Source organism: Myodes glareolus, chromosome 20 (assembly GCF_982192425.1).
Source record: "Myodes glareolus chromosome 20, mMyoGla1.1, whole genome shotgun sequence".
Classification (NCBI taxonomy): Eukaryota; Metazoa; Chordata; class Mammalia; order Rodentia; family Cricetidae; genus Myodes; species Myodes glareolus.
The window spans coordinates 47727004-47799092 of record NC_142045.1 but is presented as its reverse complement, the minus strand read 5'-3'; the positions used below and the strand labels follow the sequence as shown (position 1 = coordinate 47799092).

General features: G+C 43.4%; 1 pseudogene; it reads left to right on the top strand.

The window, feature by feature from the left end:
* Positions 1–37823: 37823 nt before the first annotated feature.
* Positions 37824–56863, top strand: LOC125397521 (RNA-binding motif protein, X chromosome-like; annotated as a pseudogene).
* The last annotated feature ends 15226 nt before the right edge of the window (positions 56864–72089 follow it).

Below are 72089 nucleotides of genomic sequence, written 5' to 3'. Positions count from 1 at the left end.
CATTTTAACAATCAGTTCTAAAATGCCTTGGGTTAATATTTGGTCAAATTTACAGCTATGGATAATTGAATACCTTAAAATATTCTTCATGGCAGTTATATAAACTCAATGTTTTCAACTCTATGCAACACAGTGGTTAGCCAAACTTTCCAATTTGAGAAATTAAACTTTTAATTTAAAAATAATCATCTTAGACCAGTTGCTTGATTGCACATTTAAAATCTGAATCATAATTCTGACACTTACTTAAAAGGTCAAATTCCCTTAATTAAACTACAAATGCTTAGAACACTAATGATTTTGCATCTGTGTATTAACACTGAGGGCTTGAATTTTATAAACACTACGTTTCCTTTTCTATTGGAAAGCCAATAAAAGTTATATCCCTGCCAAGTGTAAGTATGTAATCATAAACTACTCTGAGGGCCACATCGCACCCCAATGTCTGCTGGCAGCTTTCAGCAGGCTACCCACCAGTTCTTCCAAGTCCTGTTTCTCTTTTTCCCTCTTCCGAGTTTGAGAGCTTCCTAGTGTCACCAAGAGTCCCCAGAATTCCTATCAACTTCTTAGTTCAGACACCCTGTGGCAGAAAACTAGGTAAATGGTCGCTGAGGAGTGACACATGCTAATGGTCTCTACATGTGCATAGCCACACACACACACACACACACACACTTGGGATTGCTTGGGTATAGGCAGATATTCAAGGATAATTTCATCCTGCTATCAGCTTTAATTCTGGCCGTAACCTTCGTTCCCCTTGCTGCATGCCTTCACACATCTGTAGGTTCTAAGGATTAGGATAAAGGCATCTTTGGGGAAGAGACAGGGAACATTAGTCTGCCCACCAGATTATTATAGTAGAAAATTGTTTATAAATTTTCCTTTAGATGTATTTGTATATTTACTTTAGACCCAAGCTCTCATTTCATTTTGTCCAACTTCAGTCTCTTTGTCGTTCTTACATTGACAAATGACCTCTAATGACATCTGCCCAGTGAGTCCATTTGCAATTTGTAGGTGAACAGAAGGGGATAGGAAAAGAACAAATCCCAGGAGGGAAAGGGTAAGGCTGGCGGGGGGGGGGGGGGGAGCAGGTGTTGATTTTGTCTTCACTAAGAAACCATGTCTAGCCAGGAGTCCTGTTGATGAAACCTGTCTCCGGAGGAGTCAGAATTTGTTTGGTGGCAGGAAGTTCTTCCATACTCTCAACCGGCAGAGCAGAGACCCTGCAATCCCAGCTCATCAAAGTCCTGTATGAGCACAAATGTCTGCCATTAGCACTGTTCAAACGTGTCATGGAATTGACTCGCACATTGTATTTTCAGTATTTTTTTTGAAATGTCTCATTGTTGATCTTGGTAACCTAGACAATGCTGAAGAGTAGGGGGAAATCAATAAAATCCTTTAGAAAACCAAGGGTGTGGGTTGTAGCTCAGTGGTGGAACACTTGCCTTGCATGCAGGAGGCCCTCAGTTCAATCCTCAGTCCCACCAAATGAGAAGGAAGAAAGCAAAAGGAAGGGGCACTAACAGATAGACTGCTCTTAACCAACATCTCTAGCCCCATCTCTTGTTTTCCCATGGACCGTTTCCATCTTGGAAATCCCCACTCTGACCTGTAATGGGAGGCAGCATCTCAGTAGACTGCATGTCATAGTTTATTTGACTTTCAATCTCAAGGCGAATGATGGAGAGCAAACTCTTTAGAGCCAGTAAGGGAGGAGGAGACATCCTTAATATGCGTTTGGCACTACCGAACAGAGGAGTTAGAACATGATTTGCGATTACTTGGGCATGAGTGGGGTTTTTGCTTTCTTGGCAGAAATACAGTTTTTCTGTATTTCTGTATTTCCAAACGACACATTTTCTGGACATGAGGCAGAGTGTCACACTGCCGTGCCTCTTGCTCCACACACTGGAGCCAATCACGGCTTATTACTGGTAACAAACCTAAGGCGTCCCTCAATCCTAGTGCTGACACCACCCTACCTTCATGCTGTACATGACAGCTTTTCCAAACTAGAGACTTAATAAGAAAAATTTTCACAAATCCCCCATCTATTAGTGATCTAACTAGGAGTTTGGTTGATTTATACATTTACTTGTTCAAATAATTAAAATTATTTGTATATTATTAATGCTCGTGAGAGTTTTAAGTTCTGAATAATATCAACAGATTCCAGCTAATCAAAACTTTAAAAAAACAACAAACAAGCAAAAAAAAAAACAAAATAAAACAACACCTGATGCTCTTCAGGAGCAATAACAATAAATTAAGTTTAATAAAAATCTATAGTTTGAATTTAATAAAAAAATCACCAGGTCCACATGCTCATCAGTCCTTCACACTTAATCTCCATGTCCCCAAACCAACACCACAGAAAGCGTTATTAATTATATAATATATTGCATCAGTATATATTATATGTAAAATATATAATATAATTAGATGAAAAGTATCAAACTTACAACTTGCCTAGGAATATGTAGCAAATAAGTGGTAGGTTTGGTACGCAGTCCAGTTGGATACCTTGGAATTCTTGAACTTCTGGCTTAAATAAGGGCTTCTGCAATTTTTCCTTCAGTGACCATTTTCATCCAGAAAATTTTATAAATACCCACCTATACACAGGTATATAAAATAGGCGCACAGATCAATGGTTAACAATAAATCTGTCTAGTTAGCCTTGTCAACTTGACACAACTTAGAGGCGTGTGAGGGCCAAGTTTCAGCTGAGGAATTATTTAGACCAGATTGGCCGGTGGGCACATCTGTAGGGAATTGTCCCAATTGTGAATTGATGTAGGAGTACCCAGCGCACTGTGGTTAGCACCACCCTTAGGCAGGAGGTCCTGAGATGAGCCTAGAAGCAAACTCGAGGGTGAGACAGTGGGTTCACTTCTCCCTGTTTTCTGTCTTAAGTTCCTACTTTGACTTTTCTCCGTGATAAACTGTGATCTGGAAGTGTAAGTCAATAAACCCTGTACTCCCCACATTGTTTTTGATCTAACTGAATATTTTATCCTAGCAACAGAAATCAAACTAGAACAGAAATATATATATATATATATATATATATATATATATATATATATAAAACAATTATTTGGTTTACATACAATTTTATCATTTTTCAGGCAAAAAGAACATTCCACTACTAATGAGGTGGGCATGCTTGTTTATTTTTACATAAACAATTAAATCTTGGATGAATATTTAATGCTGCATGATATAGAACAACTTCAATATTTTTAAGATTTGGTTGGTATTTTGACCTTCTAATGTCAGCACCGAGAATGCCACTTCATATAAATATGAACAAATGGAAGAAGAATATGTAGGGATTTTTCAGAAACTACTGGAAATTTTGTCCTAATCCCAAGTCAAAATTAATTTTAAATTTTTAGTACATTTATTTATTTATTGTGTATGCACATGTATGGATGTGTGTGCAGTGAAGTATGTGCACATGTACATACTAGAGTGTACATGTGGAAGTCAGAAAACAACCTGTGGGCCTCATTTCTCCCTTTCTACCACATGTGTCCAACTCAGGCTATCAGGCTGAGCCATCTCACCCACCCTTTGCTTAACTTATTTTTTTTTAAATGAAATGCAAGAAACCAACTTAAACAGCACTTTTTTTTTCTCAAATCAAGCCTTCTAACACAACCCAAGGATGTCCTAACTTGATATGTACGTGCTGAGACGAGATGTTAGGAAAATATAAAAGTTTTAATCCCAGCACTCAGGAGGCAGAGGCAGGCGGTTCTCTGTGACTTTGAGACCAGCCTGGTCTACATAGGAGCTCCAGACCAGCCGGGGCTGAGCAGACAGTTCCTGTCTCACAAAGCAGCATGTCTTCTGTGACTGAACGCTTACGCTGGCATAAGAGCAGAAAACTTTCTGGGCCGTCAGTCACTGCCATTCACTGCACTCCTGAACCTCATCACATCTGCGCCTCCATGGCATCGTTTGCTGGTCTCTCCGGGTGCGGTAGTGTGAGTGCTGGATCGTGCAGGGGCTGAGGGTTTAGACCAAGGCTGCAGCGATGTCCTACGACAAAACAGGGGCAAGCACTGGCAGAAACTTCTCGGGTTTGTTATGTGTTTGATTTTCATTAATTTTTAGTTGCTAAGCTCAGAAACCTCTTACTGTTGCCAAAGTTTTCACACAGAGTCCGGCATTCACTCACAGGCTTTGCTACCTGGTTGCGACCCCCTGATTAAGAAAGTATGCGAGGAAGACAAAAGACAATTGGAGCTACAGCTGCCCCTGAAGCTTTACTCTGATTCTAGCAGCCCACCACTGCAGTCGGTTTTTTTGCTTGGATGACAAACCACAGAAGAACCTTCTAATGCTGTCTCCAAGACTGTGCAACCAGAGGCAGAATGTGTTTCAGCACCCGCACAGTGTTGTAGAAACAACAGGCTGCATCTTCTCGTGGTGAATCACACAGATATTAGACAGGATTATCAGTCGAAAAGAGACCCACGGAAGGCCAATCACATCACTGAAAGCAGCTCCATAGTGATTTACGCTAATCAAGACTGAACATGCCCAGTGCGCAGAGCCAGCAATTGCACAACCAGAGGAGGAAAAAAAAAATCTCTAAGAGATGCTTTGTAGAGACGAACAGAAGGCCACCGTGAGCCTTACAAATTGATTTGCTGTGAATTATAGACCCAATACTGTGATTGCCAGATACCCCTATAATATAGATTATAGGCACAACAATCTATAGCCAAGCCACACTGCACCTGTTCTTCCCCCCTGGAGGGTAAATGGCCTCTCCAAGAAGCCTAAGGAAGTTAATTTGCCTCATTCTGGTAGAGGCCACAGAGACCTCCCAAGGGCTAAACTTAAGCCTGGTTAAGTAGAAGATACTAGGATCAATATTGGTCCACATCTACAAGAAAGGGTAGAGGGACAAGGGCAGATGACCTGGTTTGGCTACCAGCAAGCTTGTTTAGAGAAATCCCCCACCCTCTAGGTGTGTCTGTCTGTTACTGTACGCCTCTGGGACAGAATAACCAAAGTACCTATGGCCCGTGAAGATTAGCTGAAACCATGCCAAAAACCCTGGTACGGCACGGTGCAGGCCATCTTCCTTCCTTATCCATGCCGTGATTCCTTCCCACCCAGCCCTACACCCAGCTCTCCCCATCTCCTGGGCGACAACATCTAAAGTCTCTCACGAAAGAACCTCTCTGTCATCTAAAGCTTGCCCTCCTCGACCTCGCCATTTGGCTCCGGGTCCTTGTGTGCCATTTACCTGAAGGAGGGTTTCTAAACAGGGAAGTCAGAGCTGCTAACTCTCCCTCTCTGTCTTTGTTTTGTGGAGCCCTATGGCCGTTGGGAGCAGGCCTGGGGCGGCTTTTTCTACTAATGGTGAACTAAATGATACATTAAATTGGGCACAGGCCACCTTCAGGTGAAGATGAAAAGAGCCCAGCCTGATCCAGGGGAGAGAGTTTCCCTCAGGGTGTGTTTTCAACTGCACTTTTCTTGCCACTTTAAATAGCACAGGTGAAAAGGACTTTCTGAGCATAACCCCAGGAATCAGCCAGGCTGCGGTATCACTCTCTGCTACAGGAAAAGACGGGAGGGAGGGGTGTGCAAGAGTGTGCTACAGGAAAAGATGAGAGGAAGGGGTGTGCAAGAGTGTACTGCAGGAAGAGACAAGAGGGAGGGTTTGCAAGAGTGTGCTCAGGAAAGGATGGGAGGGAGGGTGTGAAAGAGTGTGTGCAGGAAAAGACAGGGGGTGTGCAAGAGTGTGCCCTAGCTCTCAGTATCCTCTCTGTCTCGCTCCCTCCAACTTTATAAAGTAAGAAAAAGCAAGCACAAGAAAAAGTACTGCCATTTTACCAGAACTTCAAAAGACACAAAGGCCGGGTCTCTAGGTTAGTTTCTAAAATATTCCAGTAATGTTTGATTATAATTTCAATTAGGATCAGTTCTGTGAAAATGAGCTCTGCTGTGGTCATATCATAGAGACAATTACTTATTGTCTTCATCCATGGAGGACCAAGGAGAAACTTTAAGAAGATGTGAGATTCAGTTTTTCCAAAGGGTCAAAGGGAAAATGATGTCACAATAAAGGGCAGAGAGGGTTGGACTTCAAGGCTGTGGGAGAAAACCTGCTATCTGATCAGATGCAAATTACACCAGGGTCTGGCTGTCAATCACAACAGAATAAGGAGACCATTATATGTTACTGTCTGCTGCATGTGTAGACTAAACCAGAGTTTAAAATAGACAGGGTCTGTCTCCCTCCTAGTCAGGAAAGCTCTAGATACAAAGAATATGGTTAGAATACATTTCTTTTTCCTTCTTTTCATTTCCTTTTCTTTTTTCTCTCTCTTCTTCTTCTTCTTCTTCTTCTTCTTCTTCTTCTTCTTCTTCTTCTTCTTCTTCTTCTTCTTCTTCTTCTTCTTCTTCTTCTCCTTCTCCATTTTAATTTGAAATAGGGTCTCACTTTGTGGCCCAGGCTGGCCTTGAACTTTAGATACTCCTACATCAGTCTTCACATGAGTCTTTATAGCCACACGCTACCATGACCTGCTAGGATACTATTTTAAATAGTTGTTTCAAAAATATTTATCTTTAGATATGCAAGTGATAAAGAGCAGGGTTTTGGAACCCTATAATATATAATATGGCAATATGCCATAAAATATGAATATTAGTTATATCTTTCTGAATGCATATAAATGGCAAAACAGATTTTTTAAGTTGTTTTTTTTTAAAAATTTTTGTGTGTTGGGGCACATTTGTGTGGAGGTACAAAGACAACTGCTTCTCAGTTGCCAGCTACCTTTTTTGAAATAGGTCTCTCACTGGCCTGGAATTTGCAACTAGCTAGCCTGGCCGGCCAGTGAGCACCACAGATTTGCCTGTCTCCACCTCTCCAGCAGGGGAACTGCCAGGGTATGCCACTAGACACATCATTTTCTGTGGGGGGGGGGGCGGGGATGTTCGGATTAAACTGGTATCTTCATGCTACAAGAGAGGCGCTTTCCTAGCTGAACCATCTCCCTAGCCCCACAGCAGGGTTTCAGAGTAGATGTCTCCAAACCCCTATCCTGTGCAGCTGTCACAGCAATTAAATGCACCCAACTCCAAATCCAACATATCGCAATGCCTCAGCATCCAGTCAACAGCGTACAGCCGCTGCATGCTTGTGCCTGTCCCTGGTGCCGACCTTACCCCACACTGCACCCTTCACAGGCTTTAAGTCAGCCAGCCAAGTGACAGGAGGCCAGCAGTTGCCTCACCAGCAGCAAACAGAAATAACGCAGGGACAAAGGAAGCTCACTACAGGAAGGAAGGAGTGGTTTTAAGGAATGCTGCTGAGGGTGAGGAGGGGCAGGGACAGCACCTGAGACTTGCTGGATTAACATGGAGAACTGGTATAGCTGGTGGCAGTTTGGAGGTCTTCCCACGTCAGACACTGTTACCCTCTTCCTGCAGAACACACATCACACGTGAAAACATCCTTCTAAACTTCTTGTTCCCCGTTTGTCTTGAAGACTCTGGCATTTTCCTGTTTGCTTGGTTTTTACTTCTTTTTCCTTCAGAAATGATTCGCAAATGCTATATTATTTCACCCTACGCAGATTGCTTTCCATAAATCCATGTGTGTGCGTGTGGCGGGGGGGGGGCTCTTGAAGCTGTATCATAAACATGACACATCTGTTTCTAATAATCAAAGAAGTATAATAAAACCTTTACTTTGGAGGAATAGCCAAAGTTTCATCCTAAAGGCAAATTATATCCATCTGGTCCCAAGAGAGCTGGCTTTTGCATTAAGGAATATTTGTTGTTTGGGTGATTGGAGAGCAGGAGTGGGAAGAGGGGAAGTTGTTAGCTCCAACACTCAGCGTTAAGTGGAGTTCATTTCTAAAATTGAAGCTTCCAGAAACTGGTGAGTAATCCTCCTTCGTGGCGTGATATTATGTCACCAGATCTGCTGAGCCGAAAGCACAATAAAATTAATCCTTCATTCCGCAAATGCTGGTGATGCGGCCCTCCCAGATGTGCCGGAGGAGATCGGAGGAGACCGGCTCCTGCCCTGTGAAGTTCATGAGCCGTGGGCTGAGGAAGCTGGCGAATTTCCGGTGCACACATCACTCAGAGTCCTCACGATCTGCAGAGTCACTGAATGGCCTTCTAACTGTTTCCCTTGCTTTAGGCATTAGTGCATGTTTTTGAACAGTATCTTATTATTTGTAGCCAATATGGCAACTTACTAAGTGAAGACAACAATGGGCAGGGAGGAAGGCAACAGAAGAATTAGGTAGGAAAAGGACTGGTGATTTTAGGCATGTGTCCTGTGAGATTTGTCTTGCAGTAGTTACCTGGTGGTGGGAGGAGTGGGGGGGGGGGTTATGGGAGCTCCCCCCAGAGGCCTGATGAAGGGGCTTCCAATCTCGGTGAGTAAGCAGCTTTTTCCAGTATACCACACTGACCTAAACATCAAACAGTTATGCTGAGATTGTTATTAGTGACCCCTATTGATTTCCAAGAAGGTAACTGGTGAAGGAAACTTAGGGTCGTATAACTGAATAACTTGACTCTGCCAGTGGCAGACTAACACAGGAGTCACCCTTCACACGGATCTAGCCCACTGTGGCTGTCGTGGGACTACAGACACTGTCTTCTTTTCACATCAGGTCACATGCCTGTGGAATCAACAACCAATTCCTCAAAACTCCAGAACAGAGAGGCTGATTGGTCAGCCTTGAGTACACGCTCGCATCCTGGCTAGGGAAGGCATAATGCCAAGGTAAGATAGGATGCCAGGACAAAGTGGGTTGCTGTCACAAAAACAACCCAAAGATATTCTCTGGGATGGTACTTTCAGAAACCTGACACCTTGTTTACTGTGGAAGCGTTAGCATCTGTCCCTCTGGGAAGTGACCCCTCTCAGCAAGACAGCTGCGGGCACAGCCATAGCTGTCATGTGACTGGACCACGCAGACCCACGTGTTCTTGTGCTGTTATGAGAAGCTCAGTGAGCAGAGCTCAAGTTTGATTAAACCTCAAATTATCGTATTGCAGAAACTTACTGTCACATCAGTAGAACCTCAGAACTGAGCAGGAACCCTGGGAGGCCCAGCAGCAGCAGAAGGCCAATGTCAATCAATGTCGTCAGCTGGGTTCCGCTGAAGACCATTAACCCGCCTTTAGTTTTAAATAGCTCAGTCAGCTTTATAAATATACAGTCATTTATGATGACTTCGGTTTGTGTCTGAATGCCATGAAAGCAAATCTCCTTTTCCTTGACACATTTGTGTGTCTGTGCGTGCATGTGTGCCAAGGGTTAAGCCCTGGTTCTTTTGTATGTTGGGCCATTCTCTAGACTCATCCCAGTTTTTATATTGTTACATTGTTAAACATGACTTATTTATTTCTTATTTTGTGTGCATTGGTACTCTGCCTGTATATATGACTGTGTGAGTGTGGGATCTCCTGGAGGTGGAGTTACAGACAGTTGTGAGCTGCCATGTGGGTGCTGGGAATTGAACCCAGGTCCTTCGGATGAACAGCCAATGTTCTTTACCACTGAGCCACCTCTCCAGCACCTCCACCCACCTAGCTAGTTAACACATTTAAAAATGAAAAGCAGGAATCTGAGGTTCTCAGCCTCACTTTTACCTGCTTATAAATGGTCGTTTCTGTGTTTTCTTGCCATTGGGCAATTCTCTAGATCCCTGGGAGGTGAGGGAACAGGTCCTCTCACCTCCTTTTAAGTCCCTACCTTGCAGGGCCTCCCCTCAGTAAATAGCAAATGCATCATTCTTTAAAGTCAGTGCTTTTTCTTTGATTCAAATGCAACTAAATGTAACTAATAGCTAATGTCATACTAGGTAGAGCACCATGGGAACCTACAGTAGTAAAAATTTAATGCTCTTTCTAACACACATACACACACACACACACACACACACACACACAGAGTTTACCCATTTTCTTTTCTTGTCTCCTCAAATATTCACCACCAATAAGATCTACAGAGAGAAAACAGTGGTGAGGAGAGTCAGGTGTCTAGCAGAATCTTTTAACTGGTTTACTTACCCTACTTACCCCTCCCTGACCATTTGGAGAGAAGCCTCTGGCAGCGGAACCCTGGGATAACTTTCAGGGACCCGGGCACTGTTTCCACATCTTTCCTCCCAAACTAACTAAAACTTGTATTTACAACTACACTGGAATAACGAGAAATATAAACTAGGCCAAACTCAATATCATAATCCACTAGTAATGGATTCAGTGGTGTTGCTTTAAGTGGAATTAAAGTTAGAGCATTCCAACATAAAGTTTAAACGCCGTGGGTTTCCCACATAGGGCGTCTCAGGGCCCAACCGGAAAGCGGCCCTGTTTCGATGACTCCCCACCAGGACAAGGCCTCTTCTTTCAGAGCAAAGCTTTCTGGTTGGACTCACTCAGGAGCCCTCTCTAGAGTTTGATAAACTGACACACTGAGAACCAACGGGAAGAAATCCCCACCTACATTCTTGGCACCCGCTCCCAGCTGGGAACCACTGGTACCTTTTCTGCCTCTAAGCTGTAGGACAATTATGCCTCCCCAACACTCCATAGCTCTCCTCTTGTTTATGTAAAGACCCCAATTAGGCCAGAAATAGAATTTAGCGCCGCAAACATTGTTTAAAAAATGTTAAGACATTTAGACCAGTGCCCCCGTTCATTATTCTCCTTTGAAACCTAATATTAGTAACAGCATGTGCCGAAGACCTGGACCATGAATTAATAATGAAACACTTGTACTGGAAAATATGTGAGCACCTAGTTACTCTATTTGGCAGGCCCCTGTCGGGATGGGAGTTCGCTCTGACTTACACAGCACTTTCTATGATCATTTTACAGAATAAAACTGGAGATCAGTTATTTCCTTGGGATTTCTTGCAGGGAGCGAGACTACGGAGCATGCGTCTCCCACTCACTCTCCGCTGCCATAGAACAGACGCAGGCTCCCGGGGAATGTTCCAGCCCCAACCTTTTCTTCCCTGAAGGTTTCACTCTCCAAGAATAGTTTGCTTAGACGTGGTAATATACATAGTGTCAACTACTTATCCATCTGATTTATTCTTTAAAGATCAAGAAGTTATATCCTTGTTCCGTATCTAGCTAATAGTGGGGGACCGTTGAGAACAGGGGTCGCAGATTCAATCAGACCGGAGTGGGATCCGATTGCCGTGACCCTCAAATAATAGGTACATGTTCCTCAGCACATCGTTTGATTTTTTTTTTGAATCTTAGCACGTTCACCTGTAACGAGAGAGGTTAGCGTGGTCCTCTCTGGTCCACAAGAATGAGTGCGGATGTGGTGGAGCCACTCTCGCGGTATTGGGTAAACGGGGACACTACCATCCTACCAACACCCCACCGTCCTCCTCTTTGTACGCCTGTTCTGTGGTATAACCATTAGTGCCTGCGAATGTTTATTGTGTGAGCCAGGGAGTGTATTTGACATGGAGTCTACAAAGAAGGCCGGTTTGTTTTCCACGGCATGGTTTTTCACAAAAGCAGCTCGCACCTGACTTTCCTCTTTCTCTGGAGAATTGCTCTCTGGTGGCATCCCCGAGTACCTGATGGCCATCCTCAAGGAGGCTTCCCAACGGGATCCGCCTCTCTGATGGGATCTACTTTCTCAAGAGAACTCGGAAGACATTCTTAGCACTAGTGTTCCCAGCACCTATCATAACAATCAAGACAAATGTCAGCCTGCACAGAAGCAAGGACAGGTACAGAGGTGTCCTGACTGGGGTCTGTCTGTGGCCCTGCAGCCTTAAGGATGCTTTACTTTATTTCTTGCAACTCAGCTCACTCACTTGTCCCTTAAGACTGAACTTCCTATGGCTTCCTGCTCTTGTTGGTTTTTTTTTTTTTTAAAAAAGTGCCTTTTCTGCATCTGCACAAAACAAGCAGTTTTGTCATCACTATCCTTGTCCTCTGAAACCTTAGCAAGGCTCTAGAGTTACAGATTCCATCCCTCTATGCCGAACACAGTCTCAGCCCCACACTGGGGAGGTGTGTCCAGTGGCCCACAAACCATTTAGACATTAAATATATAGGTACATATATACATGGATATATAATGTGTATTATATATATTTAAACTACAAATCACCCCCCTCCAAGTTATCCGCAACCATCCAAGCAAGATAAAAGGAAAAGCGCAAGTTAGAACCCCCCCCCCCCCCCTCTGCTGATGAAAAGCAGTCCGGGGCAAAGGAGCGCTTTTTGTTTTGGTTTGTTTTCTTAGTTATTGCATAACGGGGTGCAGCATGTAGTACAGGAACTAATTCAGCCCACGCACCTGCACAGAAAACCCACATCAACGTGCTTGCTTCGGCAGTCAGCCCGTGGAGCCAAAAGCTGAGCCTGAAAGCAAAGGTGAAATCAAATACGAAAATTGCACAGCAGCCTTGCCGGAGTCCGCTACCCAGAGGCCCCGCTGAAACCCCATCTGGCAGGTAGGGTTTCAGACACAGTTTGATGTTTTGGTCACCTGACCCAAGCTCTTCAGCCCAATTGGCCCCCAAATTCCCAGGGCAGGTAATGAGGTAACTAGAGTGTGTGGGAACCAGGGGGCGAGGCAGCTACAACTTTCCCCGTCATTCATTAGACTGTCTACTAATTCTGCTTGTTTCTTGGTTCGACGTCGGCTTATCAGGAAATTTGAACTTCTTAAAGAAACAGAATGACCTTATCTACACCTGGGACAGAATTTAGTAACATTTGTGTAAAATTAAACCATTGTAACAAAAAATAGTAATTTGGGAAATTGAATGATTTATATGTTAATTTAACAGTTAATATATTTTAACGCATTTGCATTTTGTTTTTCTGTGCCCCTTATTAAATATTATTTGTAATATCACACTACCATCCTTGGGTCACCTAAAAGTCATCAAAATAAGTGTTCTGACTTATCCCTGATTTTTCCTAATCCTTCTCTTCATCTCTCAGGGATTTTATCCAAACAAAATAAATGTGTATACTCGTGTCCTCTGTCACTATGGGAACTTTGGCCTTTAAATTGCTGACTCTGTAGCAAAGACAACCAAGAGCAGAAATTCGGCTTGTTTAACAAGAATAAACAAAACCAGTTTGGCAAACCTTGGTATAACCGAGTCTAAGGGGAGGAACCAAGAGCATGTCCTGGCTGCTGAGCCAGACTCCTGTCAGGAAAACAAGCAGATTTGGGGTTCCCGGCAAAACCAGGAGCTCCAACGCCACAGAAAAACATGAAGGAATTTTTTTTCTTAATTTCATGTAACTAATTCCTAACATGCACGACATTATCTAATGCGTCAGCACACCTTTGTGGCAACTTTGGCAATTGATAATGCAACTCTCTTTATAGTCCAGAAGTGTGCCTGAGAAGCTTCATCAACAGGTTGACAATTGCCAGGAAATATATTGGTCTACAAACTTAAGAGCAAGCTTTCTGGGTGGTTTTTTGTTTGTTTGTTTGTTTGTTTTAAAGTCAATTGATGCTATGATGTGGTGTTCTCACCATCATAGAAAGTGTTTTCCTCTCTCAAAATACATCATGTAATTATCAAACACATTTTTAGGAGATAAAAAAAAAGCCCCTAAGACTTTTCTCTTTTCCCTTGACAAAGTATATATAGGACCAAACACTTGTCAAAGATTCAGTGCCTGACACCTCCTTAAGCCAGTTGGGGACCGTATCAAACATTAATGGGGATCAGCAGGAAAACCAGTGTAAGCAGTCTGTGGAAATCACACAGACACATTCTCACATGCTATTCGGTATGGAAGAAGTGAGGCACTCTGGGAGATAGTGTTTTGTGATACTTGACTGATGAGAAAGAAATGCACCTTGGATATATTTATTTTATGAGCCCTGTATGCACATGCATGTGTACATGCAAACACACACACACACACACACACACACACACCTGACTCTTAAGCTCTCCTCAGGATACAGGTCCAGTTCAAGATAAGCGACATAAGCAATTTCAGTATGAAAAGCTTCTAAAACACAGATAAAAATGATTTAGGTCTTCCAGGTGTGCCATAACTCTTGGCAGAAAAAAAAAAAAAGTTCATTCCGAGTATGTAATCTCCTAAAGAAATCTGTTGTCAGAGCTGGATAAAGCCGTCACGTTAGAAAAATAGAAGTTTAGCTATGAACAAAGTATAAGGTGCGACTAGGAAAACTCTCTGCTTCGTGCAGAAGTTACGGCATAAAAGTAAAACTCCTTTTACTTATGTAAACACTGCTGGGTTTGGGCATCATTTCAAAAGAGGTAGCGCTGAGCATGTCGGAGCCTATAGAAATATGGCAGACTCCTGGTGGGAGGTTTGGGGTGGGGTTCTAGTCCCAAGCAGACTCTAATGCCTAGACAAAGGAAGAAAGAAGATGCACTTTATAGCTTACAGATTTTTTCTTTCTTTTTTTTTTTTTCTTAAGGCAGCAGACCAACCAAATAACTCAATCAACAACAACAAAACTGAGATGTGCCACACAGTGGAAAATGTTATAACAACTTGAATAACCAAGAGGCCCCCGAAGGAGTGGGAATATGTAGGCGAAGGGGAAGAGTCTCATATTATGGAATATTTAAACACTGTAATTCAATGCACATTTATTAATTGGCTACTTTTTAAGAGACTCTTATTTATGACAGGTTTAGGAACAATATGGCATGACAGAGCTCTCATGACGAGTCTTGCTTTCCATATGTTCAGATGAAATGAACATCACATCTAATAGCAGTCCTCCCTGCTCTTGAAGTGTCTGCCAGTGCCACATCCTTTGGGAGTTGTTACCACCAAATTAATATCCCGGGGGTCACTTAATTTAAAAAGCCACATTATAGAAGCCTTATGTGATTAGATTACTTTTTTATAAGGCAGTTGGGGTGTGTACTTTGCCTCCGTTCCAGAGAGGATGGGCGGGGCTCATGTATATAGACCTCCAACCCAGAGTCTCTGAGAAGCCAATGACAGCACAGACACATATCCCAAACTGTGACCTCCATTCCCCATCTAAACTGCCTTTACAAGATAGACCAAGGCAACTTGCCCAGTAAGAAATAGACCTGAAGGTCTGGTGGGGATTACTGCTCTGAAGGGAGGTGTTTTTCGATCCCTATCAGGCCAGTTCATCACCAAAGCCTCATAGTAAATACAGGGCCTTCAGATGCTCCAGTGGCTCTATAGGCCAATGTGGGGCTCTTATACAGAACCATACTATGTCGACGGTGCGCTATCAAAACCACACTCTATCGGTCAGAAAAGGCTGGGGTTGTGGATCTGCAACCTGTTCTTGAGTTGCCTCCTAAACAGCAGGAAGCATGTCTTGTTGTTGATTGTGGGGGGGGTGGGGGGGGAAGATTTGTTTGGAGTTCTGAAAGCATTTGGAAGCAGAACAGCCAACATTTCTTGCAGGCAATGCAGATGGTGTCAAATGCAATGGCTTCAGGCAGCAGAGGAGCATCCACGCTCATTTATGCTCTGCTATTGAGTGTCTAGGGAGATCCACTTTGGTACCTTTCAGGTGACACCCAAAGAGGCTGAAAGCTGCCCTCTAGAGGGGAAGCAAGGATCGAAAGCATTCAGGACCCACACTGTTTGAGGAGGACTATGGGTATCTCTGGTAACATTCTCAATCAAGTAAAAATGATGCTTCCCTTTTTTAGGAAAAACCTGCAATGGCTACTTTTGTTTTTTTACTGTTTTAGTCCATTGTTGTGAGGTATTATTTTAAGATGTGTTACATTTGTTGATGCTGTGAAATATTTGTTTAATGATGCAAAGATGTGTTGCATTTTTTAATGTTGCCTTTGTTTAACTCTGTGAAGCTGTGCTGCTTTGCCTGTCTAAAGCACCTGATTGGTCTAATAAAGAACAGAATGGCCAATAGTGAGGCAGGAGAAATGATGGGTGGAACTGGCAGGCAGAGAGAATAAATAGGAGGAGAAATGTGGGGAGAAGGATTGAGGAGTGAGAAAAGGAGGAGAGGAGAACTCCAGGGGCCAGCCACCCAGCTACACAGAAAGCCCATGGAGTAAGAAGTAAAGAAAGGCATACAGAAATAGAGAAAGGTAAAAGTTCAGAGGCAAAAGGTTGTTGGGATAGTGTAAGTCAAGGAAAGCTGGCTAGAGAAACTAAGGCAGGTATTCATAGGAAAGAACAAACCTCCCTGCTTTCAAAGCCCTGTTTACAGGATCAAGTGGTCAGGGTCACCAGGCTGTCTGCCCATCCTGGGTTGCTCATTACTTTATTTTGCAGGCTGATACCACCGGAAAGCATGTAAGAAGGAGAGGGACAGGGTGGATTGTGTTCTTCATATCCCATTTTGTCAGTTGCTACATTTCCAAAATGCCAGAAGTATGCAAATAATTGTTAATGGGATTCTAGTATTCCCCAAAAGCTTAGTAGTTAAAGAAACAAATTCCAGTTTCTTGCATTTGTATTGTGAAGCTGATAACAAGTGGGGACAATTTCTGAGTAAGGCTGGCTAGACACCGGAATGCCCCTTAACAGCTACTGGCTTTTCCACTCTCCCTGTTAGCAAGACCATGACGCCATCTCAGCCGTGAGACCGCAAGGCTAATGAGAAGGACTGTGCTTAGGGACCTGAGAATGGGAAGCATGGTGACTGGCAGGGGAGGTACGGGTGACCCTGGAGATGATGACAGCAAGGGTAGGGGAAAGAGGTGAAAATTCCACGTTTCAGAATTCTCACCTGGGATCTGTTATTTGAGAATTCTAATGCTTCCTCACATCATCACTGGGGAGATGATGAGACTTCATGACTGTGAAGTTGACTGTAAAATGAAACGATTTTGAGCATATTTACTGACATTTCTGAAAGATACCAGAGCACTGACCTCCGCCGCGTGCACTTGGGTGTTACCTTCCCGTTTTTCAAAGTGAATTATGTCCCCCGGGTGGTGATCACCGGCACTTCAAGGTGTGATCACCGGCACATGCAGTGTTTGGTCTGTCCTGTCCAGCCAAGCACGTAGTTACTTCCAAAGAGGAAAACAAACATTTTCTTCAATATCAGTGCTCATAACATTTTATTTTTGATTCTCTCGCTTGGCCTTAAGTGGTTGCTAAGAGATAGAAGGACAGACACAAAGAAAATAGGTGTGAATAAACACAGTGAACACTAAAACTAGCCTGTCAACGAGACTGCACTTTACCAAGAATGAAGGTTGAGCATCCCAACATCAGTAGCCACTCTGTGGCACATCAGCTGCCCCCCCACGCGCCCCCAAACTTTACCTTAACAGAAGTATGTGTGGCCCCCTAGCCACGGGTCCCCCAGCACTCTAAAAGCAAAGCCGAAACATATAATTCTCTTTGCAGCTTTCCGTGATTCTATCTAGTGAGCTGACTACAAAGAATGTTGGGAACTATGTCCCGCTGAGGGAGCGGAAATGGCCAACCGAGTTGTAATTGGACAGCCGTTTGAGGGAGAAGCTCTAGGCCAGAAACAGGTGCAGGGAATCTCCTTGGGCCTGCTCCTAGCATGGCATTCTTGTGCACCTTGCTTAAGTTCGCACATACGCCAAACAAGGCAAGAGCAAGGAAAGCAAGACTGTACCGAGCGCAAGGATGGCCGCTTTCAGGACAGTTAGCGGTTTTCAGACAAGCTTGCAGAGCCGATTGGACAGTTACCCTGCAAGGCAGAAACTGTAGACTACATTTTGCCCACTCAACACCATATACTAGGATTCCAAACCCTTCAGAACTTCCGTATACACACACACACACATACACACACACAATGTCCCTTTGCCTGTTAGGTCTCTTACCCTTTAAGGGCTCATCCAGCTCTGTAGCTGGGTCCTAGAGAGTCTGGATTCGGCCAAGGTTTGCTGTTCTCCTTGACTCCCCCTGCTGGTGGGTTTAACCCAAACTCAAAACAGCAACCGTTGGGAAAACATTTTTCAAGTTATCTCTGAAGGGTACGAGAACTCTGAAAGAACTCAGCGCATGCACGAGACTGTCATGTACTGCGATATAAGTGATCCGGGAGCCTAATAGCATTGTGTAAACTAGCCTTGGGATCGGATTCATAGAATACCAAATAGATTAAGTTGCTTTTAAAAGCTCCCCGTATTCTTTTGGTTGCCGCACTCTTCTTTTTTGTGGCTTGCGATATTTTCCTTTGTCCCCAAGCTCTAGACACCTACTTAATAAGCACCAATAAAGATCGTACATTAGCCTTAAACAGTGGTAGCGTTCCTCACCTGCTAATTGCTTCATTTGCAGTTACTATTTCCGTCCTCTCATCAGCAGGAGCTTTGGCAGCAAGGGCAGTGAAGTAGAGCTCGCCTAGGCGAGCCGAAGCCAGCCCACTGAATGCTGCCGTAATTACAAAGTAGCCTGGAGTAGCTCTTCCTCAAATCAAATTATGAGCCTGGATTACCTAAAACTCTCGGGGCATAGTCCTGGCTTTCATTTGCCTGGCTCGAGGTTGCTGTCGGCAAGCAGGTTTTTCTTCTCCTTATTCTTTCCAAGGATTATCAAGGTCGCACTTCCGATGCAGGAGCCCCGAGTGATAGACACGATGCTGGGAAAAGCGCTGTTTTCTCACAAGGCTTGCTTCCCCCAGCTGCTTTATCGCTTATTTTTTTTTAAATTATAAAGAAGCAAAACATAAGAAACTCTTTTCTTCGTGTTTCATATTTTCTATCATTTGCATACCCGAGTTATGTCCAGCTGAGTTTACTCACGATTCTTGGGCAAATATTTGCTCCTTGTCAATATTCCAACCACCCATACACCAGTTAGAACAAGAGTCAATAGGCCTCAACAATATTTGGATCTTGTTTGAACACCTGACTGTCCGCTGGGAAGTGTGCACTGCACTAGAATTAGCAGGAGTTAGAGATTGTCTTAGGTCAGGCCACCTGGAGCAGTGGCTCCCTAAGCTGTGTGGCCCTGTAATGCTCCTTCAAACCCTTGCTTTCTCCACCTGACAGCCCAGGACATCGGGCTTAGTCATCCCAAAGGTGTTCTCCTTGCCAGTTTCATAATACTCCATCAAACACAGTACCTATGCATTTGTTACAGCAGTTTTTGGACTACATCGAAAGGAGTAGGATCCTTTGCAAAAGGAGGTAGCCGTCTGCTTCTCAAATGGTTGAAACTTCTACTAAACCAAGATTTGGTGTGTCTGAGATGGACCTAAGAAACAAGCCAACAGCTTAGACCATTGCTAACTCCTAAAAAGAGAGTCCTGGGGTTCAAGTTCCAATTCTGGCAGGTTTCCGTGGGGTGCTGGGTTATGATCTAGAATGTCTGAAGCTGTTTTTCAAACTTAGAAATGACAATTCAAACAGGAGAAAAGGCAAGCAACCACACTCCAAACGCTGCAGTCCCGCAAGAAAACGAACATTGGTTCAAGTACTGAAAATGTAAAATAACTTTCTGTTATATTACAAAAGTTTAAATGGACATAGGGATAGCAAATGCAAGATTCTAGTTATTAAGGATCTAAAAGGAAATTTCAGATATGGTCACTTATTACTGTAGTATATTACAAGCCAATTTATTAAGTAGCACTTCAACAGATCTAATAATAGTGATAATAAATATAATAATTTAATGTTGTGGTCAAATAGCATAATCTGGGAAGTAATTTTAAACTAAACTTAAAATATTAGTCCTATTTTCATTTTCAAAAACCCTGAGCTCATACTTAATCCTTTTAAAATCACTCATTAGAAATTAGGAAATGAATTGAATATTAGAATTAGTTCTGCTTGAGAACTAAAGGACACCATTAATAATGCAAATTTAATTGTTTTTAACATTGTTTTTCTTTATTTAAATCATGCATAAGAGTTAGTACCTTCTAAGTACTTGTGTATTCATGGAAACTCAGCCTCCACACAGACAAGAAGACGGTGCTCAGGGTGTGACATGGTGATGTCGCCAGTAAGGATGTGGTCCTTTCTGCTGGCCGTGGTCATCCTTCGTGAAGCTAACGGAGATGGATGGGTAATAAAACACCTTTCGGAAAGGCACCAAGTGAGCACTCCTGCTTCCGCTCGCACCTTCTGCACCCAGGTACGGTAACAGGAATTTGCTTTTGGGTCTTTAAGTCAAATATGAAATCCTGGCCCCAGGATTTCCTCATAACATCTGTAGAACTTTACAACCTACTTTACAGACTGGAAAAGTTCCAGAAAACATCACATTTAGCCCACTAGGGTTTTACTCATAACCAATGTGTTTCTCCTTTAATTGTGGTTGAAGCAGGAAGTTTTGCCAGCAGAATTATATATCACTTGTGCTCGTCCAGCTCAAAGGCCCTCCCTTCAGTCTCATTGGATGCGAGTCCAACTGCTGCTGTCATAAATAGATGCACATGGATGTGCACACACTAACTTGTGACTGGTGGGCAGTACGTATTACGTAGATGGGTAACTCTATGGCTATGATTACTGACATCCATGTCCATACACAGAGACGACGTGGAAAGGGAAGCATCGCTGGACTCTCAGCCTTTCCTGCATTTGAAGACCAACCTTTCGATGCCTCCATTTCCAACCAGCAATGTACTCTCAGAAGGTTCTCCTAGTAGTTCAGTGACATTGTCTCGTGTGGAATCGTGATTACACAGACGAGATGTGAAGCACACTCGGGCACTGTTGGGATCTACCTTGCTTACCAAGATGCATGCAGCTGCCAACCTCACTCATACCATGTCCCATTCCTCAAACAGTCACTTCAGTGAATATAAATTGTTAATGAGATTAGCATAATACCTATCACATTTGAAATTGTGGGCAATTAGATACTACCATTTAAATAGATATTTCCCATGAGATTTTCTTTTGCTAAAGATCTTCCTTGGCAATGAAGTCTTCAAAATGTAAAATTATTCTCTCTCTCTCTCTCTCTCTCTCTCTCTCTCTCTCTCTCTCTCTCTCTCTGTCTATCTGTGTGTGTCTGTGTGTGTGTGAACAGATTGTCAGATTCCATCTTTTTGGTATGACATTTGCCACCATTCTAGTCGCGGTGGGTTCATACATCCCAAGGCAGGAGCTTGAGGGTTAGACAACATTAAGCAGGAAGACAGAGATAAGGAAGAATCACAGAGACACGGGATAGTAACGGAAAGGCGACTCAGTGAACAAGGAATAATACTGCAAGTAGCCCTCGTTTCTTGGCATGCATGTGTACTTGCACACATAGTAACACATATATGTTGTAGAGACCCCAAAATGTAAGCCTATTCCACCTTATCTGAAGGTCAGAGAGTTTGAGTTTATTTTACTTTCTCCAACTTGTTGATGACAAGTGTGGCTACACACCCTGACTTGAGGTGTGGCTGCTTGGTTGAATTCTTCGTCTGACTTCTGAGTTTATCCAAATTCATTTTTCAGACACTCTTATACTCCAATAGAAAAGTGGGAAGAAGGCAAAAGACTGCTTTAACATGACCCAAAGGACAACCCAAACAGTCACTTGCACCAAGACTTGAGACATCAAGCCGTTAATTCTTGAGAAAAGTATTTGATGCTTAGGGCAGTGAGCACACCCTAGACCAAGTACCCTGCAGGCAGCCACTCCCTAAGTCAAACCCATTTCAAAGGATGGAGCAGAAGTATGCTTGAATCCTCTGATCTTTGGTCAGAGTGGAGAGGATACACCTCTATAGACTATCTTAATTCCCAAAACACCAAGCAACCACACCTCAAGTCAGGGTGTGTAGCCACACTTGTCATCAACGAGTTGGAGAAAGTAAAATAAACTCAAACTCTCTGACCTTCAGATAAGGTGGAATAGGCTCACATTTTGGGATCTCTACAACATATATGTGTTACTATGTGTGCAAGTACACATGCATGCCAAGAAATGAGGGCTACTTCCAGTATTATTCCTTGGCCATCATTCAATTATCATCATCATCATCATCATCATCATCATTATCATCATTACCATCACCATCACCACCACCACCATCATCATCATCATCATCACCACCACCACCACCACCTTCACCACCACCACCACCATCATCATCATCACCACCATCACCATCACCACTACCACCATCACCACCACCACCACCATCATCATCACCACCACCATCACCATCATCACCATCACCACCATCATCACCATCATCATCATCACCACCACCACCATCATCATCACCACCATCATCATCACCACCATTATCATCACCACCACCATCATCATCATCACCACCATCATCATCACTGCCACCATCATCATCACCACCACCACCACCACCATTATCACCATTATTAATTTGGAGTGTGTCTTTCCTGTATCTGGAATTGTCTAACTAGTCTAGGTGGAGACCTGTCTTCTCAGCACTGGGATCACAAGTGTGCGCCATCATGTGTGACTTTATCTCAAGGGTTCTGGGGCTCAAAGTCAGCTCTTTATGCTTAAAAGACAATCCCTATACCAACTATCCCCCATCCAAAATGTCAAGTCTTATATACCTTCATCATTTTCCACTAAAGTAGACTCTCCTTATTGCTATTATTCCCCACATGAATACATGCCAGCCTCTCTCCAAAGGAACCTTCTTTGATAATGGGAACATTTTTTATCTACACTGTCCAGTAGACTGATCACCAACTACCTGTTGTTTATAAGCATTCAAAATATTGCATCTTGACTAAACAATTGAATAATTATATTTAATTTTACTTAACATAGTTGCTGTGACTTGTAATTGCACCCACACTTGAACTTTGAAAATAAAGCATCTCTCAAATAGTGCAAGGGGAAGAGAATCCTTGGGAAGCTCCCAAGGAGCCATAAAAGTGTCTCCAGCCAGCTGTGGTCATTGGAATTTCATCACGGTCCAGGAAATTTCTTGTTTACTCTTTCTCAAAAGGCAACCCCCATGAGCCAGTGTGCCCATCACCTTGCATTGGTGACTATTAAAGTGTTCTTCTGAGACCCAAGGGGTCTCTTCGTATTGAAAATCCTTCACCGTTGTATTTTTAAAGAGAAGTGGAAGAAACTATCACATGGTGTGGCTATAAAAGTGCCTGTCCTCTAAGGACTTCAGTTATTCCATCTTGAGAGTCAGGAAGACATAAGCTTGGAGCCCCTCTGAGGAGAACATGAGCCCGGGTTCCTGTGAGAAACATTTGAGAAGAGGCTGAAGTAGCAGTGTTTCCAACTAGAACCTGACTTCAGTGGAACCTGGTCCAAGACTATTAGCAGCGTACTCCTTCCCAGGTTCATCTTGGAGGTGAAGATCACTACTAATTATAAAATCTTCACTTTGATGTTTCAAAGATTTTGGTCAAGTGCCTCATTATCAGTTCCTGCCTTTCTTGACAACACTAGCTCTATGAGAGCAATGCATCATGATTGTAATGCAAGACGATGGACGGCCATACGTATACCTGACCACCAGAACTCACATGCACATAAACTGAGGGGAGAGGAACTACATGGGTGACAAAAATCAGCTTTGCCCAACTCGGGGTTAGTAGATCTCCCAAAGGAAAAGAATATCAATAGTAAGTTTCCTAATTTTTTTTCAGACAGCGAGGAACTGCAACAACACAACACACAGTCCTGGTGTCGGGGGACCCACTCTGAACCACTTGGTGATGAAACTTAGGATTGTGTCTATTCACTTGACTTTTTGAACCTTTGTTTCTATAATTCATAAATAATACTAGTTAATTTTGGAATTGTAAGGATTAGTTACAGTGTGTAGACATAATAACCACCACAGAGTTGATAGCCAAGATTTATTTTCTTCACCACTCAGACATTATAAAATATTATAATCGTTCCACTTACTTTACTCAACTCAGACTTTCAAAACCTATTGTTTTACTGAGATTTCAAAAATGTGAGTCTAATTTTCCAAAAATCGTGTACTAAGCCAAGATATCAATGTCAGAATACTTTGATTAAAATGTAGGCTCTAAGTCAGAACTGGTCACATAGGCCTGTAATTTCCACTAATCAGAGAGGCCAAACTAGGGGGTTTAAAAACCCAAGGCGCGTCTAAAAATCAATGAGCCTCAACGGGGTTGGAAATATGGCTCAGTGGTAAAATATGGCTCAGTTACTCGGCATGTACACAGGGTCTGGGTTCAATCGCCAGGGTCACCAAAAGAAAAAAAAATAACAGACCAGTCATGAGGCAGACCAGAGACCATTGCCTGGTCTTACCATTTCTTCACTGAATCCTGGCTTTCTTAGTAGACTTTCTCCTAAATGAGCCCCTTTCCCTCTACTGCCTTCTCCTGAACTACAGATAAGAAACAAGATCCATTTGGGGAGCTTTGGAGAACTCCTCTAGGTCATAAGGACACTCAAAGGTGGAGCTCTGTTTCCTGTGTCTTCTTCCAGCATGTCTCCTGGCTCTTGCACCCTGACTGTCGGAGAATTCTGCAGAAACTAACTTTCACGTCAGCCTCAACACTGCAGAAGGAGATAAACACAGAGTGGGAAGGACTGAAAGGGAACCCTGCTGGCCACTCAGTCTGTAATGCTGGGACTTTGTTGTCATTATGTTTTCAGCCAGTCCCCAGAGGGGTTATGTCTTGGGTCTCATACACTTCCCTCCACAAACCAAATCTAGAATTTAAAAAAAAATTGTTCATTTCTCAATTTAAAACTGTAATTTACCAACATATATGTAAATATATTTACACATATACATATATATGCAAATCACAGTTTTAAATATGTGTATATATACACATTTTTTATTTATATATCATATATATATATATATATGTCTATTTATTTATTTTTTCAGTCTTTTTGCTTAGGAAGTACCCCAGCCCAGGATGAACATAAAACCATCCTGTTACATCAGGAGACTTGGCACACCTGTGAAATGATTGACAGCATCAGCATTTGTCATCTCTTTCATGCCACATACCTGCTCAGTGCTTCACCAGTCTCCTGTTCTACTTCCATTCTATTCTTGCGTTCTCTTAAACTACCATCTGGAAGGTATGGAAGCCCTGCTATTTGGCTCAGTGGACAAGGGGCTGTCAAGAGACGCTTAAACAGGCTTTTCAATGGCTTGATTACTACAACAGTGTGTGAATGGACGGAGAAAAGGGCCAATGCTGCACAACCTTCTCCATTTGCCCCCATGACAAGCTAAGGTTGCCCAAGTGGGTTTGCTCTGCCTCTGCCCCTTGAACGAAACAACAGGGGTAGGTGAGAAGGGAGTCTGGGGACAGCCGCTCCTGCACACACGATGGACAGGACACTTTGCATGGGGTCTGGTTTCTCCTTTGCCTAATTGCTGCAAAGCATTTTCTGAGGCAAGGCTGTTATTTTCTGCTAATTATTGTTCACTTTAAGAAGAAATTTGTACTTCCCAAGCCCCAAAATAAAAGTGAAATTAGCAACAATACACTTTTCTCCTAAACTTCATACCTCTTAATTTGGACTTAATTTGGACTTAATCTCTTAATTTGGACTTAATTTGGACTTAATCTTAATCAGTAAACTTAATCAATTCCTTGGCACCTGAAAGCTTATTTATCCAACTCTTCAGGCAGTGTGTGTTTCTATCTACATGTGGACTTCGTGTCCTGAAACTAAAACAGTGAAAAAGTAAGTCAAATATTTTAAGTCTGTAAATGGACAGATTTCACATAGAATGAATGTTAGTACGTCCAAAGTAAGAATCTCAAGAGTCAAAATATTTTGGAAAAGAAATTCTCTTTTAGACTTATTATTTTGACAAAACAGAGGGAAAGCACATGAAAAGCAAGAGACAGATTATACAGTGAGTCCTCACTGAATATACTAATCCAGGCCTTTGCTTCCATTTTCATATACAAGCCATGGTGCTAGGGACTGTCTGTACTCAGGTGAGATGACACCGGAGCTCTGCCGCCTGCGGGAAGCCTGTCCTATATGACACCTCTTCCTTACTAATAGTGAATTAATTGAACACTGTCTTTCAGTGCCCCCTTTTCATTGACTCCTTGCAACTGTTCTGTGGTTAATGAAGAGGAGACAGAGCAGGGTAAGGGGCTGATGGAGGGGTATAACCCAATCCTCCACAAACCTTAATCCAATGTGTGGGAAGGGCTAGCCAGATGGCACCCACGTCCTTCCTTCAGTGTTAGAATTCTCACCATACGATGGTCTACTATGGGCATTTCTCTCAATCCGTTCCTGAAGACTTATTACTCCAACGGTGGCTGTCCTAATACGCTACTGTAGGGCATTTCACACATTGAACTAGATCATTCATTGCACAATGCATTCTCTGTAACTTTATACATAACCCACAAAGAAAGCTGACTAGCAACATGGCAACATGCTTGTCTGGTGAATTCTGCATGGGACTGAACGTGTTGTACATAGCAAGTGCCCTTGAGCATGTGTGAGGTGCTTTTCAGTGCCTTCCAGGATGGAACTGTATAGACTTCATTAACTATGAGAACTCTCCTACCTCCAAATTATACCAAATATTACAATATTATTGCAATGGAAGGTGAGATATAAAAACCTCCTTTTGTAGTTTATGGGGTAATATTGTTTTGCCTTGCCGACATTTGGAAGTAAAATTGTGACACACTGCTTGTTTACTTGGACCTGTTGGCTAACACGCACACACACACTTGTTTGGTGTCAGAAAAAAACAAGCCCAGGGTCTTGAATTTGCTAGGCAAATACTTTACCAATGAACTATATCATTGGGTTTTCTGTTTGCTTTTGGTGGTCTTACTAGGTAGCCCAGGCAGTCTCAAATGGCAGTCTTTCTCTCCACCTCCTCAGCGAGGCATTACAGGCATACCCACCATGCCCAAAACCACACCACAATAATTTTTGGAAAATCTTGCTTCTGGAGTCAATGTATGTGTTGCATTTTGTCATCTATGAATAGTTTGTAATTTATATGATAGTGCTCTATTCCAGCAAATTATATATTCTTTAAAAAGTAATTGAAAGAAACAGATCATAATAGTATCTAGTGTAAGTTCCTTTAGTAACATATTTAAACGATTTGTAAATCAACCAACATACTATCCTAACCTGAGAGATACAGATATATAACTAGATAGATATGGGAAAAAATGCTAACAAAACAAAACAATGACACTCTGCTTTTTTTTTCATTTTAGTGTATTTCTTTCTTCCACTCTGAACAAGATGCACACACACCTACTCCCCCCACCTCTTGGAGAAAGCACAGGTTATTTTGCAGTATAGAGAAAATGAACAATTGCATAACTCATAGACAGAATCAGTCTGTCACCAATTGGCAACACCGTCGATGGTTAATTATCTGCGAAGACTTGTCACTTTTCAACCTTCTAGTCAGCGTTCAAAAAGGAGTCTACTCTAATTAGTCAAATAATTTTGGGGTCTTTGTAGGAAGCTCTGGGTTTTGTTCTGTTGATTTGTTTCAAGCGTAAAAGAATTCTCCGGCTCCAATACTAAAGCCAACGGCACTTGCAGGTCTAACCAGGAAAAAATTTTCAAGATGGCCTCACTTTTCAGAGCCGGACTCCAGTTGCAGGGAGCTGTGACCATTGGTCACCTGTGTGGAAGAGCAGGGAGGGAGCTTCACTCCGTGCGTTATGCCGGAATAATAAAGCTGCAGTCGGGGAAGATCCTAGGAGCCAATACCTCATCCAGGCACAGATGTGCAAGAAATTGTGGAAAGGAACCACCGCTTCCATTTAGGGAAGCAAAACAATAATCTCCTAACAAATGAGAGTTTGAGTGTATCGCCTCACTTGATTACCTTTGAGCATTTTGGGGGACTAGAAATGCTCATTTTAATTCATGAAAGACCCACTAGACTGAAGGGTGAGGCTTGGGTCCAGGCCTGAGTCCCCTCTTGGGCCTCTCCTGGGAACAGCGAGCAGTTCCCTTGCTGCCAGCTGAGGGGCAGGGTCACGGAAAGGATTTGCAGGGTCCTCATTGAGCCTGCTCCACGCTGAGAGGCGCTGCCTGCTCCTGGACACCTGGTCATTAACATTGCTAATTAGCAGCCATTAATCAGGGTGCTCCTTTTTCTGGGGTTGTTGTTGCTCGGCGCTGGCCCCAAGGAACCAAGTGAATAAGAAGATTGTTTCATTACCTCCACAAGAGGAACGAAAGCAGTTCCCATCAGCTCAAGAAGAAATGGATTAAGGGAAAGGTTAGACAACGGTTAGAGATGAACCAGCGCCGGAGGGAGGGTGGTGGGGCTAAGAGACCTGGGCTGTGGGGCCCTGGAAAAATCAGTCAATTATGACTAAAGAAATCTGCAATGTAACGCTAATCACCCTGTGAGAGAGCAACTCATAATGAAATTTTTGTATTTTAGGAACTTTATTTCCCCCTGGGGTTAGTACAGGGGCTTATCTTTAAGTTATTCTTAGTCTCTTTGGTGTTCAGGGAGCTTTAAGTTGGCTATTTTCTGTTTTTTTCATTCTAAATGCCTTTTTTTTCTTCCAAATGATCATGAAATCAGTTGGGATGTTGAGCATCTACAACTGAAACACTTTAAAAATGCTCTCATCACTTTACCCAAAGGAGTACATGTGACCAGTGGACCAGGGATAATTCAATAAACGGTGCAATCCTACAGTTTTTAGCATAAGGATGATAAATAAAATATGTGGAAATAAAGACTCTTGATTTGCATATAATGACATTGAAAATGGTAACATAATTTTTGAAAGAACTAAAGACAATTTGCCAGTGTAATAAATTGTTAACCAAATGCAACCGAATGAATGTACTCTCTTTGGGGGAGAACGGGGATCCCCTGTGCAGAAGGCACATTGTGTGCCTCTTAATTTCTGGACGACGTTCATCTTGGTAACAGGCTGTGCGTCCCAGAGTTGTAAAGGTCATTTTTTTAATGCAAAAAAAATATATTAAGACTTGTTATTTAATCAGCAGCTGATTATCTGCTCCGAATTAATTTGTTCGTTTATTGAACTGTATTCCTCCGAATACTACAAAGCGGTCTGGAGTTGTGTGGGAAGTTCCCGCTTCAGAGTCAACAGTCTGGGCCACTCCTGGGGAGTCCTCTGTGGTGGGGTACCAAATGTGCTCTGCTGCAGTAGTGAGTGAGGGGCAAGCAGAGACTGCCTCGCTTTTATTAGTGCGGTGGCCTCTTTGGGACATGTGTAATAAATATATATTTGCAGTTACAATGTGTATCCCTGTGCTTTCAAAGCGGCATTGCTCATTTAATGTGCCCTACATTTCAAAACAATAAGAGACAAAACCTGTTTTTTATGTACTAATTTGTTCTGTTTGCAACCAACCCCGAAATAGTTGGGGGAAGGAAGCAAGGATGTAGAACTTCCATGGGGAGCAGTGTGGCTGGGCTGGAGACTGGTGTGTGATTTCTAGGGCTTCATGGGAAAGTTGCATTCTCAGGGGACAGCACACAAAGAACAGCTGAGGAAAAGTTGCATTCTGGCCCAGAAGCATGCAAATGGGGTGCATTCTTCGGTTTTCTCATGACGGATTGCCCCCACCACTGAGCCAAGGCAGCAGTGTTAATGAGGCTAACTCAACAAGGAGCAGCATCATTCCAGGGGCTACCAAAGGGGACCCAGAGTGTGGACCAGGGGAGATGGAGGGGGAGGAAGGGGTGGGAAAAGGGGGATTGAAGAGGGGGAGGGGGCAGTTTGATGTTATTTATTAAGGCTAAGCCAGCAAGAAACCAAAGCTCTTCGAAGGTAGAAGGCCAAGATGAACAGAACAAGGATTGAGATTTAAAATCTGAAAAAGAAATAGTAGAAGAATGACATGAAGAAAAAAATATTATCTTTTAAGTTAGAAACGAAACTCGCGGTGGAAACGCAATAGTTTTCAGACAGAGCGTAGCTGCGGCTTCCACGGCCTTTCTCAGACTACACTGGAAAAGTAAGGGAGCTGGCCTGGCTGGGGTGGGAGAATCATCCATACCAGAAAGAAAAGCACCGTGTTTTAAACCTGAACTTTGTTTAGTGGTTATATATTTTGTATTTAGATATTTCCAAAATCTATATTGACTTGTAACTCATGTACCAGGAAAGAGAAACAGCTTACCTGTCATTCTGGTTACATATTTGAAAATTTTACATCGTCATCTCATTTGTGTAAACATATTTACACAAAGTTAATGTTAGAAAAAATATTTTTTAACATTAAAAATGGCTTCTGAGGAGAATTCTCTTCCTGAGCTACCAAAAACATACATATCACTCAGAAACCATAAATATGTAAGAGAGCTTGCCATTCTTCCTCTACTCTGGGCTTCTATGGACACGTGTGTCTTATAAAATTCAAATCTGTAGCTGCTTTTGGGTGCTTACTGTATTTAGTGCATTTTAGACTATTTTTATAAATAAGCTTAAAATATATGTAACGCTCAAGTCCCAGCCTTTCGAAGGGTGTTGTTTCTGCTTCATCCTAAAACCCATGGCAAATAGTCTGGGACCTATGTGCTTTTCCTCCAAAACTTACTGAGAGCTGGTTCAATTAGAGATGTAGTTAATGAGGCTCCGTTGTTCTCGGTTCTTTCTTTTACGAGCACGCAGACAGCCAGCGCCATCCTCTGCCCGCGCTCCTTGAGAGCTGAGCTTGTTTGACTCAGTAAATAAACTACATGTGGAAACAAAATAAAATTATCAAGCATTTATATTCTTTAACTCATGAAGCACTGAGCTTCAGCACGTAAAGGTGGCCTTTTACTCTGTTCTACCCCATTTCAACCAACAGGAGTGGCAAGATTCAGAATTAAAACTGGAAAGAAAAAAAAAAGAAATCCTAACTCACTCTATTGTGTTTTCCAGTTCATATGGTACAGTTGCCAAGACCACCCAGAGTTTGGACAGCCTACTAGCCTACTAGAAGACTGGGTCGGCTTCTGTACCTAATGACAACTCCACATTTAAGAATGAAGTGTCTGCATTCACCATGCTATGGTGATAAAGCAGGCTGCTAGCATCAATTCAAAGACCGCCTTAGCATTCATTTGAGTGGCTCACTTCTAGTCAAGAACAGAACTTATTGAAGCTGGCTTAAAGTCTGAATGTTGTAGATAAACATTAAAACTGATTATACTAAAGCATCTGTTAACAAATATTTAGACGACTTTAAATTGTATATCAATGGACAACCAAAAGTACGCGTCTTACATCAAACAATAACATTGAACAGAATCATTACAAGTAGTGTTATTAATTAATTTTTTATGACTGTCCATCACAGAGAGCCATGAGTGTCCCAAGAAAGGAGAAAGAGCACGTGTGAGCACAAGACACACGCCAGGCAGTCAGAACATCTGCTTGATCTCCTGTGGCCTTTCCTCACAGAGGTATCTCTTTGGATTCTTCTGTTTCATTTAATAACTCGTTCTTCAATGTGACTATGTTCATCTCAGTGTAAAAGGGATTTCAGTTACTAAGCACTGCAATTAAATTACAGTGTGAAACTAATAGTCCAGGAAGATAGACCTCCATCCGTCCACCTTACCTACAGGCTGTATTCTACTAGTCCTGCTAGATCCACATAGTGCCAAACTTTTTATTTACCGTTTCCCACATAAACACCAACCTCTTATCAGCTTGGCTCAGAAACAGGTGGCAATAATAATTAAAAAAAATAGATGGACTACTCAAAACAATATAGTACTCTGAAACTGATTTGAAGTTATGAATGAATAATTTCTGGATCTTTGCATTTTGTGTTTGCCTACTTCAGTAGACCACAGGCAAGCAGAACCATGGTTTCCAGACACTGGATCGCCTGGGCTAGGCTCCCTTTCATGATGGGGGACTCCATCCTGAAGCCCTGATATAGACTTACACTGTGGCTTCAGACAAGAAAGTTGCTAGTCGGCTTGGGTTCTTGGCTTCCTGATGGGTAAGATGAGAGCAGCGGATGAAGAGTCTGAACCCCTGTAACCATTAGAACAGTAGGGTGGCACGGGAATTCTGCTAACTAAATCTGTTTTCCCAATAGACCAGAAGAGCTACTAAAGATTCACATAGCTAAACCCTGGATTTTTAAAAATAGGTCTGCTGTGCAAGCTGCCTCCAAACGTGAAGTGTAACAATAGGAGCTGCTTAATGATATCAAATATATGCAAAAAACACATTGCCTTGCTTGTATTTCCTTTTGGTTTTGCCTGCTCAGGAAAAGCAAGTTTCACTTAAAGTAATTAGTCATAAATCTTAATTAAGCAAGCATCTTCCTTGAAATACAATTCCAAGAGAAAGTTGAAGAAACAAAGAAAAAAAACCTTTCAAATAAGTTTTTAATTATTTTTTTAAAAAACGCTTTAATAAGTTCTTTTAAAATTATTTTTTATTGATTGTTTGGGAATCCCATCATGCACCCTGATTGTGCTCACTTCCCCGTCTTCTGAGGTCTGCCTCCCTCCCCCTCAAAAACAAGTCAATTTTGAGTCGTCCATATATTCTCCGGAGCATGGTCAGATTCCTAGTGACCAGTCCCCTAAGGGATCATGAGTCTTTTTCCACCTGCATCCACGCCAGACGTCATCAGATGAGGAGAGCCATGCGATGGTGGGAATGGGGCGGTACCTGCTCTCCCATGCCATCGCCAGCACTGCAGTACCGTGGGCCTTTCGAGTGATGGGGCCAGCTCTACTATACCCTGGTACCCTGGGACACTAACATGGCTTCAGGCAGCAGCCTCAGCCGCTGGCATCTGCATGGCCTTTGGTGGTAATACGGGCTGCAGACACCAACAGTATCAGGAGCACTGACCCACTCCCGGCCCTCAGTGGCTGCACGGACATGGTCTCGGGTGGATACACATGCCACCGACATCAGCATGGCTCCCCAACGCAGCAAAGCCTGAAGACATCACTAAGGCACTGACCAGAGGCACAGACTGCATGAGTCCACATGCATCTCAGGCTTCATCACAATCTGGAGCAGTACCATGGACCACAGACACCAACACGGCCTCTGGTAGTGTCGAGGACCACAGTGGTCCTTCGTGGAGGTAAACCCAAAAAGGAAACCTTTCCTCACCTAGGACCTTGGTCTTTGCCCAGAGCCAGGGATTCCACTGCCAGGTGGCAGGTTCAGGGGCTGAGTCTGCACCTGCATAAACTCCAGGCTGTTGTACACCACTCGGCCTACCCTTCTGGACAATGACACCTGTCACGGCCATTAAGTTGCCAGTGTCGGATCTCTCCCTAGCGCATGAACTGCATCTGTTTTTTGATCTTTCTCATCTCTCCAGCACATATATGTTTGTTGTAGTGGCACACCCAATCCCTGGGGCACCTGTCACCTGCCTGAAGAGATTTTAATGAGTTTTATTTGTTGTTGCTTCCATTTAAAATGCCTATTATTTATTGATTTATTTTTACAGTTCATCACTAGTCGTGATATCTTGTTTGTGCTTTAGCAAATAAAACTTGCCTGAAGATAAGAGTATGGAGTTAGCCCCAAGTTAGCCATAGAAGTTAAACAGCGGTGGCACACACCTTTAATCCCAGCACTCGAGAGGCGGAGGCAGACAGATCTCTGTGAGTTCAAGGCAAAACCCTGAGCTACACAAGATAGATTCAGTCTAAGAGAGAAACACAGTCAGGCAAGTGGTGACTCACACCTTTAATCCCAGCACTAGGGAGGTGGAGACAGACAGGGATATGGCTGGACGGAAAGAGGAATCTAAGACAGGGAGAAGGGACACGATGACCCAGGAGCTCACGGCATCCAGTCTGAGGACTTGGAAGACACAGGACACCCCATTCGGTCCGAGGATTCAGTAGAGGTAGAAATAGTGGCTGTCTGCTCTGCTTTTCTGATCTTCAGGCAAGCTTAAAACACACACAAAATATCACCACAATCACTAGACTCGCTCTCAAAACATCTCTTCCTTAATTTTAGAAATCTGGTTTCCTTCGCGATCTTCTGTTTCCACCATCTGGCTATGGCCTTGTTTGTCCTTTGTAGGTCTTAGTCAGTGCTCTTGGCTTAAAAAATACAAACTTCCCAGAGTTTGGAGGACAGTATTAAATGAAGAAATTCAGATCAAGTGCTCTACACTGTGCTTGCCCAGCAAGGCTGATTCATGAATGTCACTTCTCGTTAATACCATCGCCATACCTGATGGTGGAAATGGCTACTCCCTTTAACATAGAAAGCTAATTGTCAAGGTAAGATAAATACACAAAAATAGAACACATTTTAATAGGGACATAACCAAGACCCCTTAGCTTATTGTTGTTCAACTGTATTTCAAAAACTTCTATCTTTAGAGCCAGGAGAGAAAGGTCAGTGGGTAAAAACAGTTGCTAGACAAGGATGAGAATCTGAGTTTGAACCCCAGCAAGAGAGCATGCCTGTAACCCCAGCACTGGGACTGGAGACAGGCAGGTCTCTGAAGCTCACAGCCTAGCCCAAATGGTAAGCTTCCAGTTCAATGACTGACTCTATCTCCTGGGAAGAATTCAGGTAAAGAAAGACATTTGATATCTGCCTGTAGTCCCCATATGTGCCTGCAGGGGTATGCACACCTGTACACTCATACACAACACACACATATACACCACACTATAGTTTTTGATGAAAAACAAAAAGGATTCCTTATTTCTTGACCCTTCCTCAGCATGCTCTCTCTGCCAAGCCTCCTTCATGGTACCCAGGTTAATGAACTATCTTTCTGGGAGAATCCGGGAAGGTGATGGTCACTCACATACTCAGAATTAGGCCCTAGTGGCTATTATGAGCTTGGTACCTTTACTGGCTAGCCACACATCTCCTCACTTCACATACTCTCAGCCTTAGTCTTGCTTCCTCTCATGTCTGGGGCATCTACAACCCCATTTCCAGATGCACTTATTCTACCCAATGTCATTTCTTTTCCCTGGTCATAAAACCCTATGTGTGCTTTTCTGGGCACTCAACAAGTTGAATAAATCCCTTCAAGGTCTTTCTTTACATCTGCAACCCTGCCAATGCCCATCATCATGTTATCTCTATCTACTAAGCTACCTCCACCCACCGTGCTACCCCCACCCACCATGCTACCCCACCCACCATGCTACCCCCATCTACTATGCTACCCCCACCCACCATGCAATCTCCACTAACCATTCTCCAACCACTCTGAACCACTTAAATTCTCAAAACTCACCACACTTACCTTCTGGTGGTCTTTGAGGATTTTTTTCCCCCTGAAACATTCTTTCTCTCTGCTAGAACCCCCATTTCACACTTCACTTAACTAGTTTCTATTTGGCCCCAGGTTGTCAGTTTTCCCAACCACAGAGTCGACTAGAGAATCACACCTATGCTATGCTATTTTGATCCTTATCCTTGTCAGAGCTTTTATCAAACACCACTACAGCTGGCTATGCCCCTTCTCCTAGCCCCTTACACAGAGCCTTTCACATGGGAAGCCCTCAGTGAGGCTTGCTAAACAATATCAGCATATTAGAAAATAAGGTTAGATCAACTTCGATGGCCAGTGAAAAAAAGCATAATGATTGTAATTTATAACAAACTGCATCAACTTTAGAAACTGCCATTAACCATCTAATGCATACACAAACAGAAACCTAGGGAAGCATAGCAACCTTCCCTCAGAGCCCTGCAGTGAAAGTGAAGTTGAATGTGCAAGACTTTGATAACTTAAGTGGTACAGTGTGACTGGAGGATGGTGGTTGGGTTTGGGGCAGGGTGGTGGTGGGGGCAAGATGGTGGTGGTGGTGGCAGGGTGGGGCAGGGTGGTGGGTGGGGACAAGATGGTGGTGGAGGTGGCAGGGTGGGGCAGGGTGGTGGGTGGTGGCAGGGTGGGGCAGGGTGGTGCATGGGGGCAAGATGGTGGTGGTGGTGGCAGGGTGGGGCAGGGTGGTGTCAGGGGCTGGACTGAGGCAGATAAAATCTTGGGTGGAGGGTGGAGGTGAGTTGAGCTGTCTTCTCCATTACGGTCTGACTCATGGGGATGAGCTAAGGAGTCTTCTTCTTGTTCAACTCTAGTCTGATTTCACCCTCTGTTTTCTACTGTCAGAGCCTCGTGCATGCCATGGAAACTCACATGCACTTCAGCACTGATGACACTTTCTTAAAGGCACCCCGTGCCCTATTGTTGACATTAGCACACGTTCTCTGAATGCTTCATCCTCTACCATTTTTTGTTCCCATCATTGCTGTGTAGATCTTGGAACTCATTTTCTTTTTCTTTCTTTCTTTCTTTTTTTTGTTAACATTTGAACTTTGCCTCTACTATTCGACTCTTATTCTCTAGACCAGAATAAGCAGTGGTTCCATTCATTTGCTAGAAGTATTTATTTTCTGTGTCCCGCCAGACAGCTGACATAGCCATTCTAGAACCATGTCCACAATAGACTTTGGACCATCCATACCCTAAGCAGCACCATGCATCAGTGGGATTAATGCAGGTGAGGAGCCAGCAGCACTCAGACTGGAAGTAAGTACCACTGGTTTAAGAAGTGCGATGCTGTCCATCCATCTCTCTGGTCACAGCTGGGAGGAACCTCTGTCCACCTCTAACAGCACTGCAATGCTGAATTCGACAACCATTTCTATTTGCTTACTTTCTCTTTGAGACCAATTACTTTGTCATTCATAGTAGTGATATTTTTGTAGCTTTAGTTTCTCTTGCAAATAAATTATCATTCAAAGCCAAGTCCATATAACAAAAGCGCTATTTAAACACAAAGGAGTAGGCAGTGTGCAGTTAGTACAAAACTCCCGAGAGCCTTCCGGAAGAGCTGTACTTTGGTAAAAAGTAAAAATTAAGACATGCAGACCAAAATCTCAAATTAGACATCGAGGTCAGTTATTTGGATATTTTCTGACCCTCGAAATACAAGGTTTGCTTTAAATCAGCAATATGAGTATTTTCCCCAATTATCTAGGCATTCTCGGTGCCATTTAAAAAACAAGGATCTGCCCATTCTCTTTATCCCTGCCTCATTCTTCCTAAAAACCATGAAGTAATTGTTCAGTAGACTACAGCACTCACGGGGAACCAAAAGGAAAATAAAAACAAAAGGACCCTTCAGTCTGGTGATTGCCAGAGGCGTATGCGAACCTTGAGAAAGCAAGCTGGTGTTCAAGAAAACCATTTTCATCACTAGCTCTAGCCACCCGATTCTTAAGAAGAGGATGAGGCCCACAGGACAATAAAAGACGGCAGAACCACACAAAAGTTCCGCCTGTACAACCTCCTGAGTGGCCTTCAAGGGGGTAAGGACTGGAGGGGGCGGAGGACAGACTGGGAGCAAGGCAAAAAAAAAAAAAAAAAAAAGCCTTATTTCTGGAGATGCAGCTCAACTTACAAAAACATAGTTCACTCTCCGGGTCCCTGCTCTGAAAATCTTGCTATCAGAAGGAAACAACAACTCAATAATTGTAGCAACAATAAGAAGTCGAGCCCTAGCAGTTGGGGTTTCTGCAGTGACCCCATGGATTGCAGGAGGGGATTAAGTGAAGCGCCCTTGGTCTGGAGAGGGAGTCAGGAGCTTCAGCATGTAAGTGGCCGCAGCTGCTCCTGCAGCGCTGGGGCCAGTCCCCCCCTCTTTCCCTTCACAACCCCCCTCCAACTCCCAACCCCCAGTCCAAAACACCACTAAGGAGCCAGGCAGAAATGGAAGAGAGAAAGACCGGCGCGGGAGAGGGGGCGTGGAGACTCTTCATCCACAGCAAGTGAAAGAGGCTACCCACTTAGGAAGAAACTGTGGGGTTGGAGAGGGGAGCAGAGGGGTGGGGGATCCGGAGGGGGCGGGGGCGGGAGGCACTTCATTTTAATGCACCACAGACAGAGTGAGATCTGATACTGGCAAAGTTTCAACGAAGATGGGGGCGAGGGGGCAGGAGGAGAAGAAAGGGCTCTTTGACTGCTTCGTGCTACTGAGGAGGAGCATAAGGTCCACTGGACACTCCGGGAATAGTAATGAGGTACACACAGCATCGAAACACACCAAATAGGGCTGATGATTCAACCTCGTCCTGCATCTGCGCCCACAAAATAGGACTTCAGTTCAACAACCTTGCAGAGCCGACCAGGAGAGAAAACAGGGGGATTTTTTAATGAATCGAGTCCCTTTGGTCAAAATTAGGTGTTTGTCTGAAACTTCTTTCTCAAGTGAGCTGCGAAGCTGTGCTGATGAGAGAGGGCAGGCCAGTTTCTTTGTACCAGTGTTTGAACCAGTGGTCTTCTCTTCCCAAGGCACCTATACAAACTGTTTTAACCAGGCAGAGGCTAAGAGGACTCTGAATGAAAGGCTTTGTTGTTTTTGTTTTGTCTTGTTTTTCTATTTCAACTGGCACAAATGCCTGGCTAGACGCAGACCTCTTCTAGTATGGCACCAAGGTTCTATATGTTTACAAAAACAAAACGCAAGCACATACAATAACAACAAAGACCCTGTGCCTCGGATCGGGTCACGGGCAGCAGGAATTTCACCAACAGAGTTTTTGCTTCTATAACGAATGTGCAGCCTCTCCCCACTGGATACCTTCTGGTCTCTGCGCACTGGGCCGATCAGGTGGATTTGCATCTACACTGAAGAAATACACATGCTTTTGGGGAGGATGGACCCGACCTGTTCAGGAACCCCGACTATCTGCTTTCAGAGTGATCTCATGAGGAGCTTGACATCGCGGTCTCTGCTTTGCAACTAAAAAAATGAAAAGGAACCAATTCACACTGAGAAGTACAGATGTTTACAAAGCTCAGAGAGAAACTCACTACTTTCTCATTCCTTCCCCCTCCCTGCTTCCAATCTCCCTTCTTGCCTCTCCCCTTCTCTTATTTCCTCACATTTATTCTCTTTGGCAATCTCAACTGAAATTTGGAGGCAGGAACAAGAATTTGAATGACCTTGGCTTCTACCTCCCTCTCCCAAACTCAGTTCTAAATAGTATCTGATTAATTAAGAGTTCAATATGTATGTTATGTTAATATATATTATATAGTTAAATATATAATATATTAATGTATAAATATGTATATATTAATACAAGTGTTTTTCTCAACCTGGATCACTGAAATCGGTTTTTAAAAAATCTATATAGCCAAGCAAGAAAGCCCAATTTACAAACTGGTAAGAGAAAAATGAATCAAGCCACCACTGTAGAGAATAAAAACTGACTTGAAGCCCAGAAGGGGAGACAGGAGGTCAGGAGAGGGTGTGTCAAGCCAGCACGCCCCCACTCGTCTGTTTTCAAGGAGGTGTGCTGCACAGGAGAAGTTATACTTTATACAAAGTATGTGCATTTGGATCAAAAATAGAGTCCAAGGGGAATCCAGGCCAGGCACGCTGGAAAGACCTTCTGCACCAGGGAAATACATGCACTGGAAAAGCTTGCAAGTTTCAGGGAAAACATGACCTAAAGATGGACACTTCTGGAACTGGAGTGGAGTTGCTAAGGGAGGGGGGGTCACCTGCACTTGTGTCTTGTGGACAAGAGAGGCCAGGCGCTCTTCACAACTCCCTTCAGGCAGCTTTACCAAGAAACCATAGAATGAAGCTGGATTCCCTATACATTCTTCACTTACGGACATAAGGAAGACCTCGAGTTGGAAGAGTCCCGACTCCCAGTGTCAACTCAGTGAGGCCGGCAGGAAAGCATGTGTTGTCTCCTGGCCTTCCGTTTCATTGTTGAATCAAGGGCGTCAGCTATGAGGCAGTCTCAGAGATATAAGCTCAGGCTTGTGGTCAGACCAAGGCAAGACTGATGAGATACTTCGTGAGCAGTGGCAAGGAGAAAAGGTGTGCGGTGTCTTTCCTTTCCCATGCTGTCATCACAACCCCAGGAGGACACACCCCAGAACCAGAATGGCATTTCCAAAGTGTGCTTGACCACCTCCAACCCACCACGATCACACGGAGGGTCTGCGCTGGCAGCAGAAGTGAGTTTTCTCTGGAAGCTGGAGAATGGAAAATTATGGTCCCTCATGTTTACCCGCTGGGCAGCTTCAGTCTGTCATCCGAGCTCCCACTGCAAGCTTTTCCAAATCTTTCCACATTCGTCCAGCTCCTTTTTAGACTGGTCTTTGTACAGTTCAGCAAAAACCTGGGACTAACCGCTTTTGATTCTTAACACAACTTTGACGGGATTATTTCTCAAAGCATGATTTGTTCAGTGCTCCTGGACACGATTCCAACTGGATTACACCAGGCTGAATAAGTTTCACTTTAAAACATCTAAGAGTAATTAACAAACGATATACATGGTGATGCTAAGTGGTACACATACCATGAGGCCTGAACTTACACTTCAAAACGTAATTCTTTATAGACAATTGTTTAATCTTTCAACTGGGTTTGAGAGGCCAAGATTCGCTTATCCATTTGATCATTAATGCCACAACTGGTTACTGAGCACCTGCTTTGCCCTGGGCAACTCAATACAGCGTGGCGATCTCAGTGGGATCATTCCTGGCAGAGCTCCAATGCAGACGACCTAATAAGAGCTTATCATAATGCGACATGATGGGGATGGGGCAGCACCGTGTAGAGGATAGCATTAATGTCAAAAGAGCCATGCCCACCCAGTCAGAGAAGAATGACCAGAGAGCTGGGAAGCCATGTCTTAAGGGCAACCTCATCAGCGGATGGAGAGCGGAGGAGGCAGTGCTTGCCCCAAAAGCATGGGGACCTGAGTTTGGTTCTCAGAGCCTACTAGGGAAAAGCCAGGTGTGGTGGTCTGCACTTGTAATTCCAACACCAGGGAGCCAGAATTAGGTGGATCCCTCAGCCTGGTCAGCATCAGACAGTCAAAGACCCTGTCTCAAAAAAAACCAAGGTGTTGGGTGGAGTTTGAAAAGAAGTTAAGCTCTGCACCCCTGGCTCCCGGGCCGGGGAAGCGGAAGGTTGCCACCACGTTCCTACTAATCCAGTTGGGGAAGTTTCCTCATATTTCTAGCATTTGCTGTTTTATCTTCCTTTCAGCACATGCGATACATTACATACTTTGAACTTATTTAGACTTGAATTTGTGTTTCTGAGAGGGTTTATTTCTTTGAGAGCTTTCCCATCTATGTATTTTTTTTTTCTTATCTGTGAAATGCTTCCATCGCAACTTCGGTCTAACCTCAGGTCACAGTGAAAGACCAATTAAGTTTGCCCTTGTCATACATTTCTTTATATATTTCTCAGGGAAAAAAATAGTAAACAATATCTATCACATTCTCAAGAAAAGAACAGGGTCATATTTTCTCAAGATGCTGAGATCTAGACATTGAGAGCCTTGTGTGTTGTTCAAGTCACATGAAGGGACTTTTGTTCACGGAGAATGATGAATTTACTCAGCAGAGTACCAGAGACAGGCTTCGGTGTCTGGGACAAGGCTAACCGGACAAGGACAAGGATACGGCAGCTTTTGTTATTGAGCTTCTCGGGACACTGCCGCTGGAGATGAGACCTGGGCTCACCTGGGCTTGTGTCGTTGACCTCCAGAGTACAGGAACCACCAGCCATAGTGCATGCTGCACAATGCTTCACCGCTGTCCGTCTGCTAATAAGCTGGACTGTGTGGGCACAGGGCAACATTTACATCCCTGTCAGGTCTCGTCATGAGGCAGCTACCGGGCCCTTGCCTCTGACTGCTCCTTTAAAATACACATTTCAGATCACTGCTTTCTGCATAGTATGTTGAGCTGGTAGAGTAAATTTTACTCTTCCTTCTGCTAGAACAACTTCTAAGCAAGGATATGAGATTAGTCCTTGCCATTCCTTCTAAGCCCAGGAAGATGATATTTTCTCATAACCCAGCCTCCCTCATTGGGTGGCGTGAGATCTTTAAACCCAGCATGGGACCCACGGTGGTAATGGAGAATAAGACAAGAGTAGGGACAGGGCCTCATTATTTACACCTGTGCAGAGCCTACATCTCTTCTGCAGGGAAGAAGGCTCAACTATGAGGAAGCCATCCTGAGTCCTAATCGGGTCTACCTGTATTAGTGGTGACATCTAGCTCCCCAGCTTCATTTCCCTTGTTTTCAAACTGAATAGCAAAGGCTTCTCAGGGTCATCTCAGGCTGCTAGAAGGTTTGAAGGAGTTCAGTCACTGTGAGAAGTCCCAAGAGCCAAGGACAGTCCACGGTGTCAAGACCCCATCAACTGTGCATTCTATTGGGGTTAGACCTTAGACCTCTATATGCATTCTATGGGGCAAGTCCTCTATGAAATGGAGAGCACCCCCCATAAGGTCTTGTGATATTATAAAGGTAGATTCCCTAGGATGACACAGGCCTGTGATCTCGCCACTTAGGAAGTAGAGGCACTGGGATCAAAAGTTCATGGTTATCCTTGGCCATAGTGAGCACCAGGCCAGTCAGGGATACCTAAGACCCTGTCTGAGGTTTGTACCATGAGCTCCTGTCTTTAGGAAAAAGTTCCTGCCTCGCTACTCTGATCCTCTGTCATGGCAGTGTGGAGGAACAGGACTCAGTGAGCATGTGCAAGAATCTCGCCAAACAGAAAGTCCCCTGACACTTCTGCACCTCTGCCATAGCCACAGTCTCTCTGACACACCACTTGTTTCTGTGTTACCCCACAATTGTTGTCGTTCATTTTACTTATTGGTGTGTTTCGCGAGTGTAAGAGAACATGATGACAGAACTGTCCTGTTTGTGTCAGAACCAACGGTCTCTAAGAGAGTCCCCAACACACAGCAGACACCTAAAAACCACTTTCAGAAGTGTGTACATGAATGATGCTCTGCCCCAAGTCCTCAGACAAGTGACGGGGATGCACACGCAGAGGCAGCCTGACACGGGGCCCAGCAGCATCTTCAGGGGCTCTGCAGACATGCAACTCCTGCTTCTGCTCCTGTGAGACCAACAGAAATGAAAGAAGTCAGTATGGGATGTTTTCTTTCCATGTTCCTCTCTGATTTTGTGTACCTCCCATCACGGAGTCCTGGGCTCCAGCCAAAGAGGGCAAATATAAGCTGTTATAGACCAGGGAGAGTGAGGTCAGGGCATGCTCTCTAAGGTAGGAAGCTTCTGTCATAGCCTCCTTTCCAGCTATAAGAACACGACTCTGAGATCTCAATGCTTTTCCCATCAATGTTTCCCGTTCTTGTAGCTGTCTAGAAAGCTCCCCTGACTGTCAGTCTGTAGGTGTGTGTCTCAGAGGTAAAGGTGGAGGCAGGCTGGGTGGCCTGAAGTCTTTGAGAAGCTGCTACAAAGCACCTCCCCTTTCTTACTCACCTCCTCTCATGATCAGCATCATCCAAAGGAATGATGGTATCTAGATAATATCTAGAAACCAGATAATATCTAGAAAAATTAAGACAGAGTAATTATCAGATAAGTTTTTTAGTCCCACAGAAGATCAATTGGCCCAGAGAAATTGGAAGGTCAGGGATGTTTGAGTTGCAGGGCATCCATTCATGGCGGGACTGAAGCCAGACACAGCCTGGAAGAGGCTTGCCCAGGGAGACATGGTTTCATCTGAGCGCCTGTCCTGTGTCTCTGGAGGGAACACAGGGATGGGAATCGATGCTTGAGTTCAGGGGTAATTGGCACCTTTACTAACAGTAAAGATAGGAAATGTGAACTCACCCTGTGACCAAGCCCCAACACAAATGGAAACCAGGAACCTGTGAGAGGGTCAGAGAAGAAAGAAAGGTGTCTTTCTACTACCAGAGGACTCCTCATTTCCAGTCATTCGTGAGATCTGGGATCAGCAAGAGCTCCTGCCCAGAAAGCCTGTCTGCAGGATGGACTGGTTAGAATTGACAAAACCCTTTTGGAATCGAGGAATTCCACCAACCCCTAAGCTGAGAATGTCACCAGCTAACATCTAAGTCCTGTGGAAAAGTCTCCCCATCTTACTGTGACCACTTCTCCGATGTACCCACCGATGCATTTTAAACTTGCCTTGATTTGTGACTTTCTTTGTTTTGTACAACTCTAAGACTTCCTGAAACTCTTTCCATGTTGGTGCATGGAATACGGGGAAAACCGAATCTCTGTTCCCATAGCCATTCAAATGCAGCTCTAGAGTGAACTCTTTTATTCCCCGTAAGGTGAAAGTTGTGCTGTTTGGTTTTTTTGTTCATATTTTGTTTTGATATTATGTCTTACAATTTGATTCATTTACTAGTTATACACCTAGTAAATGTGATATGAAGTGGTGCATACTAACAGGGTAAGTGATCTGCTTCCCCTAAGGACCACCCAAACTGTAGCCTCCAAAGTGGTATCTTGGGAATCCCATTCCTCTTTTTAAATCCCGCCCCTGCCAGGAGCCTAAACATGTCATTGTTTCCTGAGACAAGCCTTCGCCCCTGCGCCTCTCCCCAGTGTGTGCAGGTCCGCACACTGAAGGTGAGAATGAAATCTTCAAAGACCTGAGGAATTGTATTGGACCAAAAGTAATGTTTAACCAAGCATATAATAAAACATGGAAGGACCAGCAAAATACAGCCACCCAAAGACAGCACAGGGAAAGTGGACCCACAGCAGAAATGCCTAGCTCTTTGTCTGAGAAAACCACTGCTGGCTGTGAGGTTGTAAAACAGTGAGACAGGTTACCAGGGCAAGCTACGGCCTCCTCTTCTCTGGGGGATTTAAAATAGGAAAATTTTCTTAGTCTGAAAGTCTTTATATATGGTCTGCCTTGAGGGAGGATGGGGTCAGAGAGCTGCAGAAGGATTGACTCTGACCCTTGGAACCCTTCCCATGCCTAACAGTCTCCGAACCTGATGTCATCACCGTGGGGATGGGGTCTTTGCCACCCCTCAGCTTCCCTGTCTCCCAGTTCTCATCTGCCTTAGCCATGTGCTAATCCACAATGCCACCGAAATGATTGAAATATTTGGACATAATGGAGGAATTGTAATCAGGTCCAGTGGGAGACCCAGGTGTTTAGATCAGCTTCATTATAATGACCTCCGCCCCCGCCAGGGCCTTTCTATTCAAAACCAGCTCGCTTTTATTCTGACCCATAAAGGCTACCTCAGACAGGAAATTATTCACCTGATTGGCCTTTACAAGTGCTGCTGGGTTTAAACTGAGGGTTGTAGGGGTCATTAGTGGGCAGTGTGTGATTAAGCTTTGCCAGCCTGTTGCTTTTCACACTTCGTTAACAGCTTCCATTACTGGCCCTGTGTCCTGAGGAAGCTGTTTACTGACAGGCATAAAAAAAAAAAAAAAAAAAAAAAAAAAACATGGCTACAAATTCTTAAGCTCCTCGCGCCCAAAACAAAACCAAACCACTTCCTGACATCTTATGGTCAGCTGACCGGGGGAACGGGAAACCTCTCATTTTCCATGAAGGCGGATCAAGGAATAAGGACTAGTCTGTTGAACTCCCATCGCTCCTGTTTCCTTCCATATTTACCAGTTGAGGTGACAGCATCAGAGAGGCGGGGCTTTAACGCTGTGTTTAGGGATGGAACGCTGTTATTTCCCAGGAAATCCTGTCCCAGCTAAGTCTGGGGAGGAAAGGGAGAAAGGTGAATGACTGAAGCCATTTCTCAAAGGAAGCGGAAGACTTGGGGAGCACAAAGTGCTTTACCGTTTTTAGGAAAGATCACTGTGAAATTAAGAAATGATTCTAATAGCCGCACTGCTGTCGACTGCGGTAGTACCCTGGCAGACATTTTCTAGAGGTTGTTGCACAAGAAATACTATGCTGACATTTTCCTCCCCTCAAATATGCCTAAAACCTAAAAGATGTCATTCTTCCATGACCCCTCCCACTGCCCCTGTGACCTTCCTGCAAGAATTGAACGGCCTTTCCATGACCCCTCCCCCAGTATAAAGAGGTTCCCCCCCTCCCCACCCAAGCACTCTCTTTTTACTTTCTAAATGCCAGTAGAGAAGTTAGCTGCCTCTTTGAAACACATCTAACTGGTGCTCCTCCCTAGTTAGAGGCAACACTGAGAGGAAGAGGGAGGAGAGACAGAGAAGATAATCCTGGTCACGCTTGGACGCTTGGGCGCTTGGTCCCTTCCTGTTACAGACACCACAGACCCAGGCAGGAGGGGCAGGGAAACCGGTAGAATTCCACACAAAACTTCGGTGCTCGGAACGTTCAAAGGAAGAGACAGTCCACAAAACCAGAGATCTCTGATGGTTCACCGGCCAACTGGCTGGTTTGTTCTGGTTTGATGTTCTCCCTTATTGCTTTTGAAATTGTGCCACTGTCTGCCAGAATCCTTTTCCTGGGGAAGCTCACCAGACACGTATTGCTTCCCTCAGAGGAGAGTATCAGCATTCTTCTTAATAGGAGGGAAGAGGCAAATGTCTCTTGTGTTACAATGACCACGGTGTGTGCCGTTTGTACCTCCAATGAGTCAGGTCGATATGCACCTTAAACCTGCTGCGACAACTTAAACACTTCAACTTCACGCTGGAAGGTGGAGGGGAAGAGTTGCCAGGAGAAGACTTTGTATTGCATGTCAAATTTTATCTGGAAGCTCATTTTGAAAGTGGAATTATAACCCGCCCACCCCCCAAAAGCAGGGATTTGATTTGAAAATGCCAAAATAACTTTAATTGCAGGTTTGTTGGGGGTGTGACATTCAAATATCAGTCAGTGGAAAACTTCACATTGTTAAAGTGACACTCAGAAAATTTGAAATCCGTGTTATACTATTACTATTTATTTGTACATTCTTGGTCTCTGGTGCACCTGCCTCCTAGATAAGAGCTAATCTCTACAACAAGTTCTCCACTTTCACATTTTTTAAAGTCAAAATTAAATATACATTGTTATATCCTTGAAAACAAAAACCTTGGTTTTACTTGTTGCAGTTTCAAAATTAGTATAGATTATACATAATTTTGAGCGTAAAAAAAATTCTTAATTTGAACTCCAAATTCCCTCTTTTTCCTATAAAATTCAAAAGTCTAATGCGACATTGGGAGACAAATCTATAGTAGCCCTTGACGCCATTCTACTGCTGTTTCTTACCACAGACTCACTGTAGACAATAATTGATTATTTCTGGTCTCGCTCCCAAGTGCATTAAAAAATTAAAAAATAAATAAATAAAGCCAAGGAAACTGGACCACCAAAAAGCAATGCTTTCTACCCTCAGCAGGATTCTTGCTGGTCTCCAGAGACGGTGTTGCCTGTCCCTTGTTGCCTAACCTTACAGAGACTATGGTGTCTCTGCTGAGCATCCTTTGTTCTCAAGGGCCATCTCTTGAGTTCCTTCAACTTAACTTCATCTACATAATATTACTTAGAGCCTTCTTCACTGAAGAAGGTAGCTTGGTAGGGACCAATTGTCCGAGTGTTTGACCTATTGAGCCAGCATACGTGGACTGCAGAGCTGTGCCTTGCACAACCCACCCTCACCATGCAGCCCTCGCTCATCAGATCACCATGCACAGGCACTGCTGCTGGGTACCAGCTGAGCTTCACCAACCTGCCATGTTTAGCAACATCTTCTATCTCCTCTGTGGATTTTCCTGTTTCGGTCTGTACTGCCCTGCTCTAGCAGAAATCTGAGTTTAATAAGATTTAAAAAACAAAAACAAAATCCTCAAAGGTTTATTTCCTGCAGTCCTGAGCAGTGGGGAGCCTAAGATTAGTGAAATCCCAGGATTTCTAGGTTGTACCACCTCATGGTGAAAGAAGGAAAAGGGGAAGAGTAGAGAGAGAAAAAGAGAGAGTCAAATTTATCTTTCAGAATCCCACTTCTGCAATACTAACCACCCTTGTGCTGGTTAACCCACCCTGGTGTGGTAAAAGAGCCAATGCGTGTAAGGCTATGGGAAGACCCCTGACAGTACAAGAGGTATAATGATATTTTCGACCTTTATCCTGTAAATAATGGAAACCTATGAAAGAATTATAAACAACAACATTAAGGCAATGTTCTTTAAAGATAATTATTTAGGAAGAGGTGTTTGTTTTAGCATTTTGAGATAGTATTTTACCATGCAATCCAGGCCAGCCTCAACCTCACAGTAATCCCCTTTCCAGGTGTTAGGATTGCACATCTCCTGTGCCGCTACACCCAGTATGATAATTCTTGCAGTAATATATAAAAATAATTATCAGGAGAAGGATGCTAGAAGTTTAAAAAATTCAATCGGGATTAATCATGAACAGTTATGCTCTGTGTCGTAAGGTGTGCTGTGATCTCAGCCCCGGGAGACCAAGTTAGAAGAACTTAAATTGTTCAAGATTAGCCAGGTGACATATTAGCCATTCTCAACAAAAAACAAGCCAAAAATCACTAGGAGCTAAGCCACATGAGAAAACAGGAAGTTGCACTCAAAGATCATTGAAGAAGCAAAAGCAAGAGAATTTGGTGAAAATTGTCTGCGTGGCAATCAAATGACTTTCCAAACTTCTGACATAGGAGGCCAGACACTTGGCAGGGACGTTAGTTAACATCTCGTTAATATGAAAAATAGGGAGGGGATAAAATCAACTTAAAGGATGAAAGATTTATTTGAAGGATTTGATCTGCATCTGGCTAATTCCATGTCCTTGAGAGCAGTGACAAGGCAAAACCATCCTGAAGGAAGGGTGGCAGAAGACAAGTTTGTGGGAGTCAGGAGGTAGAGAAGGAGGAAAATGAAGGGCCAAATGCAAGATATCTCCTTCAGATTCTTGACTCCAGTGACCCACTTTCTGCAACTAGGCCCGCCTCGTCATAGCCCATTCTGTATGAACTCATCAATGGTTTAGAGCTACACTCTTGTCAATAGCACCACCATCTGGGGGCCAAGTCTTCAACACACGAGCCTTCAGAGGACACTTCATATTCAAATCATACTGTGGAGTATTAAGCATGCCGAAAATACAAGAGGGAGGACGGGTTTTTATCTACTGCGTCATCACGAAAATTCCACAAGGTTGTAAAACTTGAATCCGAAGCTCAACAGAAAGCAACTGAAACTGTATGTGAAGAAGAGAGAGAATGACGAGAGAGAGGAGAAGAGGAACCCAGAGACCACGGGGGAATAGCAACATAAAAAAAAAGCTTGAGAGATAGGGTGATGGCGTGGTCAGAAGGAATTGTCGGAACCAAGATGTTTAAGAATGAGAGGGAGGTTACCACCAAAGAACTTTGACACAGTCTCTGAATTTGCCACGGTGTCATCGCTGAACCAAGAGGAAGCCATTTTGCAAAGTGAAAGCAGAAACTGGGCCACACTAGGTTGAGGACATCAGAAGCCAGTATGAGTGGAAAACAACTCCGAACAACTCCAAGAAGTTCAGGAATGGAGGAGAAAGGCGGGGGGAGATGCTAGTTAGCTTTGGTTGAGGAGGTAGGCAGTTGAGGGAGAGTTTTCCCCACAGACTGTCCAATCTTCCTGATGACTTCTGTCTGGCTCAGGTTTAAAGTTCCCACACTGGAGCTGTGGCAGTGGGGAGATACCCGGGAAAGAGGGGAGAGGAACACAAAAGAAACAGCAGCCAGGTCTCCTCCCTATGCCTTCAACCAATGCCAAATCCTTGGATTAGAAGGATGACCTAGCTACTTCTCTAGGCTGCCTCCACCCAAGCTGCTTGGAATCCAGGGGGTCTATAAGGAAAATTACGCATATTTTGGAAGAAAAATAGTGTTCTATGTAGCCTAAGCCTCACGTGACAAAGTCTTCCCCTCACAAAAAGGTCAATGCCTTCATTCATCTGTACTATAGAGCGAAGGCTCTAGCTGGACTAGAAATTAAGTTTTAAGCTTCAACTACAAAACGTTTGAGGGCCAATGACGATTACCACTTTAGGAGGACAATAAAAAGAACTGAAAAACTAGTATTTATAAAGAACTCCACTTTCCAGTCTCGCTGACACCAGGCATCACCAAAAGCATCACAGACCTTAAGCTCTTCCATCCAGGCTGCATAATTCCTTCGCAGACAGAAGTTACCAGCAAGCACCATGAAGCAGTCCGTCTCCTTCTCAGTACACAAAGGCTCTATCAAGGCTCCCTATAGCTCAGCTACATCCTGAAGCCGACTCCTACAGGATAGCTTTGTCACCTGCCCTCTGGAGGGAAACCGCACTACAACCCACACAAAAGTCTCCTGGGCTATGGAAAAAGAAAAGAAGCACCACGTCGGGTTCAGTGTCAAAGGAGAAAGTTGAACCATGGTGGTGTGAGGGAGTTTAGGGGGGAGGGTCACTCTAGATAGTGGAAAATGCAAATAATATTCCTGAGCACTGCTACTGTAATCCATTCTTCCATCAAGATCAGCTTCATGTATTACCAATTCAGCAAGACCTTTGGTTATCGGCCAAATAAATGCCACCTCAGTGAGTTATTGCTGGGGCCAGCTTCAGCTCTCAGAGTCTAAAGAACTACTGTAAGTTTCGCGTCTGTAAACCGTATGTGCCCTTGGGTCTAGAGTTTGCCCTTGTGACTTTTTCCCTCATCTAAAGAGAGTCCCATTGTAAGTCCCAGGACCAAGAGTTTCACTCAGTGATGGAAGGGAGTTAGAGTCGCACAGTTGTTGGCACAGAAAGAATGCAAAAGCTTGTGGAGTATGTCTGTACCGCGTGAAAACCGCTGCCTGCATCTGGAAGTACGATTCAAACAAGATACATTAAAAATAAATAACTTGGCCTCCCATGTCTGATAATGAATCAATAAAGGCACCGTAAATTTTGTGACTAATTTTCCAATTTGTGATGGTGGGCAGAATTTCTTCAATTCTGAGTCACTTGAACTGAATTCAAAATGCATTTGGTAAATGCAGTACTTGACCAAGTGAGAATAAATGTTGTTTCATGTCTCATTCCTTCCCTTTAAATTGATGGTTAAGAGCATAACAAAAGGAGAAGACAACAAATGGCATATACATACTTGTGTGAGAAGACAAAAAAAAATACCACCCACATGCACAGAGTACCACACACAGTCATTGCAGGAGCTGTCAGACGCCATATAGGGAGACCATTGAATACTGATGACATGTTTTTAACCCCACACAAATGATTCCTGCTACAGTGCACACAGCTCATTTTGTCAGAGCTTGCCTCTCTCATGCTGCCAGGAGTTACAGTCAGGGTACATCTGGAGGGTATTCTTCAGAAGGACGTTTTCAGTAGCCGTGCTTACACACAGACGCTCGCATCTCCCCTACCACGCTAGCCTTTGCCAATCAGTAGAGCACAATTGTTAGAAACAAGTACAAGCCTCCTCTAGGAAAAAGTCAATCCCTATTAACAGGCAGGAGACACTGAGAAGACAGATCCCCATCTTACTATGAATTCTCCTCAAGGACATGCTAACCTCCCCACCCCACCCCCATACTGTAAGCATGACTGGCAGCCTCTCGCAGGTTCCAGCCGTCTTAGTCATTCTAGAACAACTCTCATTCAGTTGGCTGTAGCTGATGTCTTTAGAATGATTGCCTAGTCCTTCCTTTGTGTTTTGTTAATCCTACAAGATATATCATGCAAATTGAGGAGGATGTTCTCATACTTTCCTTAAATAACAATAATACAACATAACCCAGCCCTCAGCACAGATATGAAACCACACTGTAGAGTTCTACGTTCCAAACCAGTCCTCTCTTTTATTGTATCAATTTAACATGTTTTTATTCAGCACCTAACATGTGCCAGGCATCATTGTAAGCACTAAAAATACAGCTATAAATAAAACAGACAGAACTTCCAAGTTACAGGACTAGAGAGACAATCAGCAACTAGGAGCACTTTCTACTCATACAGAGGATCAGGATTCAATTTCCAGCACCCACATCGTGGCTCACTGTCATCCCTTACTCCATTTCCAGGGAATCCAACACCTTCTTCTGACCTCTTCTGGCACCAGGCATGCTTGCAAACAAAATACCCATACACATAAATGAAATGTAAATAAATCTTAAAAATAAATTCTTACTTACAGCCATCATCTTTTTGACCTAGATACAGCTGATTTCACCTCTCCAATTCTTGCTGGTCTATACTTTCACTGCCAAAGGTCAACTGTCTGAAAAAGCAAGCACTCTTGTTTGTGACAGCAGACAGAGGTCTCCAACAATCCTCCCCTCGATCACTCAACAATTATTGATGAATATCACCTCAGTGCCAGGGTCTAGACCTCACTGAGAGTAAGACGGAAGAGGTTCAGCTCTTGGTTTCAGGGACTGTGTGTGTCTGAAGTGTCTTTCATGTGCATACGTTAGTGATTGATAGTTTTAAAGCTGAATTTGCATTTCCAAAATCCGCTGATAGCTGAGAGTTAGGTCTTCTTCCTTTTTCCCAGGCTAACTCTTACTCCTGATGCACTTAAACACGGCTCTAGGGATAACTGCCATTCCTTAAAAATATGCTACTGCCCGACTTGAAAAGAGTAAGCTAGACTTGGACGTGCATCTGAGTGTTCTCACTCCATTTTCCATCGTCACAAGCCTGGCTGTGTTTTCAATTAGACACAGTAACTGAAATTAATATTCCATTACACGTTTTTTGATCGTGCTTTAATTTAACCAACAATAATGATCAGGGCATGAAATAGCCAAGTCCTTTGTCTAGCGCTTGATGAATAGAACCATATGTCTGACCTCAACCCTTAGGGGAATGGACCTTCAGAAAGTATTTTCATGGCCCCTCCACTTTTTTGTGTGTTATGTTCCTGTTGCTTTTTTGGTCTATTTGGCTTTGTTTACTCAATATATGTGGGAGGTGAGGCTGGAGTGAGGGTTTTGCATCACTCCTCAAATTATGGCACTTGAGAATGCTGCCCCATTTGTCATCCATTATGCCTTCCTTCTGGTATTTATTCCAGAAGACTTTGGTCAAAGTATACATAGAAATTAACCAATTCTCTTTGCTTTGGGGAGGTTAATTGTGGGGTATGTGCGTCTATGTGCCTCTGTGTGTGAATTAACAGATAAATAAATATACATTAAGTGCTGATATCTCACTGTCCCACCTAGAGGGGAGGCTTGCAGTGTATAATCCAGATGCACTGTGGGAGGCTTATGGGGCACCATCCCCAGAGGGCTGTCATCCCTCGCCAGGTGAACGTACTGTGGTTTTGATTGAGCCAGCTGCTCCTGCTTTTCCTTCTTAACAGCGTGTGACTGGGGTGGTTACTTATTAACGGCTCTGAACTCCTCTGCTCAGCTAGACAACAGCAACAAGATGGTTAAGAGAACGTACGTACGTGGGACACGACGGAGAATATTTGCCGCAAACGGTCAGTGACTAGCGGGCAGAGAGAAGTCGTCACTGTGCTCTTCCTCCTTCTCTCTCTCTTTGCATCACCTCTACCATTTCATTCTCGAAACATCTTCTTGATTTATTTTTCTTCGCTTCCCTCCTGTTCTTCCCTCTCTGCCTGCAGCAGATCAGCTCTGAATGTTTCCATACTGGATTTAAAAGACATAAAGTTAAATTTAAAACTACTAATTATCTGCTCACAAGAAAGACATGACAGAAGTATCCCTGTCATGCTAAGAGCTTTTGTCTTTTGTTTTGCTGTCCTGGGTGAATGAATAAGCAAATGCCCAGAGAGTCTCAAAATTAACACAGAAATATAGGTGAGTAAGGAACACGGAAGAAGGGACATAATTGCCAAAAAGGTTAAGCAGTGGGGCAGGATGGATGGAGAGACTCTGACACTTCCGGCCAGTCTTGTTGGAGCTGCACCATCTCTCAGTTGATAATGCCATCATGGGGTTATCATGAGCCAAGACCTTGGATCTGCATATAAAGTTCCTTTAAAGTGCCTTAATGGATCTAGGAGTTTCTAGAAACCGGCGCCAGTCCTGCTATTGAGACGACCCTGGCCTGGCTTTGAAGGGCTTAGGTTCTCAGGCCAACTCTTACATCTGTTAGTTGTGCATCCTGTGCAAGGCATTAGCTATCTGCTCATCTCAGTTTCCTCTTCTGTGTAATGCGTGTGTGTGTCATAGCACAGCTGCAGATGACAGAAGCCATTCTGACTAGCTATAGGGACTTTTCACCTGGAAATGACTAACTTCAAATTGTTAGAAGGACTAGATGCCTAAGTCCCCAGCTGTGTTTTCAGGGATAATTTCTAGCCCCAGAATAATTTATCTTGGACGTCTTCCTTGCTAACAGATAGATGCTTCATGCCAGATTTCTTAAATAATCATATCTATTTATCTACATGGTGTTGTGCAATTATTCATATAGAGGTCAGAGGGCATTCATATAGGGGTCATATAGTAGTTGGTTTTCTTCTTCTGTCATGTATATCCTGGGGGATCAACTAGAGATCAACTGAGGAAACTATGCTTATCCACTATCCACCTCACTAGTTCCTCATGCAAAATTTCTGTCCCATAAGATAATTTAATTCATATTAATCCATGTCTCCTGAGCGTGCAAGTGATAAGGCTGATATTGCGTCAGGAAGCCCAGACACAGGGCTATGTGAGAAATGTTTCTAAACTGTATAATCTCTGGGTTTGAGAAGTCTACCCACCTGTGAGGCTGGCACTGAGCAGAGCAAGTGAGTCATGCCATTTCCCACAGAGGCAGGAAGGCGTTTGTGAAGATGCCCCCACATCATCAGAAAAGGTTTAGCCTGACATACTTGCCAAGATGCACATACCCATGTTAAAGTCATGTGTGTTTATAACTCCAGAGTGCACGAGTACAGAACAGATGCATGGAAGAGAGACACGTGTTCTTATACTCCAACCTGCAGCTCCGATAGACCAGAACAGATGCATGGAAGAGAGACACGTGTTCTTATACTCCAACCTGCAGCTCCGATAGACCAGAACAGATGCATGGAAGAGAGACACGTGTTCTTATACTCCAACCTGCAGCTCCGATAGACCAGGCAAACAAAGAACATTGAGAACAGAGCCTGACCAAAAAAAAAAAAAAAATTCCCCCAAAATCCCTTATAAAACACTGCATCCAATTACTTGTCAGATTAACAGAGACATTTTACAAAAATGAAACAGCCATAGAAGCAAACCTCAGAGTCTAACAAACTTCGGAGAGCAATGCCCCAGAAGGAATGAAATCACTGCCGCTTGCCTGGAAATTTTCAAATACATTTCAAATAATTAATGGCAAAAAAGAGACATCATAATCAAAATTAAATTATTGCACAACATTTTAAATGAGTTATGTACGAACATCAGTGTGCAATGATGAAGAAATTTATAGCTTTAAATTCTGACTGTTAGCAAAAAGAAAGGCTGAAAATTAATGATTTAATCATATATATTAAGTCATGGGCAAATTAAACCCCAAATGGAGTCGTTGAAAAGACTAGTGAGATTGAGATCGTCCTCATCGTGGTAATCAAGGGAACAGAGAGGGAATAAGCAACATTAAGAACAAATGTACTTCTCTGACGATGATAGTCTGCTGTCCGGTGTGCCAGAGCCCAAGGCAACATCCTCAGCACTGGAATAACCCGGGCACGAAAGGCTCACATCTGTAATCCCAGCACTTGAGAGGTGGCCATAACCGGAGCAAATGTTCAACATCATCCTGGCTATTCAAAGGTCAGCCTGGAGGGCATGAGATCTGGTCTGGAACAAATAAGCCGGATATTAGCAAATATTTCTTTTCAGAGAATAAAGATGTCATAACTACAGAGTCTTTACTAAAAAGAGTAACTGTGACAAATCATTTACTACTGGCATATTTAAAGACAAAAAGAGAGAATAAAGTTTTTTTTTAGAGCAAGAACTCCCCAGTACTAAAGTGCAGGTTACATGAAGATTACCAGGTAAACACACTAGCTGTGTTCATCGGCCTCTCAAGGACTTCCCATGAGCTTGACTAACACAGACCTGCTGTCCTGCCAAACCTCCTTAGCACAGCTGTGCAAGCTTTATAGACCCCGCTTGTTCTTATTGGCTTAGCCTTAAAACAAAACAAAACAAAACAAAAAAAAGCTTTCCCTATGATAGTCATATGAGAATAGCAAAAATACACCTGTAATATTTGGGAGACTTTTGGGCCTTGAAGGCAAACAAGAAGTTCCATAATTCTCTAACTGAGAAGACACGCACAGATCTAGGACCCACCAATCAAAGGCCCTCCAGTTAAAGCCAGAGAAGACTCGCATTTAGAAACAGTTAATGCGGCTCTTCAGCCTCGTTCCTGGGTAGAATAAAGTGTGCTGTCTCTTTGTTCACCCTTGTTGCACAGCGATCCTACTGTCATTTCTGACCGGTGTTGAAACCTGGCAGTTGTCATTGGTGCCAGTACTTTAGATGAAGGACCAAGGAACAAATAAACTAAGAGGATTTGTTTTTATCACTTTTGGAAGCCCAGCAGATGCAAAGGATGCTGTCAGAGACATGAATGTAATGTCCTTAGATGATAAGCCGTCAAGATGGAGCAAGCCACCAAACCATCATATGAAAATAGGAGATATGGACCACCTCCAAGAATCAGGGGTCCTTCCAGAGGTTTTGAGGAAGAAGAGAGGAAGTGGACCAACTTGGGGAGCCCTCTCTAGTCACATGGATGATAGTGGAGTTTTCACAAATTTTAGCACAAATTTTTCAAGGGGACCTCTCTGAGTAAAGAGTATCACCACCATGAAATGGAGGTCCTCCTTCTGAAAGATGGGGACCTTCAGGACCAGGTTGCAACAGCAGTGGAATGGGGGGGCTCCCCTATGTGAAGTGAAAGAGATTGCTAGAGCGGCTGCAAAGGGAACTCCTGCTGTCTCATAGAGATATTTATTTGTCCCCGAGAAATGATGGGCATCTTACTAAACACAGCAATCAAAGAAGAGATTACCCAAGCTCTCATGATACCAAAGAGTCGGCCCCACCACCAAGAGATTATGCTTCATGTTAGTTCACGTGATGACTCCCCATCCAGAGGCTTTGGTGATAGAGGTGGATACAGTTGGATGCTGACTATTCAGATCATCATATGAGAGTTAGGGTAATTCACACCATGCAGTCCTTAGAGGACCAGGTCTGTCTAATGGAGGAAGCAGGCTAACTACTCATGTGACTGTGACGGCAAGGTGAAAGCTCTCTTTCTGAGTCCCACCACTTGGACCTCTGGAAAACAAAGGAAGCCTGCTGCTGTCTTTAGGGAGCTTGGTAGAGCGGGGATTGCATAAAAGCAACTCTGTGGTGGAAGCTCCCACAGACAAGTGAGCCAAGTACTGTGGAAGGATGCTTGCCTTCTTCATCCACAGAGAGGGGTGGGTCTCTGTGTGTGTGTGTGTGTGTGTGTGTGTGCGCGCGCGCGTGCGCGCGCACATGTTTGTACTGAAGAATGGAACAAACTACTCTCTACCTAAAAGTTAAAAGGAAGAGATTTAAGTTTTAGGTTGGAAGATTATGCCATAGAGAGACTAGAAAGTTGAAACAGAATTAAAAAACAAAAACCAAAAATAAAAAACAATCTCACACAACCTGACACCTGAAACTTTTAGTGTCATACCCATTAAACCCTTCATGGATTTAGTCAAACTGAACTTCTTTTCTTTTTTCTTTCTTTCTTTCTTTCTTTTTTTTTTTTGGCAAAACACGACTTTTTATAATGAGATTTTTTTAACAAGACTTTTTTTTTTACAAAATTTAATATTTTTTTTACAAAATTTTTTTACAAAATTTAACTTTATTCCCATTGAAAGACTAAGTATACTGATGGTGCAGAAGCCAAGACTGACTGAAGCACTGCTGACCCGAGCAGAGAAAAACTTCCTGAAAAGGGGACATTCAAGCATGAAACGTAGGGTTTAAGCTCTGAGCCCCTGAGATGGATAAATGTTCAGGATACTCCAATTTCCTCTTGACTGGTTCACACACTTCTAGTTCCTTCCCTAACCTCACCTAAGCCCTCTTTGCCTCCCAGAAAGTGGGAAATGTCCCTTTTAAAGAGATCAAATGAAATGGAGAGAAACCATATATTTTCGTCTGAACTCCCCATCAGCTCAGAAAGGAGGCGGCATCGACCTTACTTAGCTCCTATGCCTCACCTTTCAGCTGGTACCTTTGTGCGCCTTCGGCTGATGCCAGCAACCCAGCCCCAGGTCTCCTGCTCTGCTCTCCCAGGCTTCTTAAAACTCAGACTCCCACAACAAAGGCCAATTGAGGCCCCGTTCGTGCTCGGGTTTACTGAGAATTGAACCAGAAGCAGATACCATCAAAACACATCCCACTCGCGACCTTTCACAGCCAACGAATTGGAAGGATTTTCCTTTGCTGAGGATTGAATTTAAAACGACTTCCCAGGAGTGAAAGGTCGGCCCATGGAATCATGATATCCAGTTAAACACGGCTAAATAGAACGTTTTAGCATGACAATAAATGGAGTTATATTTAGCTGATTTGAGAAACTATCTGGCTGAGGGAAAAGGAGGGGAACAGAGATGTTTCATCTCCCACCCCTCCTCTCTGAAAAATAATAGAGCAGGGCAAGAAAGCACAAAGGTGAAGATTTCACCGAATCTGCCCGGTGAGACTGCTTTTGCTTTCCCAACATCTACCATGTTGTGGGTAGGCTGTGTTGGCGGAACCACATAAAGACTGTATTGTTTTCTTGATGCACATATACAATTCTGTTAGCGTGACTGGAGCAAGGTGGACTCCAAAGGGAGACCATACCCTCAAATAACTCCCCAGGCAGCTTTGATTTCTAGATAGGTAAGAGGTGAAAGCGCATTTGCCAAAAGGGCTTTGATAACAAACGCATTCTTCATTAACAAGGAGAGACTGGAGGGGAAGAATACTTGGCAGTCCTACCCCTGCGCTTGAAATGCCCCCGTGTCACTCTGAAACAACTTCATATTTTGTCGTTGTTAACTAACAGATGGTTTTGTTAGCCAGTGACTGTGTCTCTAAATAACTCCCAACAATAAAAGGCTGGGACACATGAGAGCAAAATGGGGCCCATAAGTGGTCGCCTTTTACCTCTCGACTCTTACCTTGTGGTCCACGCTGAAACTTGATGTGTGTAATTGCAGCCACTGGGAAGGTGTGGAGCGCTGCGGCATCAGATCTGCCAATAGTTAGGAAAGATTACAGGTGAGTGTTGCTTCTTCGAAGGGAAAAATATATTTAATTGAAACCAATTTAGAAATCAGAATCCTGTGAGCGAGCAGGGAGACTGTTTTCAAGGAAACTATGGCCCCTCTTGGCTGTGAAAGATCCATAATGTCTCTCTCCCAGGCTAAGTGTGCTATTCGATAGGGAAGCCACTGTTAATGCCTTACCCCCCCCCCCCCGCCCCCCAGACCCTGCCTATTACACAGGAGCTAGGACACCAGGGAAGCAAAATCCCACTGTGCTTTGGCAAAGCCATCACCTGCACTGAGGATCCCAGGCACTCTGGTCTTCTGCGTAGGTTCAGTCTTTCTGTTGCTATGATCTTTTTCTTACAAAGTGTCCTTCCATCTGGTCCGGCTATTTCTAACTTGTGACTTAGCCTTATTTACAGAGTCCCAAGTGGGATGACCCAACCTGTGTGGGTACGGCCCTGACCACTTTCAAATCTATAGCTAACCAAGACTGAGCGAAGTTCACCACTGGAGCTGCAGAAAGATGCTCAGTCTTCAGGCTCTTGCCTCCGGCAGGTCTGTAACTGAATAAACTCTCAATCTGTGAAGACATTAACACCGTATGAACCAGAAGATAACCTTTGTACAGTTCAGCGAGGATATCCTATCAGAACAGCGTGTCGAGGACACAAGTGCCTTCCTTACACAGTTGTTTACTGCTTCAATTTACAGGGATTCTATTCCCTTTCATTTTTTTGTTTTTAATTTTTATTTATTTATGGAATGTTGTCTTTTTTTATGGTTGTGTCCTGGTTATGTTTCTCTGTTGCAGCTCGGAGAAGAAGGGGTTTATTTGGCTATAGATTACAGCTCACTGTCTAGGAAAGCCAGTTCAGGAACTCGAGGCAGGAACCTGGAGGCAGGCCCTGAAGCAGAGACCCCGGAGCAGTGCTGTTTATTGACTTGCTCTCCATGGCTGACTCAGTTTGCTTTTTAATTTTTAAAATAGGTTTTAATTGAAATAGAATTTCCTAACTTTCCCTTTCCTAGCCCCAGCTCCTCCCATGTCCCTCTCCCACTTTCGAGTTGATTTCCTCTTTTTCCTTGACTATTGTTACTTGTGTGTGTGTGTGTGTGTATGCGAGCGCGCAATTATATATAAATATATGCATGTGTTTGCGCACAATTATGTATAAATACAACCTACTGAGTTTCTCTGTTTTGCTATTAGCATGTGTATGGTTTCCAGGCTGACCACTCTTCATTGAGTAACCGATAAGGGGGCTCATGTCTGGGAGAGACTGTTCTCTCTCTCCTCTCAGCAGTTGCTAGCAGTTAGTTCTTTGCCTAGGGGTGGGGACCCCTTGGAGACTTCTTTCTTCCCTGCTAACGAACTGATATCGCCACTGTCCCCATCGTGCCTGTGCAGTCATCTCTAGGAGACGGTTCCACCGCAGTCTTCTCGGTATCCAGATTCCTACAACCATTCTGCCTCCTCTGCAGCAATGCTCCCTCAGATGCAGGAACCATGATGGAAATTTCGCTGCGGGATTGGGCTCCTCACAAGCCGTTGAGCTCTGGGTTTGTGTCCAGCTGTTTTCATGGTGGTCTCCACCTGCTGCAAAGAGGGGCTTTCCTCATGAGGGGTGGTAGCTAGGCTTATCTAGGAAAGGGGCCTCATGCACCCAGTTGGCTTTTTAACTCAGGACCCTGTCCAGGGCTGATGTCACTGACAGTGCCCTGAGCCCTCACGCGTCAATCATTGATCAAGAGAAAACACTACAGACTTTCCTACAGGCCAGGCCAGTGGAAGCTTTCCCCAGCTGATGCCCCCTCCTTCCAGATGACTGTAGTTTGTATCGAGTTGGTAAAATAATCAACCAGGACAGGATGAGGAGAGGGGATACTTACATAGGTCAGGCTGGCCTTGAACTTGCTGTATAGCCTAGACTGGCCTTGAACTCCTGATCTTACCTCAACCTTCCAGGTGTGAGGTACCACAGATACGAGCCTCCATCTCCGGCTTTCAGCCTTGCCTTTCTCTTCCTCCTCATGCACTGCTGGCTGTTCACAGTTCATTAAGGACTTTCCGCTTGTCTCTCCGCTGCGATCTATCATCCATAGTGTCCAGAGTTCAAAGTCTATGTGAAAGGCCAGCAGATAAGACATGCCCAGGAGCGACTCCACTTTTGCCCTAGCTTCTGCATCTTGTCCTCCCTGCTTGCCAGCCTTCCCCACCCCTGAGGACACCCTACTGATCACAACATCCTCATGCAGCATACCTAGAGCTTCTGAAGATCCGTCCGTTGTCTTATGACATGAAACAAATTGCTTTAATCAACTGAACTGAAACCTTTGGAACTTCTGGATCCCATGGCCCCTGCCCTCAGCCTGCCTCTGATATGACATAACTGTAGTTATGTGACATAACTTCAGGCCGAGAGTTCCTTGTGGCAGAAGCCAGCTCTCATCACCAGGCTGAATAAAGGACACTTTTCTGGCTATATATTTGAAGTGGCCCGTAAATTACTCCTGTGGGCATTTTATATGTAATGATCTCATCTCAGATCCTTGGTTGGCAGAGTTCCACTGCAGCTTTAGCCTGGCACTAAACCTCCCACTGTCTATCTCCCTCCCTGTCAGAGATATTCTACAACCAGGCTGTGGCCATTCATGGCTGTCCAACTTCATTCTGCTCTTCAACCTCAAGAAGCAAAGCCAAGGGCTCCACGGATCCAGATATGCAGTCTACATGATGGGCTTCTTCGGAATACAACATAATGCTGTTACAGCCATCTTCTCAGTGAGGCAAAGAGGTCATAGTGCACTCAGCTATGATAGTGGCGTAACGAATCTCACATTTACATAATATTTTTGATGAAATCAGATGACTATTGACTAAAGGGGGGAAAGCAAAGGATGCTGTCATCTTGTCCTACAAAAAACAAAGCAAAACAAACCAAACAACAGCAAAAACAAAACAAAACAGAAAAAAAACGGAGGAGCAAGAGAGAAGGCTAGTGCGCAAACCATTTGCTATGGAAGTCTGAGGACTTAAGTTCTAATCCCTAGACTCCACACAAATACAGGCCCAGTAAAAAGCATCTCTAATCCCAATACTCCTTTGGGGAAACTGGAAGGCTCGGTGGAGCCCTCTGCTGAGAAGGGACACAGCAAAGACTAGTTATTAGAGACACACAGACATTATGAAATATCGATAAAATGTGTGGAACTGGGGTAACTGTCAATTGAAGAAGTTATCAGAAGCTGTGGGAAGAAGAACCTGAAATCACTGAGCCTCGGATCATACGCCCTTGTCTATAAATGGCAACAAAATCTACGGAAACCTTTGATGAAAACTGAAGACAGCCTCTACAAAACATTTAGTACAGTGCCCAGCACTCTAAGCCCAATAAAGAGACGCCACTGGAACAGCCAAATCTGAATCAACAGTAATGTGCTGAAGAACACAGGCGGTACTCAGGCTAGACTTGACCTCATGGTCACCAGGACTGTTGACTGTCTATCTAGCAAGTTAGCCCAGCAAAATTTAAGGTCACAGGAAAGGAATATAGACAGCCCTTTGTTGATCAGTAAAATAAACCCTTCAACAAGGTCAAAGTCTTTATGACTTAAAGTCATCTGTAAACACGTCCCCATTCCAAGACCTCAAAGCAAATAAACCAATATATCGTTGTCTTATGAAGACCCAGATTGAGGAACTTCAGAGAACTGTGAGGCTCAAGGATCTGCCATTTCCCCATATAAGTAAATAACTTCTAAGAGTGAGTGTCCATACAAATATAAAGCACAAATAACAAAGCGAATGCCTCAAAAAAGATAACACATTTTATGAATTAAACGACTCCCGCTTGCTCTACTGAGTAAAACCTTCTCATTATAAAGGTGGGTGCCAGCGCTTTGCCTCAGTTCTAGGCAAACAAGAAGCGTGTCTAGGAGGATGGAGCACTCTGTATGACCACCCCAGAAAACCACATGAAAGGAAGGCAATAATCCTCGCAGAAAGCCCTAGAGGACTAGCAGGGAGACAACAAGGTGTGGGGGCCAGGTAAACACGCCCACAACTTTTACCGCAACCAGCAGGAAGACCATTGATCCTAGACAGAGATAATCCCAGGTTTTACAAATAATACTTTATGGAATTTGATTTATATTTTCAAGCATCATGGAAAGTTTATTATCAATTAAAAAACTGGTAAGCAAATCTATAAACACTTTTTCTTTTTAAGAAAGTCTCTTCACCTCATTGCGGTCTTGTGTGCCTATAATCTCAGCACTCAGGAGGTTGAAGCAGGAGGATTGTAAATTCAAGACCCAGCTAGGTTATAAGTGAGGCCTTGTCTCAAACAAAATAGCCTTTGCCAGCCCTGCATAGCCTCCTTTGCCTTACAGAGGCTGCAACGGCATGTGTATGGCCACTTTACATTTACAAGCACTCAAAATCATCGATGATGGTTTCAAATCGTGCTCATAGCACCAGGAGCCTTGAAGATGTCCGAATTGGTGTCTTAAAAACATGAGAAATTAGGCTGGGAATGACCCAAACTAGGGTATAGACAATTCAAACCCTTTCCAGGGTGACAAGAGATGCACTGAGAACACAATCGGTCCAACTAAAAGCATGCACGATGACGCAAATACTCAAAGCAAAGGAATATAGTAATAACTACAGTTGGCCACAATATCTGAATCTAGGGAAGAAAGGACTCATTATATCACCAGAAAGAGGACTGCTGACATAAACATCCATGCTACAAAAATAGCATTCGAGTTTGTTTTAATAGTGAGAAGTTGCCAGAGAAGACATTTGTTCTCATTCCTATGAGCATATTCACGGTTTGAAAGCCAATATATGTCCTCATTTCTCTCTGGGTTTATGGAAGAGTGACTATGGGTAGTAAGGGAAGAAGGGTAAACCCACAATAGGTAGCCACAGAACCTACAGTGACTATTTACCACCAGCGCCCACAGATAACAGCCTCCCAAATCTAGCAGTTGGTCAACTTCAGAGGCCACACCCACCAGCAAATTCAAAAGAGTGGCTGACAGAGTGTCACATAGAGACAATCCAGAACAAAACTCCCCCAGAGGAGTATAGGCCAAGCAAACTTGATGGCTCATTGTCTGTGCAGAAAATTTCTAGCTAATGTCCCCTTTGGTGTATACCTGGTGCTGACCACGAGCAACACATCCCAATGGTAGGACAATGTCCATTATAGGCAGGGAGGGTTCCAGATTCTGAGACAGCACAGTAAGGATTTGAGAACTCCCACTCTTAACCACAGTATAGGAGTCTCAACCATAAAAATCGCTTCACCTTTATAATCATAGCCTGGGTTTCACACATGGGTTCTGCAATCCACTCTGGGCTCCTCATTGAGACCAGATTTGCATGCACAGTTTAATTGCAGGATGTGGGAGACTGAGGCAGGATGATTGAGGCTCTAGAGTGAGAGATTCTGTTTGTTGTTGTTGTTGTGGGTTTTTTAAGTAAGTTTGGATCCTGCAGCTTTATGTAGTCACCCCCCAATCATCCAAGCTAATAGTTCTGCAACTAGGAAGATTTTTACAACCCAGAAATAGTTTCTTCTTAATTACAGCAACCAGGAAGGCAATCTTGAGGAAGGTATAAAATGAAAATTAAGGAAAGAGATATAAATAGAGATGACGAGGGAACACACAAATGTACGGTGCGAGAAGTCATGTGGGTAGGTCTAGTCTGTCACACTGGATTCTAATGTGACAGTTTTTGTGACTTTATGATCACAAAAGTATGATTGGGGACCATTGTAATATTTTGTATGCGTGGTTTGTTTGAGGGTATGTTTAAATGTTAAAGGAATGCTATATATCAAGTAAGCAAGTTTCATAGAAAATTAGATCTGATTAAGTAAATAATAAACACTATGTTTCTGGCTTTATATTTTGATAACCTTTTGCATTTTTTATTTTTATAATAACTGGGTTAACAGAGTGAAAATATTTAGACCACACGTCAACACATTTTCTTCTGTAAAATGTTAAATAGTAAAGATCTTAAGACTTGCAACCCAGATCCATCTGTCATCATGACTGGGCTCTTGGGGTATAACGTGAAGAAGCCCAGAGAAAAGCCCCGTGGGTGAGCGCCTGCACTCCAATAGTCCGCATTTGCTCAAATCAGCACTGGCTAGACTTAGTCCACTGGTTTCCAACCCCTAGACTAAGACTTGGCAATTCTTTTATATTATAAGATCAGTTCAAAATAAATGCCAAGATGAGCAAGTCAGGCCTTAGCCAAAATACAAATAATTCAAATATTTCTCCAACCTGAAAATTTAGATTAGAAAGAAGCCCATATTTCTGATGAGCTCAGTCTGCTACTGCTTGTGGGTTTGAAGCCCTGATTTTCCCTCCACCCCTCTACTCTGTGGTTGCCCCTCTACTCTGTGGTTGCAGTGACTCAGCATCCTGTAATGCTGTCCAAGACATGCTGTGCTTATTTACTTCATACAAGCCAGCCCCAGATTTACATCCATCTAGAATTCATTTTTATTAATTAACTTCAGTAGAAGAAAGGAAAGAAGAATTTTTTTAAATGGAAAAGGTCATAGAAGAGACCTTACGAGATGTCCGTTTTTTAAGAGTTGGGAAACACTCACTTCAATCTTCTGAGATATAACACAAGGTGGAAGAGAAAAATCAATCAATCAGCAGCCTTACAAAGCTAAATTCTATAAGCAATTACCTCTTCTACCATGGATAATCCTATACCCGTGCTATCCAGAACAGAAAGAAGTGAGCAACCAGGCGGTGGTGGTGCACACCTTTAATTCCAGCACTCAGGAGGCAGAGGCAGGAGGATCTCTGTGAGTTCGAGGCCAGCCTGGTCTACAAGAGCTAGTTCCAGGACAGGCTCCAAAGCTACAGAGAAACCCTGTCTTGAAAAACCAAAAAAGGAAGGAAGGAAGGAAAGAAGGAAGGAAGGAAGGAAGGAAGGAAGGAAGGAAGGAAGGAAGGAAGGAAGGAAAGAAGGAAGAAGTGAGCAAAATGTTTGTTAATGAATGAACTCCTAGATGTGGGCATTTGAACTAACTTCACCATCATGTCTGGTCAATGTGAAGGCCAGCTGGATGTTCTGCTGGTCCTAGCATGTTTAGTCTATCTCTGGCAGATGCAGAGACAGAGTAAGACATGAACGCTAAGTAAAATATGCAGGACTTAGAAAAACTGACAGCTTGTGTTTCTCTCATATACAGAATAAAGATTAAGAATAAAAAGACAGTAAGAGAAACATTATTTGGGGGAAAGGAGGGGAGCTATTAGGAAAGAAGGAGGGAAAGAAGACGAGAGAAGCAGAGTGAATTTGGTCAAAGCGCTGCAAACATGTATGGAAATATCACAATGAAACCCATTTTTGGAACAATTTGTATGTGATCAGTTAGGGATGAACCCCAAGAGCTGTAGACTATCTAACATAAATCCCAGTGCCTGGCACACAAAACCTCCTCTTAAGTTGTTGGTTGGGGAAGTGAAAGAAATCCCCAGAATAATATAGACTATTTCCATTGTCAGTGCCATGCAGAACCTGAAGGTAAGACCCCATCACTGAGGACACCACATGCTTTAGACAGAATCTGGAGAAATCTAGTGAGGACTAACCTGGAGGCTTCCTTCTTGATGGTTAGTTCTCATTGCATTAGGAGTGAGGCAAATTGCCAAGAGAAGAAAGCTATTTATAGTCCTTCCCAGCTACAAAACCTACAAACCTCAACAGTGACCAGAACAGCAAGATATCCCCCAAGGGTACAACAGTGGCATTTATGTGGTGGACAAAACCAACATTCATCTAAATGTATTTAAGGTCTTCTCAATAAGAAAGAATGAATGCCTGGTACCATAGATCTAGCCAACGGCACATGGCTGGTGAACTCATGAACCCTGGAGGAGAGTATGGTCCCACTTTCTTAAACCAAAATAATTTCTAACTGCAGCAGGTGCTATGCCCACAAATAAGCGTAGCTCTCACCCCTCACCCTTGTGACAGACAGAGATCATTTAAAACAACACAACAGGTTCAGAGAACAACTGACCATGGGGTACCCAGAACCAGTTGATGTATCTACAACACAACCCCTACTCCTAAGTCTCGGGGAGCATCATGGAAGCAGGGGCAGAAAGATCCTAGGAACCAGAGGAGCAGGAGGTCCTACTGTGAGTCGTTTCTTCGCGGTATGACAGGGACGCTGAAGCCATGAGATCTGAACAGCATGCACTCTTAAAACAAGGCTGGCACAAGGACATCATCTGTTGACTTGTTCACATGAATAGGGGAAATCTCGTAAGATCTCTTTAGACGAAGAGCTGCGGCATTTAGTGGCTTCTGAAAGAGGGAGACTCAGTCTTCACCAGGGATTAGACCCCCGTGGGTTATCCAATCTTAAGAAGTCAACTCTAAACATGTATACATAGGAGTAACACCAAACGGACTCAGCAGGCTGTGTGTGTGTGCATAAATGTGTGTGTGTGTGCATAAATGTGTGTGTGTGTGCATAAATGTGTGTGTGTGTGTGTGTGTGTGTGTGTGTATCATACATACCTATGTATAAATGTGTAGCAATAATTCAAAAAAAAATAGGTCATCAATTTGAGAGGGAGTTGGAGGACCTGGGAAGAGAGAGGAGTGGAAATGATGTAAATACAAGGCTCACATACGAGATTTCCAAAGCAATTTAAATATTTATATAGAGAAAAAAAGAGAGGGTCATAAAAGGAAAGACTTTACCACACAGTACTGATCTAATCCTGTGAAAGGAGAGCAGAAAGGAAGGGAAGCAAGAAGAGAGAGCTGAAGACTGAAGGGTGGGCATCTGGGCAACTCAACGAAGTGGGCAGGGCAGGGACACTGCAGAGCTAAAGGTGTCCAGTAGAATCCTGTGTTGGCCAGATGTGATCTACTTCAGCACCAGCTGCCTCACAGAGGAAGAGAGAGAGAGAGAGAGAGAGAGAGAGAGAGAGAGAGAGAGCATTTCAAGTAGGTCTTTGGCTTTTAGGTTTTAAATCTCAAACATTTCAGGCAAGCCACACTGGTAGGCACAGTCTTATTATTGTCCATTCATAAACTCATATCAGAAATCTTCAGGAAGTCCTAGAAGAGCAAGCACCCAAAACTGAGGATGGCCTAAAGTTGCAGGATCTGGATGCTGCCCATTAGCTAGCCTTACAAGCATGCTTTCTTGACAACATTCTCAGTGGCACACCCCAAGGGTCATAGAAACCAAAACAATTCCTGCTTCTAAGATGAGAAGGCCAGGCCCCCTTCCATCACCACACTTCCTACTTCTTTTCTGAATGAACTCTGTGAGATTTGTCCTCTTGGATGCAAGAAGGCATTGTCTTCTTCCCATTCAATTGTAGGGATGGACTGAAAGCCTTCCACTTATATGACTGTTTCCCTCTTCATTAAGTTGACAGATGTAGACATTTAAAATTACATATAGAAAGGACATCTCTATGTACTGTGCCATAAAGAGTACAAATCCACTCCATCATCTTTCGAATATCTCTCACTTAGACTCTAAGCTTTCAGTAAATATTTATATCTGGTTTGTAAACCAAAGCTGGCATTTCTTTTGTTTCCACACCTAGTTCTGAGAGGCTTCTCCCCACTGCTGACCCAAAGGAAAGGATAAAGTATGTCTAAAAATAGTTGTGTATTTTATAGAAATGTAGTTATAAAACACACAAAGTGCACAGCAATTATGTAATACTTTACATCGTGAAATTCAGTAATGAGGTACAAATAAAACATTGCAAAATTTTAGAGAAAACAGACACTATTTCTAGACAGGAGGGTCAGGGGAGTGTCGTACGGAACAGACAGTGTTTAAACTAGGACTTGAAATATGAATCAAGCTTGTACCCACGGATGGCAAAATGAATACTATTGGCAGGCCAAATCATGTTGGGCACAAAAGCATGGAGCCAAGAAAACCCAATCTTGTTAAAAACTAAATAAAATAATATAACAACAAAACAAAAACAAACGGGAAAAGCCCACAAACCAACTCAGGGCATGACAATTTTTAGAGCATGAAGACCGAGCAACAACCTTTGCCACCAGCGGTTTGATCTCTAAACTTTAAATGCCACACACTGTTGGCAAAGTAAGCAGGGTGGATCCACCATTCTTGACATTTGTTCCTAAGGGTCATTTACAGCAGAAGAATTTCTCCGAAGCACAGACTTGAAGACGGTCTCCTGGTTATGAGGCTCATTCTGACTCAAGGGCAAATTTTATTAGCATGTAAGATGTACATTAGAACCCACAAAGTGTAGTTGCTACATGACAGGCAGGGTGTTTAAAAATAAGTGTAAGAGGTGTCATTAGTTCAGGTGGCGCTCTGACACCACATCACTGCTCTGTGACTAAGAACGCGCCCATTCTCGCTGCACACCGCTCCATTAGTGATTTTAATTGCATGCTAAGCTTTATAATTTATTGCTGTCATTTAGGCTCGTGTACTGTACTAATATTTATTCCGCATACTATATAACACCCTATTAAGTTTATTGCCCTCTTTTTATAAACTTTTGCATTCAACTTGCACATGAAGAACTAACTCACATATCAATTAAAGGTAGTTGAGCATAAGTCCCCAGTGTGCTCAACATTTTTTAACTGAATCTTTGGAAGGAGAAAGAACTTTTTTTTTTCTCTAATCAGAATAGATAGATGATAGCAAGATGATGACGATAAAGATAGATAAATGCATAGATAGATGGATAGATAGAAAAATAGATAGATACTAGATACATGCATATTTCCTGTTGCTTAACAGTTATACTCTTATACTTAGTAAATTCAGATAAAATCATAACATACTTGGTCATTTTTATGTCCTCCACAGAGTCTTCAATGGTATGATGATTAATTATCTTCAACTTGACTGGATTTGGCACCACCAAGAACAGATACCTCTAAGTGCCTAAGTGTTTCCAGAGAGGTGGAAATGAAATAAGGAAGCCCATCTTGAATGTGGGTGGCACCATCGCACAACTAGGATCTGGACTGAATGAACATGGAGAAGGGACAAACGAGGGGAGGAGTAGATTTTCTTCTCTCTCTGTTTCTTGACAGTCTCAAGTTCCCAGCACTGTGTCTTTCCCATCGTGATAGACATCACTCTCAAACCTTGAACCAAAATAAACCTGTTCATCCTTAGGCTGGTTTTGTTAGGGATTTTTATCATAGCAATAAGGAAAGTAACTGACCAACTGACAAGTGGGACCAGAATATGTCCCCTGTTTTAACTCATACCCAGTAAGTAAAGGCTGCTCTGTTTTCAGTGTCTAAAATATGTCAGATAGAGGAGGTCATCGAAGTTTTCCGGAGGAGGCAAAGATGTCATACAATAAGATTTGCTATCTAGACACCTGTATCCTGTTGGATCACTGGTAAACCCACAGTAAGCCACAGGGGTGGCCGACTCAAATCCAGAATGAATGACATAGCAACAGCAAACTTATCATTTCTCCTGGTTTTCCCTCTCTATTTCCCTAATCCTCTGACTCTTCTTTCTAAACCAAAATCTTTAATGTTCGACACCTGCTACCATCTGCATTTCAAGAGTGTGGAAGGTCCAGAAGCAATTTCTGAAATGCTTGCCTTTCTCCTTCCCTTGTTGTTTTGCAATTTAAAAACAAAAACAAAAAAAAATCAAAAACATAAATATGTGAGCCCATCAACCTTATTTTCTTCACTAATCCAAAATTTCATGGGAATTTTGTTTTTTATGGGCCAGAGATAATCACTGACAATGTGAACATTCCTTAGATGATTGTTATCTTTTTTTTTTTAAATAGATGTGATTATTTTGAGGTGCTGGTACAGTGATTCTTTCTCCATGATTGAGTGGATCCACCCAAATCACCGTCTCTCTCCTAGCTGATTCATTTTGTAAATGCAAGGTCCGATGTCAAGTGGGTTGATTCCTGTGAGTCCACATCAGCAGTGAGACAGTGGAGCATCCTGGGCTCCATTGTCAAGTACACCCTTCTCTTCCTCAGCCTCCTGTGCTTCTGAACCCTGACCTGTGAAAATAAGGTGACAATATACACACCCAGGTCAGGTCAAATAAAAACTATGCACCCATAAATGTCTGACATAAAGAATATATTTGGTAAGTACTTGTTTTTATTTCCAAGTTGCTTTAGTTCTTTTCCTTATTTTCAGTAAACACCCTTTAAAAATGGCCGAGAATAACCTGTCACAGTCTCACACAGGACGGTGTTCCTAGGAAGCTCGTCACTCCTCAGTGCAGTCTTGGTCGGCACTCAAGACAGTCAGGGAGAGTACGGACAGTCACCACAGGTGTGGACCCTCTCAGAATGCAACTGAAGGATGAGGCCTGTCTGTCACAATTGTGTATTTTGTGAGGTAAGTTTTACTCTTTAGAATAAAAATCCCCCAATCTAAATAATCAATAAATTACTATGACTTCTTCAAAATGTTGGGGTGTGTTATGGTTTGCTTGTCTTTGTTCTCTCTCTTTTCTATTTTAATTTTTTAATTTTTATTTTTTGCCTGTATGCATGTATGTGCACCGCATACATGCGTGGTATCCAGGGAGGTTAGAAGATAATGTCAGCCCCCTGAAGCTGTTGTTACAGCTGGTTGTAAACTGTCACATGGGTACTAGGAACTGAACCCTGTCCTCTGGAAGAGCATTAAATACTCCTGAAAAAGGACCTTGATTGAATTGTTTTGTCTGCCAGTTAAAGAATTAAAGGGCTGGACTGTTCTTGAGCACAGCAGGTAGCAACAGAAAGATCTCCAACACTTCAGTCAGCAGCAGCAGACAGAATCCACAGCTGAAGGAAAGTGTTTACCAGAGCGGGGAAGGAAGAGCACACATGCAGCAGACAGACAGAAAGACCTTTCACCAAGCAGACTCTGGAAGCTGAAATAGCCAGTTGCTTCTCAAGGACTGGGCTTGTTTTATTTTGTTTTGTTTTGAAGTGTCTGGAGAATTTTTCTCTCCTAATTTCGGATTCGTCAGTTCGAAGACCGACCGACAGGATGGTTGATTGGCCCAGAACTGTTTGGTAACAGTCCTGATCCAGCCTTGACCTGGTTGAGTCAGTCCAGCAAGGGGTCAACTGGTAGGACACAAAAGCCCACGTGACCTTTGTTTCTAGCTGCCAGGCTTTGTCTGG